General features: G+C 37.3%; 2 protein-coding genes, 2 long non-coding RNA genes and 2 pseudogenes across 5 annotated transcripts; 3 read left to right on the forward strand and 3 right to left on the reverse strand.

Moving 5' to 3' along the window:
* Positions 4,669–11,580, forward strand: LOC18788174 (annotated as a pseudogene).
* LOC109946504 lies at positions 17,753–20,086 on the reverse strand. Its single transcript, XR_002269637.1, has 3 exons — positions 19,797–20,086; positions 18,986–19,049; positions 17,753–18,000 (listed from the first exon to the last, which is right to left on the reverse strand). It is a non-coding gene; the product is annotated as an uncharacterized LOC109946504 (long non-coding RNA).
* LOC18791734 lies at positions 25,089–32,259 on the forward strand (annotated as a pseudogene).
* Positions 49,855–54,055, forward strand: LOC109949143 (protein FAR1-RELATED SEQUENCE 5-like). 2 transcript variants are annotated; one of them, XR_002271631.1, is made up of 3 exons: positions 49,855–53,160; positions 53,244–53,387; positions 53,678–54,055. XR_002271631.1 is itself a non-coding variant. In XM_020563633.1 (2 exons), the coding sequence occupies exons 1-2, from the start codon at positions 51,539–51,541 to the stop codon at positions 53,335–53,337; spliced, it is 1,716 nt and encodes a 571-aa protein (XP_020419222.1). In that variant the 5' UTR covers positions 49,855–51,538; the 3' UTR covers positions 53,338–53,524. The 2 variants fall into 2 exon arrangements, 1 of the variants encoding a protein (XP_020419222.1); XM_020563633.1 differs by lacking the exon at positions 53,678–54,055 and having other exon boundaries at positions 53,244–53,524.
* Positions 58,518–59,246, reverse strand: LOC109946825. The gene has a single exon (XM_020555743.1). It carries the CDS (start codon positions 59,244–59,246, stop codon positions 58,518–58,520), a length of 729 nt encoding a protein of 242 aa, XP_020411332.1.
* LOC109948478 lies at positions 64,466–64,734 on the reverse strand. Its single transcript, XR_002271114.1, has 2 exons — positions 64,644–64,734; positions 64,466–64,550 (listed from the first exon to the last, which is right to left on the reverse strand). It is a non-coding gene; the product is annotated as an uncharacterized LOC109948478 (long non-coding RNA).

Consider the following 71,122-nt stretch of genomic DNA (forward strand, 5'->3'; position numbering starts at 1 on the left):
GCCGTGACACTGTGTTCTGATGCAATCCTTAGGTCGTCACGAGCGCATAGGAATTCGCGAATCTCAATTTGGATACCATTTGAGCCTCGAACGAATTTTCCATATTGTGCGATTATCGGGTTCAATACTGTTGAGCCGTTGGATCGTAATCAATTTTAGATAGGTTGTTCCAGATAATTTTAGAAACGTGTAGGATTCGACGGATTGTGAATCGGAGTCCTGGATACTCCGAAAACGCGAACCCTAGGGCTAGGGTTTAGAAATTATGCGATTACACGATCGTGATTAATTCGACCGTCCGATTGACAGCAATACCCTCGGGACATGTGTCCTAAATATATTGGACCTTCTAGCGTCATCCGGATCATATTGTACCCGTGGGGTTCAGGATTGACTTTTTGGACTTTAGCGCTTTTTGAGTCCCAATATACTGCTAAACTATCCCACGTGGAAGGAAAGCTGTTATGGGCATAGGGATCACTTTAAATTAACGCACGTACTTTTAGGAGCCGGGGGTAGGGTTTTTAAATCAATACTATATTGTATTAATAGAATATTATGGTCATTGACTCAGGCACCCGGGCACCAGTTGACCCGCAGGAGGGACCTTCAAGAGGTCCGGCGAGCTCAGACTATCCGTGAGTGGACTCTTTGTTTTAATGAATGAATTTAAGCAGTTCAATTTCAGTTATAAGCTGTTTTATGCTGTTAAATATTTTATGTTGCATGCTGCCGAGTGAAATTTCCTTTAAAGCATATAGGAAAAGATATTCTCGTTAATTATCAGATAAATAGCAGCAGAATATTAAAGGTTACAGAAAGTTATTTATTCAACAGATTTTCTTCAGAAACTTTATATTTTCTTAAATCACCTTGTATCCAGTATTAAATGTTGCCTTCGGTTTATATTTGTTGCCTTCGGTTTAGTCAGCATGCTTGACAGTTGCCCCACGAAGTTCCTTGGTACTCGAACTCGTGTGGAGCGAGTAATGAGGATAAAGGTGGACTACGGTTCCCTGAATCCTGCGAGTTGCTGCTCGGACTGACCTCGTGTCACTGAGACCTGCGAGTATGTGTCACCCATGGTGATGCAAGGAATTGACGGATCTAAGAATTTGACGGAAATAGGGGTACATCTAGGTGATAGTGTTCAACTGTTTTCAAATGTATAGTTATATACATGCATTGATTTCAGAAATATAGAAAATAAGCTAGTTTGTATAATTGTTTTTACAGTGGGGTTAGTATGTTCATATAGTATTTTCTAAACTTTGTTTTTGGGTCCACTCACCCTTCTTGTTGTTTTGCGCCCCCAGGCAGTAGACGTGCACAGGAATCCATCACAGGGCCACTTCCCATCTTCCGCGCCTTTCTTTGATGTAGGATTTGTATTTTGTACAAAGATTCACTCTTTTGTAAATTCTTAGTAGTCGCTCTGACGTTTTGCCCTAGACTGAGCTTTGATCTCTTGGCATGTGTATATATATGTATGTTGGCAGTTGGTTGTATATATATACTTGTTTTGACAGGTGTAAAGATTTTGGTATTGAGCCAGATACAAGGGAAACTCTGCCGGTTTTTCGGTAGAAGTCAACCTTGTTATTTTTATCATGTTGTGTATAGAAGGGCAAATAGGTCATTTGTGCCCGACATCCTCCAGGTGTCGGACTCACACAGGGTCTGGCTCGGATTCCAAAATGGAATTTGGATCGGGTCCTGTCAAAATGTGTTTTATGCAGGTTGAAATTTTTGGGATTGTTCAAATTACAGGGGAGACTCTGCCAAAATTTTGGTAGAAAGTCTTGATCTTTAGTACGTGGGCCTGGCATAGGGGTGATGTCGGAATTTCCACAGGATTCGTCTTGGGTTTCGGGGAATTCGGGGTGGATCCTGTCACTTCTAGGCAACTTAAGAAGCATAAGTTGAATACCCTACGCACGATTTCGAGCTTGCTGCTGTAGTGTTCGAGTTAAAGATTTGGTGACATTATCTTTACTGGGAGACATGCTAAATTTTTACGGATCATAATAAAGGGCTAAAGTATTTGTTCACCTGGCAGGAATTAAATTTGAGACAAAGGAGATGGTTAGAATTGATAAAGGACTATGATTGTACCATTGAACATCATACTAGGAGAGCTAATGTTGTGGCTAAAGCTCTTAGCAGGAAGTCGTCTAGGTCCTTGGCTCATCTTCGAGGGAAGTATCTTCCATTGTTGGTTGAATTGAGAAAGTCGAGAGTTGGGTTAAATATGGATGATCAAGGAGCTTTGCTTGCTACTCTCCACGTAAGACCGGTGTTAGTTGAACGAATTATCGAAGCCCAAATGCAGGATCCATTAATTTTACACGTTAAGGTTGGAGGTTGAAAATGGTACAGGAACAGATTATTCTATGAGAAGGGATGAAGCTTTGATGGTAGGAACAAGATTGTATGTTCCCGGGGATAAAGCACTAAAGAGGGAAATTCTTGAGGAGGCCCATTGTTATAAGATTATAAGATAATTAAATTACAAAAATATACTGCACCCTAAGAAATCATTATTGGTGGCCTGTAATCAAGCAAATTCCAAGCTATGCAAAGTTCTTGAAGGACCTTTGTACCAACAAGAGGAAATTCAAATATCATGAAACGGTTGCACTAACGGAAGAGGTTTATGCTGTTTTGCAAAGGAAGCTCCCTCCCAAGTTAAAAGATCCATGAAGTTTTACAATTCCTTGTGTTATTGGTGATAAAATGTTTGAATCCCGCCAAGCGCAAACACTATGTGCTCTCTCTGCAGAGATAGAAACGTTCTCTTTACTCTTACAATCCTCAAGTGAGAGATCTCAGACAGTTTGCTCATAAGCTCAATGATTGTGATGCCTCTTAAGGTGATTTCTTGGCTACTCTTGAAGAAATCTCACAACCATCCACTAGAGAAAATGCATTTTTGATACTCAATAGCTTGAAGCCATAGCAGAAAACCCAAATGTTCTTCAATTGGGTGAAAACCCATAATTGTTTAAGAAAAAAGAAAATTAAAACAAAAACAAAAACTGCATCCCTATCCCTACATCCCTACCCTTCCCCTCCCCCTCCATCTCCCCATATGCCCGCATCCTCTTTTTCTCTCTCTCTCTCTCTCTCTCTGTTACCCCCGAGCCAAACCTCAGCCCACTCCCTGTCATCCACGACCCACTCACTGCCCCTCTATCTTTCCCTCATCTTCTTTTTTTTCCCCTTATCTTTCTTTGTGTGTTATCTTTTCCATTTGCGAAAGGTGCCTCTGATTTTTTTCCCCCAACTACCCAAACCACCCCCACGCTTGAGCCTTACATGTGACCCAACAGAGGGACCGTTTGCAGGGAGAGAGAGAGAGAGAGAGAGAGAGAGAGAGAGAGAGAGAGAGATGTAATTTTTGTTTTTGTTTTAATCTTATTTTTTCTAAAATATTAATTTTCTTTACAATTTTTTTTTATGGATTTTAAGTTTTAAAATCTAAATTGAAATTTTTAATTATTATTTTTTGAAAAATGAGGTAAAGTGAGATAAAATTGTGTGAAATATGGGATAAAGTGAGACAAAATGAGATTCATGGGGTAAAGTGAGACTCAAATACACTTTTAGGAGGTATATAAAGAAATAAGCCTAAAAAAAAAAAAAACCAACCCACCTCATCCTCCCCCACTTTAATCCCAACCCCCATCTCATCGATGTTCTGCAACAGCCTCTTGGTATCCCACCCTCCCCATTCTCTCTCTCTCTCTCTCTCTGAACAAACCCAGAGCCTTGCAGCCCCTATAAACGTTTGAAGAGAGAAATAGAGGGAGAGAGGAGAAGGGGACATGGAGGGAAGGGAAGAAAAGGTGGGCTGTGAGGAGGAGAAGATGGGGCGCTGGGGCAATGGTTATCGGGCTGGGAGGTGGGAGAGGGAAATAGGTTTTTATTTTATAGTTTTTAATTTATTTACTATTTTATTTAATTGGACTCTTTTACCCCTATATTTGACAGTAATATTGATAGAATCTAACGGTAGGACCAATGCGCCGATTAATAAAGAGTTGGTGAACCATTTAAACGAATAATTTAATTGAAGGACTAAAATGCAACTCAAGTGTAAATTTGAGGACCATTTAAGTAAATAACTCTACTATAATAATATATAGCCTTGCTTGTGTGTAACATATCACATATCTAGGGGCTGCTATGTGTCTTTGATATTCTTCAACAAATGAGAAATCAAACAGAACAGTATTTAAATATTTGATATGCATCTCAAATTAAAAATGAAGCAATTAAGTCGAACATCTACATCGATCCATTGAGAAAAGGACGTAACGAAATAGAAAATTTAGGTCAATTAGTACTCTATAATCAAGTTGGAGCTTGCACTAGCTTTTATTAAATTATGAAAGGAAATACACGGAGAAGATTATAAGATAATTATCTCCAGTCATTTAAGAGGATAGAATTGCAAGTTGCAATTGCTTTAACAAAGTTGTGGCCTGTAATCAAGCAAATTCCAAGTTATGCAAAGTTCTTGAAGGACCTTTGTACCAACAAGAGGAAATTCAAATATCATTTGGTTATCGGACTTCACATGCATAGACGGAAGAGAATCTGGTTCAGTTGTGAAGAGCCTGATTTATCATTCCTCACATCAATTTAAGAATAAAAGTAATCTACTTGTGGGTAGACGCTTTAAGAATAAAATATTATATCACTAATCTGATAAATATTCTGCACCAGTCAAGACCACATGCAGTTGTCTTGTCTTGGTTACACAACCTACAATACCTTTTGTCCAGCTCCATGTCTTGGTTCCACGTGCAGTTGTCTTTATTATGTCATGTCTTCTTCTCAACACTTCCCCACAAAAACATCAGCTCACTGTGTTCATCATAAGGCAAGGTTTGAACACTGCAAAAACATCAGCTAACTGTTCAGCAGAGGGCAAGATTTGAACGCGGTGAGTGTCGAAGGCAATACGTTCCAGAACAAAGTGATATTTTCATATATACCTTTCGAAAACTAGTCCAAAAAAGAGCCAGACCCTTGCCTGCCTCTTCTTCTCCGTGTCTCAACCTTAGTTTTTTGGGGCTGCTTCTCAGCCTCCTGTTCAGATTTTGGCTAGGTCTCCCACCTTTGGATCCTTGTTGTATGTGTTGTTGAAGTTTTGGAGTTTGGTGGTAGATCTAGGTAGATCTCCTTTGGATCTATTTTATGTGGAGGTGTAGCTGCTGGATCTAGGTAGATCTTCCATCATATGGTATTGTGGGATCGTGAGTTCCATGATTGGTAGAAGGAAGTTTTTTTTTTTTATTAAGGTCATTTCTGGAATTGGTCTCTTCTTTGGTTTTCATTATATTTCCTTGAGAATACTAATGAGTTTTCAGTGTCTTTTATTTGATTGAATTAGGCACCATCTCTGGTTTTCCATTTCTGCCTTTTGGTTTAGTAATCTTTTTGATCTGATGGAACCAGACCTCATCTTTGGTTTTCAGATTCTTGCTCCTCCCTGCCTTTCAATCTTACAAGGTTGTTTGCTCTTCCAATCAAGGTAATAATCTCAATCTATCCTTGATCTTTATTTTTATATTTTTTATATAGCAATTTATGATTTCAGATTATGGTTTCTTCTGTATATTTTTCATGGCATCTTGTAATTTTGGTCTATATTTGAGAAGAGGAATTGGGTCTGATTGCTTCATTTGGGTCTATCGTTGATTTTGAGTTATAGAAAAAAAAGAGATAAAAAACAGAGAACATAAAACTATTAGAAAAGTGTTGGTGGGACCATAAATGTATTATTAATTATAAAGATGAATTGGCACCTCAAAATGGTGCTTTTTTTAAAATCAACTTAGGAGACAAATTCATATCAATAGCTAGTGTGTGTTTTTTTAGTTGTGATTGTGTTGTCTGATATAATGATTATGTCATGTCTTCTCCTCAGCAAGTTGTTTTCCTTGTGTGCTCGAAGAAAATATGACTGAAGCAATAGTTTCCTTTGTGATTGAAAGACTTGGAGAATTCATCATCCAAGATGCAAAGTTCTTGTTTGGAGTCAGCGATAAAGTTGAGTTTGCACAAACTGAGCTGCAACTCATGCAGGGTTTTCTGAAAGATGCAGATCTAAGGCAACGAGATGATGAAACGGTACGTGTTTGGGTTGCACAAATAAGAAAGGCTGCTTATGATCTGGAGGATGTCATAGAAATATTTATCTTGAGAGTGGCTACAAAGAAGCGAGGCATGAAGCATGTTCTGAAAAGGTTTGGTTGTGTGTTAAAGGAAGGAGTTGATCTTCACAAGATTGGGTCACAAATTGAGAATGTTACCACCCAACTTTCTAATTTGAGGTCAAGCTTGCAAACTTATAACATTAAGGAAATAAGGAACTCTAGAGGTGCCACTTCTTTGTATGAGAGGCAGCAGCAAGTAAGGCGAACTTATTCTCATATTATTGAACGTGATGTTGTTGGGTTAGAGAATAGTGCGGAAGAATTGGTCAAGCATTTGGTGAAGAAAGAATTTAGCCACCGAATTGTTTCTATCTGGGGTATGGGTGGTCTGGGAAAGACCACCCTTGCAAAACAAATTTATCGTCATAATGAAGTTAGACGCCATTTTGGTTGCTTTGTTTGGATATGTATATCTCAACAATTCCAAGTGAGATCTGTTTGGGAAGAAATTTTAATTAAACTTATTTCTGCTACCACTGCGCAAAGAGAAGAATTTGCAAAACTGAGGGATGATGAAATAGCCAAGAAGATATATCTTCTACAACAAAAAAGTAGATGTTTGGTAGTCCTTGACGATATTTGGAGCATTGAGGCATGGGAGTCACTGAAAGCTGCGTTTCCTTTGTATGATGCGGAAACAGAAAGTAGAATATTACTCACCACTCGCAACAAAGACGTAGCTTTACATTCAAATGGATTCATCCACCAACCTCGCCCATTAAATGACGATGAAAGCTGGGAACTTTTTGAGAAGATAGCAGTCTTTGGAAGAGAAGGAATAAGTATTCTCTCATCCCAATGTCTCTACTTTAATTTCATATTTGTCAATTAAATGCAATAGATAAGAACTTTTCATATTCCATTGGCCACTACATTTGAGAGAGACCAAAAAAAAAAAAAAGCTTTTATTTCTACACACCTGTCTTATTTCCCTACTCAGCTTATCTTCCTACCCACCATTTGAAAAAACACAATCCTATTTTTCCACCCACCATTACTCCTAAAATACCCTTCAATTATAATTTAGTACTAACTGATGAGATGACATATGTGGGACCCATCTTCTTAAACATAAATTAATTATAATATTAATAAAACATTTTAAAAACTAATTAAAAATAAGAAAAAGATTTATAATAAGGAGCCACTATTGATTATAATATGAATAAATTGATTATAATAAAAATGGCTGCAGTGCGGTGGAGGAAGAGGGAGGACGGAGGAGGGTGGGGTGTGCGTGTTGTGCGGGAAGGGTTTTGATATATTTTGAATAATATTTTTAGTTGTTTTTAATTGGTTTTAATGTTTAATGTTCTTTATCGATAAAAGAGTATGAGTTTTGATTACCTTATCATTTAGAAATTGAAAAATGAATCTCGAACTTGTCCGCTGAACCCATATTTTTTTATTTCGGGAAATAATGTTGTGCGAAAACACTCCAATACATAATCGTTGATGGATTACATAACTATCACACACAAGCCATGCAAAGATAAAGCACACACTCAAACTGAAAAGTAAACTCACACACAAAGAACACAAGAATTTATAGAGGTTCGATGTTATGGTTACAATGAATAACCCCCTTTGCTCTCTCACAAACCCTAGCTCTCTTTTCTCTCACCCTTGGCTGAAACTCAATTTGATACCTTGATTTTCTCACGTTATGAAAACCTAGTGCTAAAGTGCCTATTTACAGTTCATAGGACTTAAGTACAAACCTAATAGTAATAGAAGACTTAACCTAGTAAAATAGACTAGCATAATACCAATCACGCATAGCAGGAAAAACACGCGGTGACTGATTGCCCAATACTTGCCATAGGTCGGTTTGCACAGAACCTCCAACTTCTCTCCAACATTGCGACCTCTGCTCTCGGGATTATGCGATCGATAGTTTTTGAAAGAAGTGACTGGTCGCTTCTTGCTTCTCCTTCCTATTTTTGCATCTTTAAGTGAACCAACTTCAGCAGTTAAAACCCATCTCAAAGTAGTTTTTGTGTTCCAAGTTATTAAACTTGGTGCAATTGTCATTACATTAGTTTTGTCAATTATCTAGCATAAGTGTTTTATTTTATTTTGTTGTTGATATATCTAGCATATGTTGAGTAAAAGCATAAACTGACAGTGTAAAAATTGTTTGAAAAAAAAAAATGAACATTTTATTTTAGACAAGTGATTAGTGTAATTCTTTAATTATTTACTTTTACAATGCAAAGTTGCTAATATAACAATGAATTTAGTGTTGATTATTTTTCAGCCTTTGAAGTTTCCACAAAGATGAAAGAATTAGGAAAGAAAATGCTTCAACATTGTGTCGGCTTGCCATTAGCCGTCATTGTGCTCGCAGGACTACTCGCCAGAAAGGACACAATTAATGAGTGGGAGACAGTCCTTAAGAATGTTTATGCATACATAAGAAGAGGCAAAGACCATGAACATGAAGTCACGGGTACATCGTGGGTGTTGTCGTTGAGTTATGATAACTTACCGTATTATTTAAAACCATGTTTTTTATATTTGGGCCATTTTCCTGAAGATTTTGAGATATCAGTGAAAAGATTGACTCAGTTATGGATGGCAGAAGGTCTTATATCCTTGGTGCAACAAAGACAAGGTTCAATGGAAACAATGGAGGAGATAGCTTTTAGTTACTTAAATGAATTAGTGGAAAGGTGTATGGTTCAAATTGGAGAACGGGGTTCAATTAGAAAGATTAAATCTTGTCAGCTTCATGATCTCATGCGAGACTTGTGCTTGTTGAAGGCAGAAGAGGAGAACTTTCTCCAAACTGTCAATTTGTCGCATAGGGAGACAATGTATGCTCTTCCTTCTCCCACGGTAACTGAGGCAACACTAAAAGGTAAGGTTCGAAGACTTGCCATTTATGTGGATGATAATGTTGATAAATTGTTTCCATCAAGATATGAAAGAGACAACCGCCTTAGATCTCTGTTATACTTCGGCCCAAGATACTGGATGCCAAGTAATAACAAGTTAGTGTCGCCACTATTCAAGGACTTCAAATTGCTTAGAGTTTTGAAGGTTGAAGGTATAGAGCTATTAGTAAAATTGCCTAGTGAAATTGGGAATATGGTCCACTTGAGATTTTTAAGTCTAAGGCATAGTTTTATAAAATGGTTGCCATCGTCCTTAGGTAATTTGATATGTATGCAAACTCTGGATTTACGCATTAACGGAACGAATGTAGTTCCAGATGTATTTTGGATGATGGAACAATTGAGGCATTTGTATTTACCCTTTTATTACACCGCTCGGGGTAAAAAACTTCGACTGTCCACTCTTCATGATTTGCAGACTCTACACCATGTTTCAAGCCTCTGCTGTGACTTGAACGATCTTACTCAGTTAACCAGTCTTAGAAAACTGGTCATACGAGTGACAAGTCCCTTGAAAAATTTGGAGGAAACCTTAAAATCTATAAGCAGCACACTTGATCGCATTCAATCTCTATATGTGCTCAACTTACGTGAAATTCATAGTGGTACGGAGGTTGCACAGATTGTGTTAAGTTGCCGTCATATATACAAGCTACATTTGAATGGGCGAACTGTAGAGTTACCGGACCTTCAACACTTTCCGAACCTCACTAAGTTAACACTGTGTCGCTGTGATCTCAAGGCCAACCAGATGGCCGTGCTAGAGAAGCAGCCAAATCTTAAAACTCTTCGCCTTATGGAGCAAACTTTTGAGGATGGATTAGACACACTGGTTTTCTCCAAAGGAAGCTTTCTTCAACTTGAATCTCTTTTCCTCATTTGCATTTACGAATTAAGGGACTTCACGGTGGAAGAAGGAGCCATGCCTAGCCTCCGCCGATTGTGCATGAAACGTTGCAGTGGATTGACGACACTTCCAGATGGGCTGAGACATATTACTACACTCTGGGAATTAAGCTTCACAGAGATGTCTAGGACATTGCATAGTAGGCTTCAGGTCGGAGGAGATGATTTCTATAAAATCCAACATGTGCCTTCGATTGTATTTGCCAACATGCGGGAGGACTAGGTACTTCTTAATTTCCGAGTGTGGTCAAGGTTAATTCATTTGTTGTGTAACGTGTTCTTCATTTTGCATCTTTGCGTCATTCTTCCATTTATTAATTTTCTTTTTTATTGTTATACTGCAGTTGGTGGTTGTCTGTTTTGCTTGCTCTTTGTTATATTGTGCTGCATATACTTACTGTCGAGAGTTTCCCTTATATTGGGAGGGACTGCATTCAAAAAACAACACTACAAGCTGAGGTAACCATTTTCCTTTCTTATTTCGTGTGCTTTATATATTGTTAGCCATGCCTCACAATTTTACTCTAATCCAAATAAGGATAAAGCTGCTCACTGTGATAAAGATAGACAGATGTACAATAAGTTTCCTCTTATAACAACACTTGTACCAATATATTGAACGATTCACATCCACAATATCTTTTCTACATATATGATGGTCGAAGATGATCATATGGAAATTGAATCACTGGTATGTCATAATGTCACATAATTATCGTAAAGTATTCTATCATAACTTAAAACTAATGTATTTTTGTGTTTTGGATATTTGCAAATTTGTTCTCTTGTTAAAAGGTACTAATTCTATTTTTCTTAGGTGAGAAGTGAGGACATATGAATATATTTGTCGGGGAAGCTAACTAGATGTTTAGAAAAGCATGTTAGATGATCAGTTAAATGGAAGTTAGTATATACTTGTGCCCTCAATAGAGTGCAAATATATCTTTGTACTCTGTTTTGATTCTGTTCTCTTCATATGAATATGCTGGGGCTGCTTTGAGGTACTATATGTCAGGCTATTATGCTTTTGCTGTCTCCTTCGAATTATAGGGTCTTCATTATTTACTAATCTTCAAATCCCTGTGTTTTGGTGGATCCTGAGCCAGACTTCACGGAAAGAGCGATACGGGTAAATGAGTGAAGCTACCTCAAAGGAAGGAATGGATGACACCATTGGGCCAATGTCGATAGAGTGCGCCGATGATGACGTCATATACAAAAGCGTGGTAGAATGTTAGGACCCAAATATCCCAAATTGAGAGCTCTCGAGAACCCTTTCCATACAAGTTAATATTTAATTGTAAGTTCTACCCATGGCCCCTCTTCTCACAAGGAGAAGATCTTACTGTAGTTACCACCTATGGCTTCATCAGAAATTTATCTCTAAGACTCTTTTTAATCATTTTGGTTAAATATTTCCAAGTCTAGTGTAATTCTATGTGTGTATGCCTAAAGTTTGTGTAATCCTATGGTTAACTGTTTTAGAAGCGTAAGGATATCCGTGTTCGACTGCTTGCAATAAATTTCATCCATGAAACCCTTGTGCACAATTGGTAATTGCTCAATGAAATTTTAGTGAAGAGTATGTTTCTTGTGAAGAAACCTTTCATCCTTAGCCTAAAAGGATTTGGATTAAATTTAATTGGAACGGATTAGCCTAGTTGTAATCCAATCCAACATCAATTATAGCCCAAACGTGGCATTAATGGAGGATCATCTAATTCCTAATTCCCATGCCACATTTGAGCTCGCAACCTGCAGCCTGTATTCAATTTTCCTGTTGTGGTTTTTTAGTTTTTTGTTAACATGGATTCGGTCTGATCAGTTGATATATATATAATTAAATATACAGAAACGTTGATATAGATCTAAATTTTCATTGAAGAGTTAGGTTTAATTCCCGGATTTGGGGACTTTGATCCAAGTCCTTTGACTTTGTGCCACGTAGAATTACATTCCATTTTAAATATTTTTTGATTTTCCCACTTCCCTTTTCTCCACTTACACTCCCTTTTTCTTTTTAATACTTTTTAATCAATTTTGTTTATTCTCTTTCCTATTCTACCCTTACCCTACATTAATTTCTTTTTATTTCACTTTTATATTAGTTTTTTTTTAATACTTAATTTTCCAACTTGCACTCCATTTTTAATATTTTTTTTCCCTTAATTGAGTAAGAAATTAAGTTTTTTTTCCCCCCCCCTAATACTGAAAATGGAGTATAAGTTAAAAAATTAAGTATAAAGAAAAATAAATAATATAAAAGTAAAGCAAAAAAGAAATTAATGTAGGGTAAAAATAGAATAGGAAAGAGAAAGAAAAAAATTGATTAAAAAGCAAAAGGGAGTGTAAGTGGAAAAAATGGGTAACATACAATTTTATTTTGTCTATTTTTGTATCTGACTTATAAGTAGTCTTCTAATTTATGTTCCTAACTTATAGGTATAGTCTTTTAATTTATGTTCTAACTTATAAGTAACATGATTTATCATCACTAAGATTTTTTCGTTGGTAATAATTACACTATTTACTTGTATGTTAGGTAAATTAATGTGGGTACTTGTTTGATTGATTGGTATAATATGTGGGTCTTTACTTTTTATGGATTAAATTGTATTTTATCCATAATTAGGAATATTATCAAGGAAAGAATTCAAAATTTAAATTTTGGAATTCAATTACAAGGAAATAATCCATTAAATTTAAAATTTTCAATGTGTTTTCCTTATTTACCTCAAAGGGTAAAATCAACACAACAAAAAAAGTGATAAATGTCAAAGGACCTACATATAAACGCGTGGACTAAACCCAATGACAGCTAATCATTTTGGACCTAAATCTAAAAAGCCCTTAAATATAATTAGTTTCCTTGTATATACTTAATTTTTTATTCTTTTGGGGGAGAAGAAAATGCAGACAATAAGGGTCTAGATGGTAGGAGCGTAATCCAGAAGTTTGGATTAAATTGGCATGGCGGGTAGCATATTTGTGCCAGCATTAGCTGTATCGATGGTCTCAATGGCAACCAAAGGCCATAATTAAACACATCGGCAAAGAAGACGACTTCACCCTTAGGGTTGCTTAATGCTTCTAACAGCTTAAGGATCCGCATCACTACCGAATCCGGGATATGGTAATCCGCCCAGATCTTGGCCAACTCCCAATCCGTCAGCATGTTCAACTCCAGGAAGTCTGCTTTAAAGACTAGACCATTTGGCTGTGCCATCGGCACCCGTTGGTTACCAGTCACAACTCTCAAAATCCCTTCAGCAGGAATGGACGTTGAACCTTTGGCCGCTTGATCACCATGACCAGATGTAGAATTTCTGATTGATAACTCGTGTGTTGATCCATCACACCAGTATCTTGCATAAGAAACTCCACATAGTGGGCCATATATTGGCCCGAAGAGAACTTGAAGCAGGACACATAGTGCATGCAGCTTCGACAGGCACTACTCACATTGAATATACAAGTATATCGATAGTACTCAGGCTACACCCATCGCCATTGCTTCTGATATACTCAACCCTAAAACAGATTTCTAAGCATATGTGTGAAAGAAGTGCAATTCACTTACCCAAAGAAAACGTGATGATGATTGTTTGATAGCCGGTAGCAAAGGATGCTCAGCGAAAACAATCAAGGAAGTGAAAGAGAAAGACTAGATGAGGGAGGTTCTGCCACAAGAGAAGAGAAATAGACAAATTTAAGTCTGGAATAGCCGGTAGCAAAAACAACCGAGGAAGTGAAAGAGAAAGACTAGATGAATGAGGTAAATGAGTGAAGCTGCCTCAAAGGAAGGAATGGATGACACCATTGGGCCAATGTCGATAAAGTGCGCCGATGATGACGTCATATACATAAGCGTGGTAGAATGTTAGAACCCAAATATCCCAAGTTGAGAGCTCTCGAGAACCCTTTCCATACAAGTTAATTTTTAAGTGTAAGTTCTACTCATGGCCCCTCTTCTCACAAGGAGAAGATCTTACTGTAGTTACCACCTATGGCTTCATCAGAAATTTATCTTTAAGACTCTTTTTAATCATTTTGGTTAGATATTTCCAAGTCTAGTGTAATTCTATGTGTGTATGCCTAAAGTTTGTGTAATCCTATGGTTAACTGTTTTAGAAGCGTAAGGATATCCGTGTTCAACTGCTTGCAATACATTTCATCCATGAAACCCTTGTGTACAATTGGTAATTGCTCAATGAAATTTTAGTGAAGAATATGTTTCTTGTGAAGAAACCTTTCATCCTTAGCCTAAAAGGATTTGGATTAAATTTAATTGGAATGGATTAGCCTAGTTGTAATCCAATCCAACATCAATTATAGCCCAAACGTGGCATTAATGGAGGATCATCTAATTCCTAATTCCCATGCCACATTTGAGCTCGCAACCTGCAGCCTGTATTCAATTTTCCTGTTGTGGTTTTTTAGTTTTTTGTTAACGTGGATTCGGTTTGATCAGTTGATACATATATAATTTAATATACAGAAACGTTGATATAGATCCAAATTTTCATTGAGGAGTTGGGTTTAATTCCCGGATTTGGAGACTTTGATCTAAGTCCTTTTTTGTGCCACGTAGAATTACATTCTATTTTAAATATTTTTGATGTAATTATTATTTTATTTTAAAAATCATTTTTTGTTCCAATATTGCCCCTTATGACTTGAATCGGGTAATAGTAATTTATGTCATATTGCCTATTGCATAGGTATATATATATGTTTTTTCATATTTTCGACAATGTGTAATAGTATTTTATGCACCTTTTTTTTTTTTTTTTTTGGGATATGATTTCCCAACTCCCCTTTTCTCCACTTACACTCCCTTGTGGTTTTTAATACTTTTTAATTAATTTTGTTTCTTCTCTTTCCTATTCTATTCTTATCCTACATTAATTTCTTTTTACTTCACTTTTATATCAGTTCTTTTTTATTTATTTTTAAAATACTTAATTTTTCAATTTGCACTCCATTTTTAATATTTTTTTTCCCTTAATCGAGTAAGAAATTAAGTTTTTTTTTTCCTTTAATACTGAAAATGGAGTGTAAGTTAGAAAATTAGGTATAAAGAAAAAAAATAATATAAAAGTGAAGTAAAAAAGAAATTAATGTAGGGTAAGGATAGAATAGGAAAGAGAAAGAAAAAAATTGATTAAAAAGCAAAAGGGGGTGTAAGTGGAAAAAATGGTAGTGGAAAATCAGCTCCCTATTTTTTTTAATAGGTAATATACAATTTTATTTTGTCTATTTTTGTATATGACTTATAGGCAGTCTTCTAATTTATGTTCCTAACTTAAAGGTATAGTCTTCTAATTTATGTTCTAACTTATAAGTAACATGATTTATCATCACTAAGTTTTTTTCGTTGGTCATAATTACACTATTTACTTGTATGTTAGGTAAATTAATGTGGGTACTTGTTTGATTGATTGGTATAATATGTGGGTCTTTACTTTTTATTGATTAAATTGTATTTTATCCATAATTAGGAATATTATCTAGGAAAGAATTGAAAATTTAAATTCTAGAATTCAATTACAAGGAAATAATCCATTAAATTTAAATTTTCATTGTGTTTTCCTTATTTACCTTAAAGGGTAAAATCAACACAACAAAAAAAGTGATAAATGTCAAAGGACCTACATATAAACACATGGACTAAACCCAATGACAGCTAATCATTTTGGACCTAAATCTAAAAAGCCCTTGAATATAATTCGTTTCCTTATATATACTTAATTTTTTATTCTTTTTGGGGGAGAAGAAAATGCAGACAATAAAGGTCTAGATGGTAGGAGCGTAATCCCAAAGTTCGGATTAAATAGGCCTGGCAGGTAGCATATTTGTGCCAGTTTTATTGAGTGTGGCATTTATAAGTGTGTTTGAGTTTATTATTTGCCTTGTTTAAGATATTATCTGGCTTAAGGACTTTATTGGTGATTTGCTTTGGATTATTTGAAGGCCGGAGGCCGTTTATGTGAATTGCATGTTGATACATTGTGCATGCTGCCAGTTGTGGATATTAAATGTGTTTTATGTAGGTTGAAAATTTTGGGATTGTTCAAATTACAAGGGAGACTCTGCCAAAATTTTGGTAGAAAGTCTTGGTCTTTAGTAAGTGGGCCCGGCATCGAGGTGATGTCGGAATTTCCACAGGATTCGTCTCGAGTTTCGGGGAATTCGGGGTGGGTCCTGTCACTTCTAGGCAACTTAAGAAGCATGAGTTGAATACCTTACGCATGATTTCGAGCTTACTGCGGTAGTGTTCAAGTTAAAGATTTGGCGACATTATCTTTATTGAGAAACGTGCCAAATTTTTACGGATCATAATAAAAGGCTAAAGTATTTGTTCACCTAGAAGAAATTAAATTTGAGACAAAGGAGATGGTTAGAATTGATAAAGGACTATGATTGTACCATTGAACATCATACTGGGAGAGCTAATGTTGTGGCTGATGCTCTTAGCAGGAAGTTGTCTGGGTCCTTGGCTCATCTTCGAGGGAAGTATCTTCCATTGTTGGTTGAATTGAGAAAGTCGAGAGTTGGGTTAAGTATGGATGATCAAGGAGCTTTGTTTGCAACTCTCCACGTAAGACTGCTGTTAGTTGAACGAATTATCGAAGCCCAAATGCAGGATCAATTAATTTTACACGTTAAGGTTGGAGGTTGAAAATGGTACAGGAATAGATTATTCTATGAGAAGGGATGGAGCTTTGATGGTAGGAACAAGATTGTATGTTCTCGGGGATGAAGCACTAAAGAGGGAAATTCTTGAGGAGGCCCACTGTTCGGCCTTCGCCATGCATCCTTGCAGCACAAAAATATACTGCACCCTAAGAAATCATTATTGGTGGCCTATAATCAAGCAAATTCCAAGTTATGCAAAGTTCTTGAAGGACCTTTGTACCAACAAGAGGAAATTCAAATATCATGAAACGGTTGCACTAACGGAAGAGGTTTATGCTGTTTTGCAAAGGAAGCTCCCTCCCAAGTTAAAAGATCCATGAAGTTTTACAATTCCTTGTGTTATTGGTGATAAAATGTTTGAACCCCGCCAAGCCCAAACACTATGTGCTCTCTCTGCAGAGACAGAAACGTTCTCTTTACTCTTACAATCCTCAAGTGAGAGATCTCAGACAGTTTGCTCATAAGCTCAATGATTGTGATACCTCTTAAGGTGCTTTCTTGGCTACTCTTGAAGAAATCTCACAACCATCCACTAGAGAAAATGCGTTTTTGATACTCAATAGCTTGAAGTCGTGGCAGAAAACCCAAATGTTCTTCAATTGGGTGAAAACCCATAATTTTTTAAGAAAAAGAAGATTAAAACAAAAACAAAAACTGCATCCCTATCCCTGCATCCCTACCCTTCCCCTCCCCCTCAATCTCCCCATCTGCCCTCATCCTCCTTCTCTCTCTCTCTCTCTCTCTCTCTGTCTGTTACCCCCAAGCCAAAGCTCAGCCCCCTCCCTGTCATCCACGACCCACTCTCTGCCCCTCTATCTTTCCCTTATCTTCCTTTTTGTCCCCTTATCTCTCTCTATGTGTTATCTGACAGGACCCGCCTCGGAATTCCCGAAAACCGAAGCGAATCCCATCCCGTTACCGACATCACCCCGATGTTGGGCCCACTTACTAAGGATCAAGACTTTCTACCAAAATTTTTGGCAGAGTCTCCCCTGTAAATTGAACATTTTCCCAAAAATTCAACCTGCTCAAAATTCACAGTTTAAGGTACCCAACCAGCAACATGCTTTAAAGCAAATAAACAGTTTACAACAAAGGCCTCTGGCCTCAAAGATCAAACCCTAGCAAGGGCAATAACAGAGCATATCTAAAGAATTCAAATACAACAAAAACAAAGTTCAAGGGAAAAAGAATGAAGGAGTCCTACGAAGGCTCAAGGCTTGTAAGCACACGATCCAGCTCAGCTGCGGAGCACAGTCAACTACTGGCTGGGGGCGCAAAACAGAAAAATGTGAGTGGACGAAAATAAAGTTTAGTTCAGTGTAAACTAAGATAATATAACCTCACTGTTTAATAAACCAATGCAAGAAATCCAAATGCATCCCAAACCATCATAATCAAATAAATATTTATATATGTCAAAACCAAACCAATACCGGATGCCAAGTTCGAAATCCAAACAGAACACTAAACAAACCGACCAATTAAATATTATAAGTCCCAAACCAAACTCTCAAAAGAGTATCCATTGGCACGACCGGTAAGGAAGTATCCTCACCGAAAAACAAGAATGAATGAATAGTTATATACATATGTAAATATATATATATATATATAATATAAGAGATATATATATACATATATAATAATAATATAAATATGACCAACACCTAGTTGTACCGGGGAAACAATCCAACTAGGGGATTGTTTGACTAGTCACCATGGCAGAGTCCCCATGAAGAGTCCTCAATTCACCATGTAACTAGGGAACGAGCCGTCCAACTGGGGACTAACTCTCAGCCAGCACGTACAGCCGATACCCTCAAAACTTGTACGTCTGTGACTAGTCCTACGAGCGCGGACTACCCAATCAAGGGTCTACAGCAACATCCCGTCAAGGATGCCCCGGGTTCCGACATTTCCAAGTATCTCAAGTTCCAAATCTGGGGAGGTACAAAGGGTAGTGCTTATAGCACTCCAAACTGACAATCTATACTCATCACTTTCCACAATCTCATCTCAATAACCCAAGTACCCCGCACATAGCCAAACATATATATAAATTCTCAAAATCCATATATACATACTCAAGATACTCAAATATGTCAAAACCTAAAATATATTACCAATACTTTATGAAAATCAAGAATTCAACTATTAAATATAACATGCATTTCAATAACTATTTAATTAATATGCATAAAGTTCTCATTATAAAACCATGCTTATAAGTTGAAAACAAAGTCCACTCACAAGTAGTCCCACACTGCCTGACCCTGAGAGGGTCCCGCCTGCTGCGTATGCGTGGTCGAAGTACCTATTTCAGAATACGAATACGAAATTAATACAAAGTGTTTCGAACGAGAACTTGAATTAAAATCTTAATTTCCCGGGTTTCTAGCGAGTGTACGAGGAAGGGAACAAACTGGAAGTTCCTAAGAGTTCCACAAGGTTTAAGACACATGTCCCTTAAGTTTGGTCTGAAAAGGACGGTTAGATCGCTCACGATCAAACGGTTATCAAAAAATCTTCAAACTTTAAATTATTGAATCGGAACATCCGGGGCTCCGATTCATGATCCGCGAATTTCTACACGTTCCTAGGAAAGTCTAGAGTAACATAAATTGGAATGGAGTCGATCCAACGGTCCGAACATGGCGAACCCGATAACTCCTAATATGTGAAAATCCGTTCGATAGTCAAACGATGTCTGAATTGAGATCCGCGAAATCCTACACATTCCTGACAACCAGGAGATCGCATTGGGACAAAAATGCAAGTTTGCTACAGTGCCCACGCGCTGGCAGCGCGTGAGTGTCCAAAGCGATAACCCTTCGTCGGAAAAACTCAACACCTCGGCTCAAGACTCCTACCCTAGGTACAACACCCTATTTGGAGTCACTTTTGTTATTGGGCCTACCCCAAAAAGTGAGCGGAAGTGGCCGGAATCGGAAATCCAAAACCGGCCGAACCCTAAGTTGAAATTCAATTGACCTAAGCTCAAAATTAACGAAATCCTACCCAACCATCAACTAGAGCATGAAAAATAGGTAGAAAACCATACCTTACTCGTCAAATTTGGTGGAGAAATGAGAGAGAACGAGAGGCCGAAAGTTTGTTGAAAAACTGTCAAAACAGCCTCATTTCGTGGCTGATTCTGGCGACCACGACGACGGATCGAGGCTGGGACCGGTCTGGAATTGAAGAGGGAAGTGGGGCGGTTCTAACGGGACCGGTGCCGCCCCAAGTGGCGGTGTGTGGTGGTGGTGGCGACGGTGAGAAGTTGCTGTCGTCGCAAGCCAAAAAAATAAAAAGGGAGGGGGTTTCTGGTTCGCGAGAGAGAGAGAGAGAGAAAGAGAGGAAAAAAAATCTGGTTTTTAAAAATCAACTTTGAAATATTTACGGTTTTGCCATTGTCGAAGTTTTGATCGTAACTTCTTCGTTACAACTCCGAATTGAGCCCACTACGTGTCTACGGACTCAACTCAGTAAGATCTACCCAAAAATACCAGCCACTGCCCCAAATCTGTTCGGGTAATAAAATGACCAAAATACGCCTACCCTAAGGGTAAATCCGTAAATTTCAAAATTAAATAACTTAAGGAATTTAATTTAGGAATTTAATTTAGAGTCGGGGTGTTACATTATCTTTTCCATTGGCGAAAGGTGCCTCTGGTTTTTTTTCCCCCCAACTACCCAAACCACCCTCACCCCCGAGCCTTACATGTGACCCAACAGAGGGATCGTTTGTGGAGAGAGAGAGAGAGAGAGAGAGAGAGAGAGAGAGAGAGAGATGTGGAGAGGTAGAGATGTAATTTTTGTTTTTTTTTTAATCTTATTTTTTCTAAAATATTAATTTTCTTTACAAATTTTTTTTATGGATTTAGAGTTTTAAAATTGAAACTGAAATTTTTAATTATTATTTTGTGAAAAATAAGGTAAAGCGAGACAAAATTGTGTGAAATATGGGGTAAAGTGAGACAAAATGAGATTCATGGGGTAAAGTGAGACTCAAATACACTTTCAGGAGGTATATAAAAAAACAAGCCTAAAAAAAAAACAAACCCACCTCATCCTCCCCCACTTTAATCCCAACCCCCATCTCATCGCTGTTCTGCAACAGCCTCTTAGTATCCCACCTTCCCCATCCTCTCTCTCTCTCTCTCTCTCTCTCTCTCTCTCTCTCTCCGAACAAACCTAGAGCCTTGCAACCCTAATAAACGTTTGAAGAGAGAAATAGAGGGAGAGAGGAGAATGGGACATGGAGGGAGGGGAAGAAAAGGTGGGCTGTGAGGTGGAAAAGATGTGGCGCTGGGGCAATGGTTATTGGGCTGGGAGGTGGGAGAGGGAAATAGGTTTTTATTTTATAGTTTTTAATTTATTTACTATTTTATTTAATTGGACTCTTTTACCCCTATATTTGACAGTAATATTGATAGAAAGGGATGCTCAGGATACTTGGCTCATGTGATTGATACATGGGATAATGGATTGCAATTGGAAGATATTTCAGTGGTACAAGAGTTTTTGGATGTATTCCCAGAATAGCTTCCTGGATTACCTCCTGAATGGGAGATGAATTCACTATTGAACTCATCCCAGGAACAAATTCTATTTCTTAGGCGCCGTATAGATTGGCACCAGCTGAATTGAGAGAGTTGAAAACTCAGTTGTAGGAGTTGGTAGACAAGGGTTTCATTCGACCTAGTTTTTCTCCTTGGGGTGCATCAGTTTTGTTCGTGAAGAAGAAGAATGGCACCATGAGGTTGTGCATTGATTACAGACAATTGAACAAGGTCACAGTGCGGAACCGATATCTGTTGCCACGCATTGACGACTTGTTCGATCAATTGAAGGGTGCTAAGGTATTTTCTAAGATTCTTTTGAGATTAGGCTATCATCAGTTACGAATCAGGGAAGATGATGTACCTAAGACTACTTTCCGGATGAGGTATGGCCATTATGAGTTTTTGATGATGCCTTTTGGGCTAACTAATGCACCAGCAGCGTTTACGGATCTCATGAACAGAGTGTTCAGACGTTCTCTGGACCGCTTTGTGATTATGTTCATAGACGATATCCTTATGTATTCCAAAAGTGAAAAGGCGCACATGAAGCACTTGGAAATTGTGCTGAGAACTTTAAGAATGAGACAATTGTGTGCAAAATTCAGCACATGTCAGTTTTCGTAAGACATAGTTTCTTGGGGAACGTGATCTCTGTTAAAGGTATCTATGTAGACCCCCAAAAGGTGGAAGCAGTGGTAAACTGGCCACGACCAACCAATGTCACTGAGGTACGAAGTTTTCTTGGGTTGGCAGGGTACTACAGTCGCTTGGAGAAGGGTTTCTCTACCATAGCTACACCCTTCAAGGAAAGAAGTTATGTTTGAATGGACAAATGAGTGTGAGGAAAGCTCTACTGAGTTAAAAACCAGGTTAACAACTGCTCTAGTATTGGCATTTCCTGACGATAGTGGAAACTTTGTTATCTACAGTGATGCATCACGACATGGTTTCTGTTATGTGTTGATGCAACATGGTAAGGTAATCGCTTTTGCTTCTAGGCAACTTAAGAAGCATGAGTTGAATACCCTACGCATGATTTCGAGCTTGCTGTGGTACTGTTCGAGTTAAAGATTTAGCGATATTATCTTTATTGGGAGACATGCCAAATTTTTACGGATCATAATAAAAGGCTAAAGTATTTGTTCACCTAGAAGGAATTAAATTTGAGACAAAGGAGATGGTTAGAATTGATAAAGGACTATGATTGTACCATTGAACATCATACTGGGAGAGCTAAGTTGTGGCTGATGCCATTAGCAGGAAGTCGTCTGGGTCCTTGGCTCATCTCCGAGGGAAGTATCTTCCATTGTTGGTTGAATTGAGAAATTTGAGAGTTGGGTTAAATATGGATGATCAAGGGGCTTTGCTTGCTACTCTCCACGTAAGACCGGTGTTAGTTGAACAAATTATCGAAGCCCAAATGCAGGATTCATTAATTTTACACATTAAGGTTAGAGGTTGAAAATGGTACAGGAATAGATTATTCTATGAGAAGGGATGGAGCTTTGATGGTAGGAACAAGATTGTATGTTCTCGGGAATGAAGCACTAAAGAGGGAAATTCTTGAGGAGGCCCACTGTTCGGCCTTCGCCATGCATCCTGGCAGCACAAAAATATACTGCACCCTAAGAAATCATTATTGGTGGCCTGTAATCAAGCAAATTCCAAGTTATGCAAAGTTCTTGAAGGACCTTTGTACCAACAAGAGGAAATTCAAATATCATGAAACGGTTGCACTAACGGAAGAGGTTTATGTTGTTTTGCAAAGGAAGCTCCCTCCCAAAGTTAAAAGATCCATGAAGTTTTACAATTCCTTGTGTTATTGGTGATAAAATGTTTGAACCCCGCCAAGCGCAAACACTATGTGCTCTCTCTGCAGAGATAGAAACGTTCTCTTTACTCTTACAATCCTCAAGTGAGAGATCTCAGACAGTTTGCTCATAAGCTCAATGATTGTGATACCTCTTAAGGTGCTTTCTTGGCTACTCTTGAAGAAATCTCACAACCATCCACTAGAGAAAATGCGCTTTTGATACTCAATAGCTTGAAGCTATGGCAGAAAACCCAAATGTTCTTCAATTGGGTGAAAACCCATAATTTTTTAAGAAAAAAGAGGATTAAAATAAAAACAAAAACTGCATCCCTATCCTTGCATCCCTATCCTCCCCCTCCCCCTCCATCTCCCCATCTGCCCGCATCCTCCTCTTTTTTTTTTTCTCTCTCTCTCTCTCTCTCTCTGTTACCCCCGAGCCAAACCTCAGCCCACTCCCTGTCATCCACGACCCACTCACTGCCCCTCTATCTTTCCCTCATCTTCTTTTTTTTCCCCTTATCTTTCTTTGTGTGTTATCTTTTCCATTTGCGAAAGGTGCCTCTGATTTTTTTCCCCCAACTACCCAAACCACCCCCACGCTTGAGCCTTACATGTGACCCAACAGAGGGACCGTTTGCAGGGAGAGAGAGAGAGAGAGAGAGAGAGAGAGAGAGAGAGAGAGAGAGAGAGAGAGAGAGAGATGTAATTTTTGTTTTTGTTTTAATCTTATTTTTTCTAAAATATTAATTTTCTTTACAATTTTTTTTTATGGATTTTAAGTTTTAAAATCTAAATTGAAATTTTTAATTATTATTTTTTGAAAAATGAGGTAAAGTGAGATAAAATTGTGTGAAATATGGGATAAAGTGAGACAAAATGAGATTCATGGGGTAAAGTGAGACTCAAATACACTTTTAGGAGGTATATAAAGAAATAAGCCTAAAAAAAAAAAAAACCAACCCACCTCATCCTCCCCCACTTTAATCCCAACCCCCATCTCATCGATGTTCTGCAACAGCCTCTTGGTATCCCACCCTCCCCATTCTCTCTCTCTCTCTCTCTCTGAACAAACCCAGAGCCTTGCAGCCCCTATAAACGTTTGAAGAGAGAAATAGAGGGAGAGATGAGGAGGGGACATGGACGGAGGGGAAGAAAAGGTGGGCTGTGAGGAGGAGAAGACGGGGAGCTGGGGCAATGGTTATCAGGCTGGGAGGTGGGACAAGGAAATAGGTTTTTATTTTATAGTTTTTAATTTATTTAATATTTTATTTAATTGGACTCTTTTACCCCTATTTGACAGTAATATTGATAGAATGTGACGGTAAGACCAGTGTGCCGATTAATAAAGAGTTGGTGAACCATTTAAACGAATAATTTAATTGAAGGACTAAAATGCAACTCGAGTGTAAATTTGAGGACCATTTAAGTAAATAACTCTACTATAGTAATATATAGCCTTGCTTGTGCCTAACATATCACATATCTAAGGGCTGCTATGTGTCTTTGATATTCTTCAACAAATGAGAAATCAAACAGAACAGTATTTAAATATTTGATATGCATCTCAAATTAAAAATGAAGCAATTAAGTCGAACATCTACATCGATCCATTGAGAAAAGGACGTAACGAAATAGAAAATTTAGGTCAATTAGTACTCTATAATCAAGTTGGAGCTTGCACTAGCTTTTATTAAATTATGAAAGGAAATACACGGAGAAGATTATAAGATAATTATCTCCAGTCATTTAAGAGGATAGAATTGCAAGTTGCAATTGCTTTAACAAAGTTGTTAATTAGCTGTCGTACAATTGAAACAAATAATAATAAGGATAGTGGTCGAAGACTAACAAAGTTGACTACGATTTGCGTTCACTTTGGTTATCGGACTTCACATGCATAGACGGAAGAGAATCTGGTTCAGTTGTGAAGAGCCTGATTTATCATTCCTCACATCAATTTAAGAATAAAAGTAATCTACTTGTGGGTAGACGCTTTAAGAATAAAATATTATATCACTAATCTGATAAATATTCTGCACCAGTCAAGACCACATGCAGTTGTCTTGTCTTGGTTACACAACCTACAATACCTTTTGTCCAGCTCCATGTCTTGGTTCCACGTGCAGTTGTCTTTATTATGTCATGTCTTCTTCTCAACACTTCCCCACAAAAACATCAGCTCACTGTGTTCATCATAAGGCAAGGTTTGAACACTGCAAAAACATCAGCTAACTGTTCAGCAGAGGGCAAGATTTGAACGCGGTGAGTGTCGAAGGCAATACGTTCCAGAACAAAGTGATATTTTCATATATACCTTTCGAAAACTAGTCCAAAAAAGAGCCAGACCCTTGCCTGCCTCTTCTTCTCCGTGTCTCAACCTTAGTTTTTTGGGGCTGCTTCTCAGCCTCCTGTTCAGATTTTGGCTAGGTCTCCCACCTTTGGATCCTTGTTGTATGTGTTGTTGAAGTTTTGGAGTTTGGTGGTAGATCTAGGTAGATCTCCTTTGGATCTATTTTATGTGGAGGTGTAGCTGCTGGATCTAGGTAGATCTTCCATCATATGGTATTGTGGGATCGTGAGTTCCATGATTGGTAGAAGGAAGTTTTTTTTTTTTATTAAGGTCATTTCTGGAATTGGTCTCTTCTTTGGTTTTCATTATATTTCCTTGAGAATACTAATGAGTTTTCAGTGTCTTTTATTTGATTGAATTAGGCACCATCTCTGGTTTTCCATTTCTGCCTTTTGGTTTAGTAATCTTTTTGATCTGATGGAACCAGACCTCATCTTTGGTTTTCAGATTCTTGCTCCTCCCTGCCTTTCAATCTTACAAGGTTGTTTGCTCTTCCAATCAAGGTAATAATCTCAATCTATCCTTGATCTTTATTTTTATTTTTTTTATATAGCAATTTATGATTTCAGATTATGGTTTCTTCTGTATATTTTTCATGGCATCTTGTAATTTTGGTCTATATTTGAGAAGAGGAATTGGGTCTGATTGCTTCATTTGGGTCTATCGTTGATTTTGAGTTATAGAAAAAAAAGAGATAAAAAACAGAGAACATAAAACTATTAGAAAAGTGTTGGTGGGACCATAAATGTATTATTAATTATAAAGATGAATTGGCACCTCAAAATGGTGCTTTTTTTAAAATCAACTTAGGAGACAAATTCATATCAATAGCTAGTGTGTGTTTTTTTAGTTGTGATTGTGTTGTCTGATATAATGATTATGTCATGTCTTCTCCTCAGCAAGTTGTTTTCCTTGTGTGCTCGAAGAAAATATGACTGAAGCAATAGTTTCCTTTGTGATTGAAAGACTTGGAGAATTCATCATCCAAGATGCAAAGTTCTTGTTTGGAGTCAGCGATAAAGTTGAGTTTGCACAAACTGAGCTGCAACTCATGCAGGGTTTTCTGAAAGATGCAGATCTAAGGCAACGAGATGATGAAACGGTACGTGTTTGGGTTGCACAAATAAGAAAGGCTGCTTATGATCTGGAGGATGTCATAGAAATATTTATCTTGAGAGTGGCTACAAAGAAGCGAGGCATGAAGCATGTTCTGAAAAGGTTTGGTTGTGTGTTAAAGGAAGGAGTTGATCTTCACAAGATTGGGTCACAAATTGAGAATGTTACCACCCAACTTTCTAATTTGAGGTCAAGCTTGCAAACTTATAACATTAAGGAAATAAGGAACTCTAGAGGTGCCACTTCTTTGTATGAGAGGCAGCAGCAAGTAAGGCGAACTTATTCTCATATTATTGAACGTGATGTTGTTGGGTTAGAGAATAGTGCGGAAGAATTGGTCAAGCATTTGGTGAAGAAAGAATTTAGCCACCGAATTGTTTCTATCTGGGGTATGGGTGGTCTGGGAAAGACCACCCTTGCAAAACAAATTTATCGTCATAATGAAGTTAGACGCCATTTTGGTTGCTTTGTTTGGATATGTATATCTCAACAATTCCAAGTGAGATCTGTTTGGGAAGAAATTTTAATTAAACTTATTTCTGCTACCACTGCGCAAAGAGAAGAATTTGCAAAACTGAGGGATGATGAAATAGCCAAGAAGATATATCTTCTACAACAAAAAAGTAGATGTTTGGTAGTCCTTGACGATATTTGGAGCATTGAGGCATGGGAGTCACTGAAAGCTGCGTTTCCATTGTATGATGCGGAAACAGAAAGTAGAATATTACTCACCACTCGCAACAAAGAGGTAGCTTTACATTCAAATGGATTCATCCACCAACCTCGCCCATTAAATGACGATGAAAGCTGGGAACTTTTTGAGAAGATAGCAATCTTTGGAAGAGAAGGAATAAGTATTCTCTTATCCCAATCTTTTGTCTCTACTTTAATTTCATATTTGTCAATTAAACACAATAGATAAGAACTTTTCATATTCCATTCGACACTACATTTGAGAAAGACAAAAAAAATTGCTTCTGTTTCCACCAACATATACTATTTTCCCACCCAGCTTATCTTCCTACCCACTATTTATAATAAAAATAGCTATTGTGCGGTGGAGGAAGAGGGAGGACGGAGGTGGGTGGGGTATGCGTGATGTGCAGGAAGGGTTTTGATTTTTTTTTAAAAAATAATATTTTTAGTTGATTTTAATGTTTAATGTTCTTTTTCTAAGTCTTTAAAATTTTGAAGATAAAATGAGCAGGGAAATAAGACGGGGGAAGATAGAAACACTAAAAAAAAAAAAAAACATATAATAATTTTTCGGACTTTGTGTTTTCCAAGCATTAAGAACATTTGTTTTTGGTGATCGATAAATGTTATATGATTATCTGCCAAATTACATAGCACATGGGATTCTTCATAAGAACTTTGCTGTAAGAACCTTATATTTTCTGTCTCATCTCCATATCGAATATTCTTAACTATAGCCATTTTCACTTTGGAAACAAACATTGACACAAATTAACGCCACCAAATTGAAATATAAACTCCCATATTTTAATTTTAATTTTGTCATTTGTTAAAACATGTTTATCGATAAATTATAGGTATTTAAGTATTGTTAATTATTTTTTATCGATAAAAGAGTACGGGTTTTGATTACCTTATCATTTAGAAAATGAAAAATGAATCTCGAACTTGTCCGCTGAACCCATCTTTTTTTATTTTGGGAAGTTAATGTTGTGCGAAAACACTCCAATACATTGTTGTTGATGGATTACCCAACTATCACACACAAGGCATGCAAAGATAAAGCACACACTCAAATCGAAAAGTAAACACACACACAAAGAACACAAGAATTTATAGAGGTTTGATGTTGTGGTTACAATGAATAACTCCCTTTGCTCTCTCACAAACCCCAGCTCTCTTTTCTCTCACCCTTGGCTCAAACTCAATTTGATGCCTTAGTTTTCTCACGTTATGAAAACCTAGCACTAAAGTGCCTATTTATAGTTCATAGGACTTAAGTACAAACCTAATAGTAATAGAAGACTTAACCTAGCTCAAATAGGCTAGCAAAATGCCAATCACGCATAGCAGGAAAAACACACAATGACCGGTCGCGCAATTCTTGAGACCGGTTGGTTTGCACAAAACCTCCAACTTCTCTCCAGCATCGCGACCTTTGCTCTCAGGATTATGCGACCGATTGTTTTTGAAAGAAGCGACCAGTCTCTTCTTGCTTCTCCTTCCTATTTTCGCATCTTTAAGTGAGGCAACTTCAACAGTTAAAACCCATCTCAAAGTAGTTTTTGTTTTCCAAGTTATTAAACTTGGTGCAATTGTCATTATATTAGTTTTGTCAATTATCTAGCATAAGTGTTTTATTTTCTTTTGTTGCTGATATATCTAGCATACGATGAGTAAAATCATAAACTGACAGTGTAAAATTGTTTGAAAAAAATGAACATTTTATTTTAGACAAGCGATTAGTGTAGTTCTTTAATTATTTACTTTTACAATGCAAAGTTAGCTAATATAACAATGAATTTGGTGTTGATTATGTTTCAGCCTTCGAAGTTTCCACAAAGATGAAAAAGTTAGGAAAGAAAATGCTTCAACATTGTGTCGGCTTGCCATTAGCCATCATTGTGCTCGCAGGACTACTCGCCAGAAAGGACACAATTAATGAGTGGGAGACAGTACTTAAGAATGTTTATGCATACATAAGAAGAGGCAAAGACCATGAACATGAAGTCACGGGTACATCGTGGGTGTTGTCGTTGAGTTATGATAACTTACCGTATTATTTAAAACCATGTTTTTTATATTTAGGTCATTTCCCTGAAGATTTTGAGATATCAGTAAAGAGGTTGACTCAGTTATGGATGGCAGAAGGTCTTATATCCTTGGTGCAACAAAGACAAGGTTCAATGGAAACAATGGAGGAGATAGCTTTTAGTTCCTTAAATGAATTAGTGGAAAGGTGTATGGTTCAAATTGGAGAACGGGGTTCAATTAGAAAGATTAAATCTTGTCGGCTTCATGATCTCATGCGAGACTTGTGCTTGTTGAAGGCAGAAGAGGAGAACTTTCTCCAAACTGTCAATTTGTCGCATAGGGAGACAATGTATGCTCTTCCTTCTCCCACGGCAATCGAGGCAACACTAAAAGGTAAGGTTCGAAGACTTGCCATCTATGTGGATGATAATGTTGATAAATTGGTTCCATCAAGTTATGAAAGAGATGACCGCCTTAGATCTCTGTTATACTTTGGCCCAAGATACTGGATGCCAAACAATAACAAGTTAGTGTCGCCAATATTCAAGGACTTCAAATTGCTTAGAGTTTTGAAGGTTGAAGGTATAAAGCTATTAGTAAAATTGCCTAATGAAATTGGGAATATGGTCCACTTGAGATTTTTAAGTCTAAGGCATAGTTTTATAAATTGGTTGCCATCGTCCTTAGGTAATTTGATATGTATGCAAACTCTGGATTTACGCATCAACGGAACGAATGTAGTTCCAGATGTATTTTGGATGATGGAACAACTGAGGCATTTGTATTTACCTTTTTATTACACCGCACGGGGTAAAAAACTTCGACTGTCCACTCTTCATGATTTGCAGACTCTACATCATGTTTCAAGCCTCTGTTGTGACTTGAACGATCTTACTCAGTTAACCAGTCTTAGAACACTGGCCATACAAGTGACAAGCCCTTTGAAAAATTTGGAGGAAACCTTAGAATCTACAAGCAGCACACTTGATCGCATTCAATCTCTGTATGTGCACAACTTACTTGGAATTCGTAGTGGTACGGAGGTTGCACAGATAGTGTTAAGTTGCCGTCATATATACAAGCTAGATTTGAATGGGCGAACAGTACAGTTACCTGACCTTCAACACTTTCCGAACCTCACTAAGTTAACACTGTGTCGCTGTGATCTCAAGGCCAACCAGATGGCTGTGCTAGAGAAGCAGCCAAATCTTAAAACTCTTTGCCTTATGGAGGAAACTTTTGAGGATGGATTAGACACACTGGTTTTCTCCAAAGGAAGCTTTCTTCAACTTGAATCTCTTTCCCTCATTTGCATGTACGAATTAAGGGACTTCACGGTGGAAAAAGGAGCCATGCCTAGCCTCCACCGATTGTGCATGCAACGTTGCATGGGATTGACGACACTTCCAGATGGGCTGAGACATATTACTACACTCTGGGAATTAAGCTTCACAGAGATGTCTAGGACATTTCATAGTAGGCTTCAGGTCGGAGGAGATGATTTCTATAAAATCCAACACGTGCCTTCGATTGTATTTGCCAACATGCAGGAGGACTAGGTACTTCTTAATTTCCGAGTGTGGTCAAGGTTAATTCATTTGTTGTGTAACGTGTTCTTCATTTTGCATCTTTGCGTCATTCTTCAATTTATTAATTTTCTTTTTTATTGTTATACTGCAGTTGGTGGTTGTCTGTTTTGCTTGGTCTTTGTTATATTGTGCTGCATATACTTACTGCCGAGAGTTTCCCTTATATTGGGAGGGACTGCATTCAAAAAACAACAGTACAAGCTGAGGTAACCATTTTCCTTTCTTATTTCATGTGCTTTATATATTGTTAGCCATTCCTTACAATTTTACTCTAATCCACATAAGGATAAAGCTGCTCACTGTGATAAAGATAGACAGATGTACAATAAGTTTCCTCTTATAACTACACTTGTACCAATATACTGAACGATTCACATCCACAATATCTTTTCTACATATATGATGGTCGAAGATGATCATATGGAAATTGAATCACTGGTATGAGATTCTTGGTATGTCATAATGTCACATAATTATCGGAAAGTATTCTATCATAACTTGAAACTAATGTATTTTTGTGTCCAAAGGATATTTGCAAATTTGTTCTCTTGTTAAAAGGTACTAATTCTATTTTTCTTAGGTGAGAAGTGAGGACATATGAATATATTTGTTGGGGAAGCTAACTAGATGTTGAGAAAAGCATGTTAGATGATCAGTTAAATGGAAGTTAGTATATACTTGTGCCCTCAATAGAGTGCAAATATATCTTTGTACTCTGTTTTGATTCTGTTCTTTTCATATGAATTTGCTGGGGCTGCTTTGAGGTACTATATGTTAGGCTATTATGCTTTTGCTGTCTCCTTCGAATTATAGGGTCTTCATTATTTACTAATCTTCAAATCCCTGTGTTTCGGTGGATCCCGAGCCAGACTTCACGGAAAGAGCGATACGGGGAAATGAGTGAAGCTGCCTCAAAGGAAGGAATGGATGACACCATTGGGCCAATGTCGATAGAGTGCGCCGATGATGACGTCATATACAAAAGCGTGGTAGAATGTTAGAACCCAAATATCCCAAGTTGAGAGCTCTCGAGAACCCTTTCCATACAAGTTAATTTTTAAGTGTAAGTTCTACACAAGGAAAAGATCTTACAGCAGTTACCACCTATGGCTTCATCAGAAATTTATCTCTAAGACTCTTGTTAATCATTTTGGTTAAATATTTCCAAGTCTAGTGTAATTCTATGTGTGTATGCCTAAAGTTTGTGTAATCCTATGGTTAACTGTTTTTGAAGCGCAAGGATATCCGTGTTCGACTGCTTGCAGTACATTTCATCCATGAAACCCTTGTGTACAATTGGTAATTGCTCAATGAAATTTTAGTGAAGAATATGTTTCTTGTGAAGAAACCTTTCATCCTTAGCCTAAAAGGATTTGGATTAAATTTAATTGGAATGGATTAGCCTAGTTGTAATCCAATCCAACATCAATTATAGCCCAAACGTGGCATTAATGGAGGATCATCTAATTCCTAATTCCCTTGCCACATTTGAGCTCGCAACCTGCAGCCTGTATTCAATTTTCCTGTTGTGGTTTTTTAGTTTTTTGTTAACATGGATTCGGTTTGGTCAGTTGATACATATATAATTAAATATACAGAAACGTTGATATAGATTCAAATTTTCATTGAGGAGTTGGATTTTTTTTTTTTTTTTTGATAAAAAGCGATAGTAATTTTATTGATAACACATAAAAAAGTACAGAGTAGTTGCAATGCCAAATATGAGTACAACATCTCCAGTGACCAAACAAAAAGATAAATTGGTTTGATATGGAGAGAATTACATATGCCAGAAAAACTTAAAAACTCCAATTTGGCAGACAAGAACTATCTGTACTTAGACCTACAATACAAATCCACCGCGCAACGGCAGTAACAACGAATCTGTTTCGAAAAGTCGAACACGAGATACATACAATAGCAAACTCCTATTGAGTTTCTGAGAATTATTAGACTAAAAAAACACAGAAACAAGGACACCGCACCACTTCCTCTCTAGCAAACCAAAGAGACTCGTAGCACCAACATGGCTAAACCTCTTATTTTGCACAGGCTAAACCCGATCCCACACAAACCAGCAACAATCACTTTTCCAACTCCAAACACTAAATTGGAGCGAATTCTATATGCGTGGACCAAAAGCTGCAACAAAATCATGGCGTCGACGGTGAATTGCAATACTTGCGTAAAAAACACAACGAAAACCAAAGAGAAAAGCTGGGTCGACAACACCACAACGCAACCATCCCAATGACAGCAAGACACATCCATGAACAACAAAAGTCACCAAGGACCTACAACAGAAAACACACAAACAAACAAACAAAAGACAAGATCTAGATAGATCTGGGCAAAAGGACCCAAAATCCAGACAAATCTAGGGAGAGAATAGAAGAGGGGAAGAAAACTAGGAAAGGAGAAGGGAGATGAGGAGAGAAAGGGAGATGAGGAGAAAGATGGGAGGGCGTTGTGCGGCGGCTGCAAAACTTCAGAGAGAGTCTAGGGTTTTGAGAGAAAGGAGAGGAGGAGTTGGGTTTAATTCTCGGATTTGGGGACTTTGATCTAAGTCCTTTGACTTATGTGCCATGTAGAATTACATTCCATTTTAAATATTTGTTGATGTAATCTTTTTATTATTTTATTTTAAAAATTATTTTTTGTTCCAATATTGCCCTTTATGACTTGAATAGGGTAATAGTAATTTATGTCATATTGCTTATTGCATAGGTTGTTATAAAAATAACCTGGAATATGTATGAATATTGAGCTGCACGTAAAGTAGATGAGACACAGCATTTAACGAGGTTCGGCTATGCCTACGTCCTCGGAGAGCAGCAGCAGTAACTTTTTCACTATATAAAATAATAGGGCTACAACTTTAGAGTTTACAATATGTGAGGCTCACTGAATTTTCTCTTTCTTTCTTCTTCTCTCTTTTCTTTCTTCTTTTTCTCTTCTTTTCTTTCTTCTTTTCTCTTCTTCTTCTCTCTTCTTTTTCTCTTCTCCCCTTTCTTTCTTTTCTCCGTTGGTCACACTCCCCTTTACAATTGGTATGCCTATTTATAGGCTAATATTTAGGCAAAATACAGGGAATGGAAGGTTCCTGGAAGATGCAAGGAAACTTCCTGAATTGATAAATACAGGGAAGGAAAGTTCCTGGAAGATGCAACGAAACTTCTTGAATTGATAAATACAGGGAAGGAAGGGAAGGAAAGTTCCTGGAAGATGCAAGGAAACTTCCTGAATTGATAAATACAGGGAAGGGAAAGTTCCTGGAAGATGCAAGGAAACTTCCTCTGTGGGCTCCACCTTCAAACTTTTACAACACTCCCCCTTGGAGACCACAAATGATATGGAATATGCCTCGTTAAAAACCTTGCCAGTAAAAACCCAGTGGGACAAAAACTGGTCGAAGGGAAAAAGAGTACATAATCACGTGTAACATAAAATTCTGTGTATATTGACGCGCGTGCGACACTGCCTCGTTAAAACCTTGCCAGGAAAAACCCAGTGGGATAAAAACCTGGACGAAGGAAAAAGAGTACAGTGTGTAAGGGTCTGTATTGACAGCACGCTCCCCCTGATGCTTGGCAAAATATCTTTAAGCCATACTGTTGATCATCTGTCTGAATATCATAGTTGACACTGCTGCTGTGAGTCAATAGTGTATGAAGGTCTTTATTAATACCATGCTCCCCCTGATGAATATCTCCCCCTGAAAACTTCATGACTAGCTTTTTCCAGTAAGCGACCATAGAGATTTCCTGAGTCCGCATATCTTAGAACACTTGGGCTATTTATAAGTTCACTAAAAAATATGCCCGTATATGGTGTTATGCTTAGATAGCATCAAATATATCTCACATCATCCCAAAATGATGGTGATGGAGTTGAGCCCTATCTGGAAAATATGATGTCCGGTCCAATATACTTCCGGAAAATCATTAAAGTGTCCAACGGATAATCCTCATAAAAATACTTTAATACTTTCTTAGTATAAGCAAGAATCTCGTTGGCATAATGCTCGATCGAGACAAATATTTCATGAATTCTGCAGAAGCTTTAATGTGTTGCAATCACATTATAATCAATGTACTCACTGAGGTAATTTATGCATATTAATATTGAGTACAAATTTTGTGCTTCAAGCACATGTCCTTTAGGGACTTGCTCTATGCAATATCAATCCTCTCAACGGATTTTGGTTAAAATGGATTAAGCTTTATGACACATTATATAGCTTTTACCCAGCTATTTATACATCTTTAGAAAATCGCTTCTGGCGATATGCTCCGTGCATTTAATAACCCTTAAAGATAATATGTTGGTCTCCGTAATTGTGTAATAAGGGGGGCACAATTGAATCTGTAAATATAGAGAAAACCCAACATTTCTTGTTTCTGCCAGAAACAGAGTGTCATACAAAGTAGATATATTTCCTTTTATTCCGAACACCCAAGTATAAATTCAGTATTAACAAATTTTGGGGTTCGTATTGTGGGTTTGTTCTTTCACGTTCATTCTCATTTATAATGGAATTACCTCGTTCCATTTTGGCCAGTGATATTGTCGACATTTAATAATTGAACGTGGTTCCAATCAACACAGCCCATTGATGATTTAAGTAGCTACTCCAAAACCAAAAATTGTCATTCATCAACTCATGATCCCACCATTCTCATGTGCATGCGCATGCATCAATTATAAGCATTTCTTTGCTTTTGGGTACCCAAGCCACTTCAGGGGGCTTTTATTATGTGAGAATGTGGATTATAACCTCCATTGGAGCGTTATTTTACATAGGGCGTGGAAAATCTCCATTTAGGGAGTTGGAACATTTAGAACCCATATATCTGTCATGCTGCAGGCATGCCACAGATTAATACATACATGTCAATTAATTTCTGGGACCTTAACCCATATTATGGGACTTTAACCCATATAATTTGCTACGCATTAGGCGTGCATAATATCAATATTGACATGTCGAAGGATTGTCCTTTCGGGACTTCAATCCATATCATTTGCTACGCAATAGGCGTGCATCATATTGATCACTGCTATACCCATATTCTGTTCTTATGGGACTTTAATCTGTGCAGTGTATTATCAATGTATCCAACTTGCAATTTGTAAAATTTGCATTAATAATTCATGGATACATACAAGTCATTCTTTTGGAACGGACTTATCTCCCTATTTGGTTACCTTTCAAGATAAAATATCAAATAGGTATATAAGCATAAAATAACACAAGTATTGCTTACATCCTTAGGTGGGAGAAACTTTTCTCAAGTATCATTCAAGCTCATATCAGCCCAGTAAATATAATGTAGCGCTTGATGATCTAGTTATATCCCGCAAGAGCAAAAATCACAACTCTTTTGCCTCTGTCAAAACAAATAACCCTCATAGTTAGGATTACTTCATGGATTCATTCTTCAGATGTTCATTCTAAAGAAATAAAATCTCTTATGAACAGAGAGTTATAAAAAGAGAAAAAATGCAAAAATAATGTGATATTGATTGCAAGAGAAGGTAAGCAATCAGGGAAGGAAGCTGGTGGGAGCAGACAATAAGCTCTCATATCTCCTAGTCTAGAAGGACTCCCGGAGATTAGAGCATAAGATCGCCTTCACAATTTCCTGATGTAGTGGAAACGTGATCAGGGATAGTCTTGCTTCCTGAATGGATGATCAGAGATAGTCTTGCTTCTCAGGCATATTGAGTGCTCACTGATAAGAAAAATAAGTAGATATCGCATCACTAACTATGGAGTAAACTGGATGTCTTCTGCAAAGGAAAATTTCGTTAGTAACACATTTATACACAAATACAATGAATAGGTAGAACCGGTGAATTTCAAATTAACCATAGGAAAATTGCGAGATTCTCGGGATACTTTTGAAAAAGTAGTTCCGTGAAATCCGTAAAGCAAGATCGGCTTTGAAAATAATACTTTGAAAAACGCCGAAAGTGCCGACAGGCATTATTAAAGGCCACGTGAAGTTTTGGACTCTGGGAAAGAAAAAGATAATGTGGGGATTCGAGAAGATATTGGAATCCTGAAGATATTGCCATATTTTCGTCTATAGATATTGCCTTTGCAAAACTTGATTGGAGCAATTGCGTTTCAACTTAACTTCCTTCATTTTCTGAAACTTTAGTTTTCCTAAGGCTTTCTTCGAAACCTTCTTAAAAATGGCTTCCTCTTCTTCCTGCCCAAATTATTTCAATTTAAATGATACTCCCACAACTACCAGTGACGCCCAAGTTTGGCGTCCATCCTTTGTATCCAAAAATCGTCATCTCACAGTTAATGATTCTGTGATGATGAATGATGCTACTGCTGTCATAGTAGCTAGGAATTTCATTACTCCAATGGATGAAATGTTGTTGACGGGGAGATCAGAGGAAGAGGCTATTGATGACTCAATGGCTTTTAGCATTCAGAGTGCTGTTTCTGTTTCTAACATGGCTGATCGTTTGCGTGCCAGAGCAAACGAGGTTGAGAATTTAACAACTGAAAATTCGTCTCTCCAAAGAATGCTTCATGAGTCTCAACAGGAGGTTGAGAAACTTAAAGGAGAGAATAATTCCTTGTTGAAACTGGTGAGTTCGTACTCTGTTGATACACTGAGAAGGCTAGACATGCTGCAGGTCTCCAATGAAAGAATTTTGGGAGACCACGAGAAGCTCATGGCTAAGCTTAAGAGGCGCCGTCCTCTTCCTTCAGAGGCTTCCAGAACATAATGTAATTTTATAGATTTTACAGGGCCTGCACCTTCATTGCAGGAAAAAATCTATCTGTTGTATGTTCCTGTTATAATAATTGCGCACATTCTTAAACTTGCACTTGTGGTTTTTACGTCTTTTCAAAATGATGGTTTGGAACCTTGTGCCTTATAGGTTCAAATAACCACATTGTCTCTCCCAAATTTCATATTTTATCGCATGGTAGCCCGGAACTTTTGGCCTGGGCACAAACTCAAAATTTATTTGCCTTTTTCAAATGGACATGAAATATGAATTGAGTAAAAGCCATGATAATATCGCAATATAATAGTGAAAGAGTATTAACTACTATATACCCACAACTTCAAGTTCAGGATCTCTCATATATTTGGATCCATGGGCTTCCGGCCCAGATATAACAAAATATGTGGGGAGCCTCAATTCATTATTTGAGGTTTATATTGATATTATCCATTTCGCGGTGTATTCTTAACAACCGGAATTCACAAAATATATTTCTTCCTTGAGGTGTCGATTATAACAAAATCGAACTTTAAATTCATCATCTTCTTATGCCAAAGAAATATGTGGCATACCACAATTTGCAATAATACCTCAAGGGTTGTCCATTTAATTGTTGGAACTTCAGGTTCTCAACACTGTTAAATTTTGAACTTCAGGCCAAAGCCACATATTCTCATGGTATGGACATTTTTACAATTTTCTGTACATATTTCGGGACTTCAAGCCCTTACATAATTGTCCATATTTTGAGGAACTTCTGGCATCTCATTTAATTGCTCATCCATGAGTTTAAGGAACTGCAGGTTCCCTTTTGTATATAGTGACGGTTTACCCAAAATGGTTAATATTTATGCATACGTCACTATTCATGTGAATAGTACTATTCATCAAGTCATGAATACGTTTCTATTCATCTGCCAGTACAGTTATCATCAATGTGTACGGCACCATGAACCAATACGGTACTGTTACATCATTAAGGAACTCTAGGTCCTTATTTACATGTCAGGGATCAAGAACCCTTAAGTCCGATCACATGTTTACAAATACAGTACCGGAGAGACTGCCATCTCTCATATTAATATCATCATCAAGGATCTTCAAGTCATGATGTAATTGTATGATGAGGATCAAGGAACTTCTGGTCCTGATCTACATACTGGAAAAACTCATCATACAGCACAATTAATCCATAAAATAAATTGCTGATAAATAAATTACTGGTATGGATGATAAACCCGCACCACACTTTAAATAAATGTAAATGTGCGGTAAATTAAATTCATAAAGTTAAGGTGCTTGTATGGGCATTAATTCTGCTCCATACATTTAAATAAAAGTAAAGGCGTGGACGATAAACCCGCACCACCCTTTTAAATAAATGTAAATGTGCGGTAAATTAAATTCATAAATTAAATTGCTTGCTGTATGGACGTTAATCCCGCACCATACTTTAAATAAAATTAAATTTGCGGTAAAGTAAATTGTGCTTGTATGGGCACTAATTCTGCTCCATACATTTAAATAAAAGCAAAGGCGTGGACGATAAACCCGCACCACCCTTTTAAATAAATACTGTTGTATGGGTAATAAACCTACACCATACAGTAAATAAAATAAATATGCGGTAAAATAAATTTGCGATAAAGTAAAGGTGCATGTATGGGTAATAAACCTACACCATACAGTAAATAAATATGGGGTTAAAACCACCACCGAATAAAATAAGAAAAAGTTAGTATTAGTAACGGTCTCCCACTGATAATATGTTTAGTATTACCAAGGGTCCATTTTTGTTAGTGGTTAGTAGTATAGATAATAGTGCAGCACAAAAATTATACCTGAGAGCTTCTCGTGCTGATAACATGTTATAAAAATAACCTGGAATATGTATGAATATTGAGCTGCACGTAAAGTAGATGAGACACAGCATTTAACGAGGTTCGGCTATGCCTACGTCCTCGGAGAGCAGCAGCAGTAACTTTTTCACTATATAAAATAATAGGGTTACAACTTTAGAGTTTACAATATGTGAGGCTCACTGAATTTTCTCTTTCTTTCTTCTTCTCTCTTTTCTTTCTTCTTTTTCTCTTCTTTTCTTTCTTCTTTTCTCTTCTTCTTCTCTCTTCTTTTTCTCTTCTCCCCTTTCTTTCTTTTCTCCGTTGGTCACACTCCCCTTTACAATTGGTATGCCTATTTATAGGCTAATATTTAGGCAAAATACAGGGAAGGGAAGGTTCCTGGAAGATGCAAGGAAACTTCCTGAATTGATAAATACAGGGAAGGAAAGTTCCTGGAAGATGCAAGGAAACTTCCTGAATTGATAAACACAGGGAAGGGAAAGTTCCTGGAAGATGCAATGAAACTTCCTCTGTGGGCTCCACCTTCAAACTTTTACAACATAGGTATATATGTTTTTTCATATTTTCGACAATGTGTAATAGTATTTTATGTACCTTTTTTTTGTTTTTGTTTTGGGATATGATTTCCCCATTCCCCTTTTCTCCACTTACACTCCCTTTTGCTTTTTAATACTTTTTAATCAATTTTGTTTATTCTCTTTCCTATTCTACCCTTACCCTACATTAATTTCTTTTTACTTCACTTTTATATTAGTTTTTTTTAATACTTAATTTTCCAACTTGCACTCCATTTTAAATATTTTTTCCCTTAATCGAGTAAGAAATTAATTTTTTTTCCCCTTTAATACTGAAAATGGAGTATAAGTTAGAAAATTAAGTATAAAGAAAAAGACATAATATAAAAGTGAAGCAAAAAAGAAATTAATGTAGGGTAAGGATAGAGTAGGAAAGAGAAAGAAAAACATTGATTAAAAAGCAAAAGGGAGTGTAAGTGGAAAAAAATGGGTAACATACAATTTTATTTTGTCTATTTTTGTATCCGACTTATAGGTAGTATTCTAATTTATGTTCCTAACTTATAGGTATAGTCTTCTAATTTATGTTCTAACTTATAAGTAACATGATTTATCATCACTAAGTTTTTTTCGTTGGTAATAATTACACTATTGTTGAGGCCCAAAAATCCAAGGGGCTAAGCCCAAGTTGACTATTGGCCCAATAGGGACAAGTAAACGCAAGAGAATTTAGGGAACGAATTAATACGAGCTACGGGCCACATGCCACGCCAAACAAGCACGTGCGGGAAGACCAAAAACATGCTAAAAACATGCTCACTCCTATTGAACTCGGCTATAGCCTATGATGATAGGATAAAAATCCAAGCACAAGCATAGGTGTCGGAACCGCCATGCCAACACCAAGATGTGTTACAAGCTTAGGTGGGCCCAAGCCACCAAAATTACCCGGGGCTTGCTTGAACGGGTTGTGGTATGGATGGCAACGGGCTTTCATAGGACCCATTGACGAGCCAAGGAAATGGTAGTTTCGGGTCACTTGGGGGGCCCAAAACTCAAGCCTATTTCTTCGGCCCGAAATACATGGGTTAGCATAAGAGAAGAGAGAGCATGACCCAATACCTTAGAAAAAAAGTGCAAAGCCTGTTAGAAAAGGCTAGGACAATTAGAAGGCCTAAATGTGCTGTTAAAGTGCAATAGGCGAGCTGCTTCCGGCAGCTTGACGAAAAGCCCAGCAGACTGACCCAGAATGACATATCACCAATTCAAAGCCTAGGGAAGAAAAGCCCAGCCCAAACTCTCTGTAAAATATCTAGCCAAGCACGTTTTGTCCCTATCCAAGAGAGTCAACAGCGACCATCTCAAAACCAGAGGAAATCCACAAGAGCAAGAGGTTTACCCGTTGGGTAAAACGTAGCTCCTTTCCCTCCCATTGTTCTGGCAGCTTGCATAGGAAAGATCGAGAGAAAAGCAAGCGGCTCTTCACCCCTATGATGAAGGGCCAGCAAAACCGAGACCTTGGAACCACAAAGGGGTTCCTTACCCATGTGTCTTGGGCGGACGGGATTCATCAAAGAAGACGAAGTGGGGAAAAACAATGGAAAGAGGGAGGGAAGTATGACGAAATTAGAACCCTTAGTGGCTATAAAAAGGAAGACTTCTGCTACCCAGAAAACCAACCCATTTTCCAGAGCTCGACCAAGCATTGTCAAGTAGCTGGAAAATCTACTCAAGCCACCCCATCTTCTCCTCCATTCGTTTCCTTCCTCCATTAGGAAGGAAATTAGCCAAATCTTCCTTTGCTTGCTCTAAACCTCCATCCTCCATAGGAAAATTCATCTCTCTCTCTCAAAATTGCTAAACCTGTGAAAGCCTAGCTCCCATGCCACATGCTCTTCAAGCCAAGCTCTTCTGCAAAACTGGTCAAGTTTGTTTGGGCTATTAGTGAAGGAAGCCTGAGAGTGTTTTCGTAACGGTTTCATCAGACTTTGCGAAAAACACTCTTCCAGGCGCTTGGTGTCGAACCCAGGCACTTGGGGAATTTTGCTCACTCCTCTTCTTACGGCAGCCCAAGCCCATTCGTCAGGCTGCTGGAACAAAAAAGCCCCAACAACTATTTACTTGTATGTTAGGTAAATTAATGTGGGTACTTGTTTGATTAATTGGTATAATATGTGGGTCTTTATCTTTTATTGATTAAATTGTATTTTATCCATAATTAGGAATATTATCAAGGAAAGAATTCAAAATTTATATTTTGGAATTCAATTACAAGGAAATAATCTGATAAATTTAAATTTTCAATGTGTTTTCCTTATTTACGTCAAAGGGTAAAATCAACACAACAAAGAAAGTGATAAATGTCAAAGGACCTACATATAAACGCGTGGACTAAACCCAATGACAGCTTATCATTTTGGACCTAAATCTAAAAAGCCCTTAAATATAATTAGTTTCCTTGTATATACTGAATTTTGGGGGAGAAGAAAATGCAGACAATAAGGGTCTAGATGGTAGGAGCGTAGTCCAAAAGTTCGGATTAAATTGGCATGGCGGGTAGCATATTTGTGCCAGTATTAGCTGTATTGATGTTCTCAATGGCAACCGAAGGCCATAATTAAACACATCGGCAAAGAAGACGACTTCACCCTTAGGGTTGCTTAATGCTTCTAACAGCTTAAGAATCTGCATCACTACCGAATTTGGGATATGGTAATCTACCCAGATCTTGGCCAACTCCCAATCTGTCAGCATGTTCAACTCCAGGAAGTTTGCTTTAAAGACTAGACCCTTTGGCTGTGCCATCGGCACCCGTTGGTTACCAGTCACAACTCTCAAAATCCCTTCAGCAGGAATCGACGTTGAACCTTTGGCCGCTTGATCACCATGACCAGATGTAGAATTTTTGATTGATAACTCGTGTGCTGATCCATCACACGAGTATCTTGCATAAGAAACTCCGCGTAGTGGGCCGTATCAGCAGCCCGAAGAGAACTTGAAGCAGGACACATAGTGCGTGCAGCTTTGACAGGCACTACTCACATTGAATATACAAGTATATTGATAGTATTCAGGCTACCCCCATCGTCATTGCTTCTGATATACTCAACCCTAAAACAGATTTCTAAGCATATGTGTGAAAGAAGTGCAATTCACTTACCCAAAGAAAACGTGATGATGATTGTTTGATAGCCGGTAGCAAAGGATGTTCAGCGAAAAAAACCAAGGAAGTGAAAGAGAAAGACTAGATGAGAGAGGTTCTGCGACAAGAGAAGAGAAATAGACAAATTTAAGTCTGGAACAACCGAGGAAGTGAAAGAGAAAGACTAGATGAAGGAGGTTTTGGGACAAGAGAAGAGGAAAACACAAATTTATGTATGGTAGGTGGAAGTTTACATTTTTGATGTTATGATTTTAGGGTTCATTCATAAATTAATTCATAAGAAAGGTGCGATTGTAAGGAAGAAAGAAAATTAATGAAGAAGAAATGCAAAAGAAAATTAATGAAGAAGAAATGCACGTTTTTTGGGAAGAGAGACGACATTGGAATTTAAGCTACATGACACATGGGCTAAGGGGAAACTGCAGCGTACCCATTTGTATTGTAAGCTTGTTTTTTCTCCTAAACCATTCATATGCATTTCAACGGATGAGATTGATTCTCATATAAGGTTATCATATAGTTGTTCTTATCTGAATTGAGCATGGGAAATATAATATTTGGGTCCGTTTAAAAAAAAAAAGTTACTAAGTATATATCATCCACAAAAATAAATAATCATCGGGAAGAAGGGAAAAAAAATATCTGGGCCCGTTAAGTCTGTTGTTTGTGGATTGTGGGGCCCATCAAATGAACTAGGCCCATAGACTCTTTTAGAATTTTAGATCCATTCACACAAAAGTCCAAATTTCAAAATTACCACAACTGGGTAGGAAAAAGATATAAAACTCAAATATTCCAATTAATTAGGCATGGTTCTTTGATTTATTTGGCAAACTTCAAAATGGCCTGTATGAAAGTGCAGTTGGGCGTCGTTTGTTCGATTAACATTTGACAATAAGGACGACCTGAAAGGTTCGCTCGTGCCAAATTTTAGGGCTTGTGAGTCCTTGATAAAGTATAATACCCTGGAAAAAAATTTAAAAGTGGACTTTTGTCTTTCAATGAAAAAAAAATTATGGTGAAGAATAAATATGGGTATTTTACCAAGTGATTTTGGATTGTGATTATTGGATTCAGTGTGTTTAATTTCAAGTTGGACAAAAATGCTCTACGTAACATTTTGTGATTTTGTTTTCAAAGGACATTTAAGACATTGAAGTGAGACAATACTAATCGACTCAACGAACACGTAGGAAATCATTTATGAATTTTGGGCCAAAATGACCAAAATAACCTTACGTGTGAAAATTACAAATATCCTTGTAGGTGGAAAAAAAAAGAAGAAGAAGAAGAAGAGAATCTGAAACTTGGAGGGCATCAACCCACCCTTCTCCCATTCTTCCCCTCTTGCCTCAAGCTTTCAAATCCACCATTTATGAAAGGATGAGCCACCTATTCTAAATTGATGGCTCACCTAGCCTAAGATTCTTCAATCATGAATTTATTCTCTTCCTCCCCATTCATTGTATCATCACTCTCTTCTAAATTGACGACTCACCTAGCCTAAGACTCTTCAATCATGAATTTATTCTCTTCCTCATCATTCATTGTATCATCACTCTCTTCTAAATTGATGACTCACCTAGCCTAAGGCTCTTCAATCATGAATTTATTCTCTTCGTCATCATTCATTGTATCATTACTCTCTTCCTCATTCACAATATTTTCATCCTCATTCTTCTTTTGTTCCTCTTCAAAATCTAAAATTCGTCACTTCCTTGGAGCAGCCAAGAACTCAAATATCGAAAGCTCAAATGAGAAAACTTCCTTCATAAAAGTTGTTCATTTACGTGATTCCTATAACATGCTCCAATTTAACCTCAATCCGATTAGTATAGATTCCGAAAAGTTGGTATGATCACAATAAGTTTACCATTTCCTGATTTCACAGTAGTTTGCACGGTTTCAATATGTTTCTGTGATTTCCTATACTCAAATGACTTTGGTTCCTTCATCAAAATTGTTTGAAATGCTGTCTATTATAATATATCAAAAGTTTAGGTTGATCGGACTTCTATAGCCACCTTGTGAACGTTTAGAGTGGAACTTGTTTATAGGCTTCGACCCTAGTTCCTTTCCTCGGTTTCAGTCTAGAACACTCATTTTGAAAGCTCAAAACACTGTTTCTTCATGATAGTTACTCCAAATTCTCCTCTTTATAACATATCAAAAGATGTGTACGTTCTCTCAGATGGCTTGTTACTTGTCATTCAATTGATCAAATTAGCTATGAAGCTCATCTTCTTATTGTCTCTTTGAGTACTAGTTGTAAATCAAGTGTTGGTTAGAATGCCTCAATGACATATATCTCTTTCAAAGTGTGTTTCTGTGAAGTTCTAGATTATTTCGATGTGATTTTGTACCAATTTCATTATGGGATTTTGTTACATCAAAATTGATATCTCAAGGTTTATTTCAAAATTGGTATTGTGCCATTTGAATTTAAATTGATTTTTTTGTTGTTGTGAAAATTCAAAGTAGAGACTATGCTGCTAGAATTGTTCTGATTCTACTGCATGCCCTGTTTTGAATACGTGTCTGAAAACTTCATGAACTTGAATTTTCATGAAATTTTAGTATGTTTTTCTTTCACGTATTTTTTTTTTTCAAATCTGGAAAGTTTTATCCAGTTTGGTTGTAAATTAAAATTTTGGTGAGTTTTCAAAATAAAGTATGTAAACCTGAAAACAAGAACATTATGCAGCCTAGTCTGTGTTGGTTTCTATTTTGACATGCTTCCTTAACCTTAATTTCCATCAAATTTTGACATTTTTAATGTTTCTATGTCTAGTTGTGATTTGAAAATTTTTACATTATTTTAATTTAAACTCAAAGTTAACGTGTTCCAACCTAAATATTTAGCAAAACTGAAGTTTTTGTTTTAAATTGATGGTTTAAATTTTCTTTATGAGTCTAGAGCCGAACCACCTGATTTTAAACATCCCAAAGAGTAGAACTATTATAGGAGGGGAATAGATTGGGTTTTCTTTGACGATTGGTTCTATGCTTGCTTGGACCTGAGGTTAAAGCAGTAACAATCCGGTCAAACAACTTATCAAGTGTATTATGGGGATTTAGGTCTACATGCGCCAGTAGGACACTCAAACGTGTTTCCTTATTTCCAGTGAATTTTAATTAGTAAATTATCTTAATTAGGTGTTCTACTCTGCGTACTTTCGAGGACGGACCCGCACAAGGTAAAGCTAGCCAGACATGAGGTAGGGTTTCCTAATTTTCCGATGATAGGGCTATGCCACTTTTAATCTTGTTACTTATATATAATATTATAAATATGAATATTATTGTTGCTTTGCTCGATGAATATTATTTGATGTTATGTGAATATTATTATTGATGTTTCTCCATGGATATTATTTTTGAAGTTGGGTGAATATTATTATTCATGTGATGAAGCTTGAAATATTATTGTTAATTATTTGTATTATTATTCTGCACAAATAAATGATGTTTGTGCTGCATTACATATTCATCATAAATACAGTGGTATTTAGGGTGTGTATGTCGTTTGAGGTATATCTAAGGGGTGGGAGAAGACCCAGATATATTTGAGTAAAAATGTGGAATATATTCAAGTGACAGGAGCAGGGCTTGAATATATTGAGGTGATAGGAGCAGAGCCTCTAACAAAAAGTGAAATTTGAGAAATTCGTAAACAAAAGAAAACTAGGTTAAGGGACGGATGGGCGCTAGTTCATATTTTAGGGTATTCGGAGCCGCAATGGTAAAACGCATGGTATGGGACATGCAAGCTTGTTGCCCTAAGGTATGAATTAGTGAGATTAGAAGGGAGTGAGTTCATGGCATCACCGCATATGCAAATTTATTTATTTGGTATAGTTGCATAATTTCTGTATCTTGTGTTATTTGATGTATGACACTTTGATTAACTGTGATAGTTGACCTTGAGGGGTTTGACGGTACTCTACTGGGCATTAGAATGCTCATACCCCAATAGATTGTGCAAGATTCAAGAAGAAGTCTGAGGAAGCGGGTTTCAACTAAGCTGCTGGGCTTTTGTTGTTGATTTGTGTAATTAATAATTGTAAGTAGTCAACCGTTTGATAAAAATCTGAGTGTGTATTTAACTATGAGCTACTGCGACTCTGATTTTGTGTTGTTAAGTAAATTTGTATTATTTGTGGCTCTATTTCTCATCATGTCATGGTTGTAGGATTTTATTCTTATTACTATAGTATGACTTAAACCATGAATCGAGAATATTCCTTATTTTCAAATCAGGTCGTGACATAAAAAACATTGTAGGGTCAGTGGCCCTGGCGACACAATTTTCTCTCCATTTTCACCGCTGTAGGCAAGCTCAAGCTCAAGCTCCCAAGGTTGGAAAATACTATGAAACAAACTTGTTTGCTCTTAACCAGTTTAATTTATGCCTACGTAGTTACTCCAACGCAAATATAATTGTTCACAACCCATACTAATTTCATATTGGCCCATCAAGACTCCAATACTATGTAACTTCTTTGCTCTTAACGAGTTTAATTTATGCCTCTATAGCAGCTTGCTTACTGCCGCTCATCAATGCTCGCTTGCTTAATTTGTTCTCATATTGTTCCCTTCTTTCTTCTACTGAACTCAATCTTTAGAAGCCACACCACTCATGTAAGTTTAATATTAGATTAATTTCTTCTCAATATCCCCTTTCTCTTTAATTAAAAAGGTTTTAATATCTTTCTATTTTCTTCAATTCACTCTTCCCTAAGGGAAATGGGCACTGAAAATTATCTATCTCCTTCCCTACCATATATCTTTTTGATTGTTTCTTCTTATGGCTTTTTCCTCATAATATAAATTGTTTGAACTCTCTTTTTTGTTGCTGCCCAAGTTTCTTAGAGTTTGATTGCTGTTAATTTGTGCTTGTATGTGGTGTTTTTTTTTACTGACACAACTAATAATTAAGTTTTTCCTCATAATAGAAATTATTGGAACTTGTTATATGAAATTGTTTGAACTATCTCTTTTTGTTGCTGCCCAATTATCTTAGAGCTTTATTGCTGCCAATTTGTGCTTGTATGTGGTGTTTGTTTACTGAGATAACAAACAATTATGTTTTTGTTTACTGAGAATATGATATACTAGTTGAGCTATTTGTTCTTGTGCTTATATTTGTGTACATAATGACTGTGGGTGGGGTATTGTTTCCCATAGCTTGTGTTGCTTGATCAAGGAGACTATGGTTGAGGCAGTAGTTTCCTTTGTGGTTCAAAGGGTCAGGCGCCTCATCGTCCAAGAAGCGAAGTTCTTGTACAGAGTCGACAATCAAATTGAGTCTGCACAAACTGAGTTGCTGTTAATCCAGGATTTTTTGAAAGATACAGATATAAGGCAACGAGAGGATGCAACGATGCGTGTTGTGGTTGCAAAAGTAAGAAATGCTGCATATGATTTGGAGGATGTTGTAGAATTTTTTTTTTCTTGAGAGTGGCTAACAACAGTCAAAGAGGGGTTAAGAATTTTCTGAGAAGATTTAGTTGTGTAGTGAAACAAGGAATGATCTTCACAACATTGGGTTAGAAATTTAGATGATTACCGCCCAACTCTCTACTTTAAGATCAAGCTTGCAAAGTTATAATATTAGGGAAATCGGAGGTGCCACTTCTTTGTACGAGAGGCAGCAACAACTAAGATGCACCTATTCTCATATTATAGAATGGGATGTTGTTGGGTTAGGGGATAGCATGGAAGAATTGGTCATGCATTTGGTGAAGAAAGAATTCAGCCGCCGAGTTGTTTCTATATGGGGTATGGGTGGTTTGGGCAAGACGACTCTTGCAAAACAAATATATCATCATACGAATGTTAGAAAACATTTTGGCTGTTTTGTTTGGGTATGTATAGGTCAACAATATCAAGTGAGGTCTGTTTGGGAAGGAATTCTAATTAAACTTCTTTCTGCTGATAAAGACAAAAGAAAAGAAATTCCAAAACTGTGGATGATGAAATAGCAAGGGAAATTTATCTTAAACTACAAGATAGTTGTGGATGACATTTGGACCATTGAGGCATAGGAGTCATTGAAACCTGTTTTTCCATTGTGTGAGGAATCAAGAAGCATGGTATTACTCACCACTCGCAACAAAGAGGTAGCTTTACATTCATAGAGAAATAGTTTTATCCACCAACCTCAGCCATTGAATGACGATGAAAGCTGAACACTTTTTTTAGAAGATAGCAATCTCTGAAAAAGATGGAATAGGTATTCTCTCGTCCAAATCTTTTGTCTTTGCTTTAGTTTCATATTTGTCAATTGAACACAATAGAAACTTTTGTACTTCATTTGACATGCATTTCAGACCTTAGCGTTTTCCAAGCATGACCAACATTTTGTTTTTTAGGGAACGATTGGTGTTATATGATCATCTGCCAAATCAACTAGCATAAGGAATTCTTCTCTAGGATACTTTGTTGTAAGAACCCTATATTTTCTTAACTATAGCCATTTTCACTTGGAAACAAATTAATGCCACCAAATTGAAATATAAACTGTCCGATTTTAAATTGCACAATAAATTGCATGTTTAGAAAATGAAAAATGAATCTCGAACTTGTCCATTGAGCCCATCTCGAAGTAGTTTTGATGTTCAAAGTTATTAAACTTGGAGCAATAATTGTCATTATATTAGTTTTTCTTAATTATCTAGTAGAAGTGTTTTTCTGTTGTTGTTGTTGATATATCTAGCAGGGGCCTTCTATAGTGAGTGGAAAGTTATAAGGGGTGTTTTTGAGGGGTATGTAAGAGCCGTTGGATTTCATCCAACGGTGAGTTTTTAAAAGAGGGTGCATGTAGAATCGGGTTGAAATCTAACCCGTTAGAAACCCAACTTCTTCCCCTCTTTCCCTCTCTGTGAAAAACTGAAGAACACAATCCTCTCTTTTTGAATGTAAAGCAAACCCACAATTAGAAGGATCCAAATCTCCCAAACCTTATAGTCACTCGATTGTCATTAGCTCCTTGGGAGGCCTGCGATCTATGGTATCCTCGGTATTACAAAGAATGGCTCTTACCTAGCTGTTGCCCTGTTTTGATTCTATGGGTCAAGTGAAAACCCCTTCTGTTTTTCATTCAGTTGACAAGATTCCAGATGAAAGCAAAGTAGCATATCTCTTTTTGTAGCTAGACGCCGCAGCAGCAGTTGTTCCTCAATTTTGGTAGAGATGGAGTCTCAAATACCAAAGAGTCTTCTGTAATGTCCACTACATTCTCTCAAGCTGACTGACTTCAGAGCTCCCGATTGATTTTGAGAGGTAAGTTCACTTGCTGGATTGATTTTATTGGGTTTGGTTTATTTTTTGTGAGGGTGGAAAATTCGTCATTTGTGGCATCAATAATGCGTCATATTTGGAATCAATAATGTGTCATTTCCTTATGAATATTCAATATACTTGGTTGATTGTTTTTGGTGGGGGTGGAAAATTATGAAATGTAGGTAAAAGATCCTAAACTTAGGCTTAATGACATTAGGAGTAAGCATTTGGAGAGGATATTGGATGAAGTTCTGTAATTGGTGGTTTGAATTACATTTGTGTTCTTAGTTGAACATGTTGGTTCTAATGTTATTTTTTCCAGATTATTTCACAAGAGATGACGTAACTATTATTAAATTTTGCTTGCGTTTTGTGTAATCGGAAGTTAGGCTATGCGTATTTTGTGTCAATTTGGGCAATGTTTTGTGTAAGTGGAATGCATTGATATGTTGTGATGCAATAATGACTGATTAATGAATTAATATTTGCTATGCAGTAATATAGAAGTGGATCAATAATATACGTAGATAAAATGTCTAGGGGCTCAGAGAGTGATGAATGTGCAACAGCTAATGGGAGGGTTTATATTCCTGAAGTAAGAAATGAGGAAACACCAGCAGTTGGGATGAAGTTCGACTCACTTGACCTCGTTTACAATTTCTATAATAGATATGCATTCTTGGCTGGCTTTGGTATTCGACTTCATTCCAGCTTTTGGGGGAAAAATAAGAAAGAGATTTTGAGGAAAGAATTTGTATGTTGCAAACAAGGTGCATACAGGAGAGATGAAACTCGGGAGAGAAAAAGACAACGGGGAATAAGTAGATGCAATTGCAAAGCTAAGATTGTGGTTGTGAAGACAAATGGGAGCAAGAAGTATACCATCTCTCTTTTTGCAGAGGGACACAATCATAAGATGACACCCTCAGAAAGAATGCATTTATTGAGATCACACCGTCATATTTCAGATTCTACAAAAGTACTCACAAAATAGTTGGGTTCAGTTAATATTCTCATTCATCACAAGGTAAGTATTTTCGAGGTGCAATCCGGAGGAATGGATAAAATCGGTTTTATCAAAAAAGATATCTACAATCTTGAATGTAGTGTGAATGGGAAGTTGAGGAACCACGATGTTGAACTAGTGACAGAGTATTTTATGGCTGAACAGAAAAAAAATGAGGCTTTTTATTTCAAGATTGAGGGAGATGGCCATGACAGGTTTAGTCGATGTTTTTGGGCAGATGCAACTTCTAGACGGGCGTATGGGTTTTATGGAGATGTTGTTGTATTCGATACCACATTCAACACGAATCGATACGACTTGACATTTGCACCCATGTTGGGAGTTAATAACCATGGTCAGACAATTGTCTTAGCATGCGCATTTTTGAGCAAGGAAACGACTGAGTCGTTTGTTTGGATGTTTGAGGAGTTTAAGAAAGCCATGCCAGATGGCGAACCTAAAACGATCATTACAGATCAAGATGCGGTAATGGCCATAGCGATTTCAATAGCCTTCCCGACTACATTTCATCGACTTTGCATATGGCACATCACATCAAAGTTCTCTGTTAAGTTACCACATTCTGCTTATAAGGAGTATTGGCGTGAATTTCAGAAAGCCATATGGGATACTGACAATAAGGATGAGTTTGATGCAAAATGGAATATTGTGGTTACAAAGGCTGGTTTGACTGACCATCCATGGCTAAGTTCAATGTTTGATTTAAGGAAATCTTGGGTTTCAGCCTACGCACGACAATTTTTTGCCGCTGGAATGTCAAGCAGCCAAAGAGCAGAAGGTTCTCATGGTTTTTTCAAGCAATACATATCAAGGAGAAATTCGTTGATGGATTTCATAATACGATTTGAGAGGGCACTTTCTCATCAACGTGAAAAAGAGTTAGTTGCTGATCACGTAGATGCATTTGAAGTGGCTCAATGTATTCTACCGATGCCAATGAACAAACAAATGGCTACCTTGTACACAAGGACAATGTTTCAAAAGTTTGAGCAAGAACTAATACAAAGTACAGCATGTTTCCTAGAGCTCAAAACAGAGGATACTTCTAAAGTTGTCTTTCATGTGAGTGAAAGGAAAAATTGGGAAACAAGAGTGGCAGAAGTCATATATGTCAAAGATTCTGACCACGCATCGTGTAGCTGCAAAAGATTTAAATTTGTTGGAATTATTTGCAAGCACATCCTAGCATTGTTCAGAAGGGACCAGATTGAATATATGCCCGATAAATATATTTTGAAGAGGTGGAAGAAAACTGCGAAATCTGGATTGGTGTCAGATGCAAATGGCAACGAAATTAAAGACTGTGCAGATCCTGGTCTTTTAATAAAGTGGTGTACAATGTCTCGACTTGCTTCAGATGTGGTTGAGGATGCATTAATGAGTGAAGAAGGATGTGAGCTACTGTCAGAGACTCTAAAAAGTTTGCAGGTGAAGTTGAAGTTGTTGAAGGATGGACCAAGTAATAACGAAGTTGGAGGGTCCAGCTCTCAAACACAATATATGGAAGACCCTAAGAGAGTGAGGTGCAAAGGAAGGTCGAAAGGAGTAACGGGAGCAAAGGAAAACGCAATGAAGCGAGGGATTAGACACTGTCGAGAGTGTGGACACATTGGTCATGATAGAAGACAATGCCCAAGAAATTTGAACACATCGTAAGATGCTAACACTATTTATAATAACATCTAAAATTTGAATAGGGAAATTTTTTATGTGCTTGTGTTTGATATTTATGCAGGACATCACCGTCGAACAATGACGAATCAACTCCAATAGAACGTAGTGACCCATTATTCGACGAATTTGACAGGATGCACGGACCAACTGAATGATTTATGTTTCTATTAGACGAAATCTGGTTGTTATGAAGATTAATGATCAGGTGAAGTTTTATAGATTCAGTTTTTGATTATTATTGTTTTTTTGTTCATGTCCACTGATGAGGTCTTACTATGTCCACTGGTAATTGAAAAGAAAATTTGCTTGGTTTCATTCTTGCATGAAATTTGGACACATGTTAATTTTACGTCTTCTCCCTATTTAGAAATTTTCATAGACATTTGATAAAGTATGAAATTTTGAGTTATGTGAAGAAGCAATGACTTTTACCATGTAAAATGGGTAGTTTAGGGTGAATTATGTTTTAACAGAGATTCATTGATTATATCACAGGCTAATGCAGCATTTGCAGCAGCCAGCTGTTGTTTCCATTAACAGTAATGATTTCCAGCAGTACCCACTTTTTGGTTCTGGTTATTAGGGGCACGATTTTGTAAACATTTGTAACTGAAGGATACTTGAAGCACTATGTTGGAACATAGCGAATAGAAAGCAGCGTGTAAAAAAGAAAAAGTACATTGCAATTTCGAACGGTTGGAGAATATTAAAATTAAAGGGTACACTAACTTACATAACTACTCTTAATTCCACACACAAAAGAAAAATTGATTGCAAAACATATTATGTGCTCCCTCTTAGCAATACCACGATCTCCCCAACCAACTGAACAACGGTAGCCACAATCACTCGGTCGTATTGGTCAGCTTCTTCTTAGCAGGTCTCACATGCTTATGGTCACTCATGTCCCTAGTGATATAGACGAAATAAATCTTCAGCAATATTTGGAATTTTATTATATATAAATAAACCATAAACCATTCACTAAACAATGTATAGCACATGTTATGTTATTTATGACTCACGTGTCAGTTTTTTTTGAGAAAAAGTACGCCAGCTCTTTAATGTGAATGGACATGATAATGAGACTTTACTGATTCCCAGCTTGCTGTGATATTCACTGCTTATTGAATAATATTTCGATTTTTGCAAAATATAATGTTAGATAGAAGGAACACATGATGACTTGCAATACATAGTCCCAATAATTATATATGAAGCAAATGAAACCGATATTTGTGTTTTATTGAAATCAAAATGACATTAAGGGAATATACTTCTAATTTGTGCAATACAACGATCACCCTCAACCAACTGAACAGCGGTAGCCGTAATCACTTAGTCGTATCGGTCGGCTTCTTCCGAGCAGCTTTGACGTGCTTATGCTCATTCATGTCACCACCATCGTCTAGTATCTCTCTCACAGCATCAGGAGACACATAGTTCCAATCATAACTTGTATGAGTAGTTGCCGCAAATGCTCGGAATTTGTCGAATCCTTCGTTGAATGCCAACTTCAGTTCACTACGGTGCTCTTCGCATTGCATATGGTTCATCAAACAACCTTTAATTTCATCATTCATTACTGTATCCAACTCCTCAGCTTTCAGCTTCTTTTTATGACTCAGCTTCAAGTACTTGTTCTTTTGGGAGAACGCTTTGTTCACTCTAATGTTAAGATCAGCCAAAATTCCCTCGTCTTCAACACATTTCTCGTTCCATAAATTGATCAGTCTGGAATTATAATCCAGCTTGCCAGTGACTGCATGTATTGGCTCTAATGGATCATCGGAGTCCCCTTCACTCCCAAATGATGTTGAAAAAGGAAGGGGTCGGTGAGTACAATGTGGAAATAGAACCTGCGACTCCAATTTGTCATCTTTGATTGTGTTGTTGGCGCCTAAAGAGGTTGACATGGTTGAATAACCCTCTTTGTTTTGGGAGGATGAGGATTGCATATGCAATTTCGTTTGAGAAAGGGAACATAGGTTTATAGACCAACATACCAAAGCTTGTGTGTAGTCAACATATGTACTTTTTTTCAAATTTTAAAAAAAAAAGGTGTCAGGTTTTGCTTTTCAATCATGTCAACCTCACACTCTCCTTACACCACTGATAGTGGTTGAAAGAAACTCAATGGAAGTGACATCTAGTTAGTGAACTCAACCAAACTAGTTAGGATTAAACTTAGATTGTATCAGACCAAAAAATAATTTATACATTGTCAAGCAAATATTTTTTGGTGGGAACCCTTTTATTGGTATTACTATCACCCCTTTCATAGAAATTTTCCTTCCACACAAGACTCACTCCTCCACCGAATCTGTCTCCATCTACTAAAACTCTCTCCTCCATAGAAACTCACTCCCCCCATAGAATGGATTTACTAACCAAGTTTGATGTGAGCATAATAAACACCCCTCCAAACAAAGACCGCCTTCGAAACGCAAGTGAGTCACCAGACAAGCAATGTCACATTCCTAGACAGAATGACCATTTTGTTGGAAGTTTTGAGTCTAAAAGAGTTCTTGCTTTTTGGAAGGAGAGGCATCTTCAACTTGGTGATGAAATCCAAAGGGCAAGGGCACGTTTGGAATTTCTTGAAGGCCAAATTGAAGATGACAAAAGGCAGGCCAATCTGGATAGGGCGAAGTTGCTGCACATGAAGCGTAGACACAAACGACTTCGGAGTGTAGCTGTTCAAAAATACAAGAACTCATCTAATGCAGTGGAGTCAAAAAAGCGTGTGATGCAAGCTGGATTCGACTACTTCCGATCCTATGCAAAACTCGTCGTACCCGGGTTTGATTGGTCATCTATTACCGTTTCCGACGTTAACAAATATACTCAGCAAGGGAAGTAACCATTTTGGTTCTCGTGTTTGAGCAGAGGCAAATCAGTGGAATTGGAATTTTCGTTAAACTCTGCTTCAAACCTATTTTGATGCTTACTACTATGGAAGATTTCAACCTTAATATTTTGATGTCTTTAATTACGATAACACAAGATGCAAAGAGCCCATCTACTTCAGTCATATGTTGCTGCCATGTCCATTTTTTATTTATCACGTATCAGATTTGGACATGGTTGCATCATATGCAATGTTGCCTTTATTTATTATATGTTAGGACAATGTTTATGGAAAAGCATTTGTCTGTGCGTTTGTGACAAGGTTATGGAATTATTATGTACCATTTATATATTGTTTTTTGTACTGGTTCATCTCCTATTATTTTTTTCTTTCTTTATATTATATGTTTGTGGAATCCCTCTCAAAGTTAACATATACTGTGAAAAAAATGCAGACTGAATATATAATCACTCATATACACTAGGACAAATATTCACTAATATTTTAAAATTGCTTCACTTGTGTGAGGTTTTTCAGAAAAAGTATGGCTTTGTTTTATGTGATTGGACATGATAGAAAATATATTACTGATTCCCAATGCGGCGTCATATGGACAACTTATTGAATACCTCTGACGTGTTAAAAACTCTAGGTGCAGTTGCATGTGGACAACTTATTGAATACCTCTGACGTGTTGAAAACTCTAAGTGCAGTTGCATGCGGACAACTTATTGAATACTTCTGAGGTGTTCAAAGCTCTAGGCGTAGTTGCAATGATGGCTTCAAAGCATGTGCAATTATTATATATGTACATTATTATAAGCCACATATTATTTTATATAGGGAAACTAATTCTTGTATTATTACAAATTATATAACGAATATTAAGGAAATATACTTGTTAAAGTGAATTAGGGTTAATAGGAAAGTGAGTTATGTAAAAATAATTAGGATTTTTTAATTGCGAAATGGATGATTTATAGGTTCCCCTAGTTTTATAACGTCACAAGGAGGTCGGAGTAATTTTCGGGGCATTTTTAGGATTTTCCTACTATTTATTACCTATTTTCAAAGATTGTTGCACTAAAAAAGCAAAAATAATTGGCAGAGGACACCTGGCGCGATCTGAGCCCGTCACCTTTCACCACTTTTACAAGTGTACGTCAATCAACATGGCCACATCCTCGCCTTTTACCCTAAATTATTATTTTATTACTTTTTCTTAGAAAATTCATAACTAAATACAAAAAAATTAGAGAAATGATCCGAAAATTGCTACGAACTCATTGACACTCTATCTCCCTTGCTGAATTCTCCGATTCATTGTTACGCATTTTTAAAAATTATTCCGAACATTAACGGGAGATGCTTGTTGAAGTAGGTTATTGAAGTTTAAGTTAACAAACATATATACTTAGGGTTAAGAGGAAAGTGAGTTATGTAAAATAATTTAGAATTTTTCATTACGAAATGGATGATTTATAGGTTCCCCTAGTTTCATAACGTCACAAGGAGGCCGGAGTAATTTTCGAGGCATTTTTAGGATTTTCCTACTATTTATTACCTATTTTCAAAGATCTTTGCACTAAAAAAGCAAAAATAATTGGCAGAGGACACCTGGCGCGATCTGAGCCCGACACCTTTCACCAGTTGCACAAGTGTACGTCGGTCAACATGGCCACCTCCTTGCATTTTACCCTAAATTATTATTTTATTATTTTTTCTTGGAAAATTCATAACTAAATACACAAAAATTCCAATAATGTTCCGAAAAGTGCTACGAACTTATTGAGATTTCAGCTTCCTACTGAATTCCCTGTTTCATGGTTATGCTACATTAGTATTTTATTATTATTTATTCTAAATTAATTGAATTATTATGATATTACTTTTTAGGCTGTCCATTTGTTAATTATATTTACTCCAACTTTTGTATTAAATTTTATTCTCCGTGCGAATAGGCCATTTCTGGTGCTAATCGGTTTCTCTCTTCTTCAATTTGTTAATTTTTAAAATTTTTAGGTTGAAGGGATGTTTTGAAAAATAAAATGGAAATATACAAGTCATCCATTGTACAACATCAGGAAAAAATAATTCAACGTCATTCACTCCATATAAGTTTTGCTTAAGAAACATGTAACCAAATCAGTTGGGATATGCTAAGTGGGAAAATGTCATTCCCAAGCACTGGTGAAAAGACACCTATTTACTCCATGCATGACCTTTCGTTTACCAAATATGAAGATTGCAGTTGTGCAAAATATCTGTGTCAGTAAAATGTCATTCCTAGCCGTCTATGATGTCAGTAATAAATCAGCTATATAATATATATTATACATTTATATATAAAACGGTTTATGACAGCACAAACACCAGACAAAATAGATTAAAACCCAACATTTAGACAACATTTGTACAACGTAGCCAGCCAACCTAGAACAGAAGAGAAGCAAGTCCACAATGCATAAAAATCGCAAAAACATACTACAACAAATTAAAAGGGTATGGATTCACTCGCGCAACATACGCACGCATCACCTTGAACCAAAAAATACTCTCACGGTGCCATTTGCATCGATTGCAACAAGTCCAGAAGGCAGGATTTATCTTATCTTCACTAGGCCAGCCTTGAATAACAAAATACCATTCATTGTTATTACAAGCGCTGCAGTGATTGAACTTAATCTTCCCATAGTCAAACATATCTACAATATGTCTTGCAACTATTGGTCCACTTAATCTTCGTGTCAAAGCATCCCTGGTTTCTTTCATATCAATGTTGTTACGTTGATTCAAAGAACACAAGAATTCTAATGCATCCTCTTTTGACTGACCATTTCCGGACATACCAAGTAGTCCAACTACATATGCCGCTTCCATATGGCCTGCCGTGGCTGCAATGCGCATCCCATACAACGCTTCCACGTTACCCTGCCTGAAAAAAACTTGGAATGCTTCTCTAAATATCGACTCAGGGTTATCGCAGGCCCTGCATTGTTGCAAGAAATGCTGGACCGCAAGTCTGGCACGGTACCAGCTAGGATGGTCTGGGTACTTTGCCGTTGAAATGGTGTTCCACACTTGTGGACTGTTTGCCAAAGTTTGGAACAATAGGCACACAGATGCCATACGGAAGAGATCTTCCGATGATTGGGTTGCCACGTATAACATCACTTTAAACCAAGCTAACTCCGGGATGAAGGCTTGGGGCATATCCAAATGGAGATGCTTCCTTCTCTTTCCTCCGACTGTAGTGAAATGTTTCGAATTCATTGAAATTTTTTTGGAATGGAACGATTTGAGGAGTGGCAGAGGGGAGAAATCAGAATATTTGGGGTACACGTTTTGTTGTAGCCTCTGTTTATAGTGTTTTGAAAAGGTGTTTTCAGTTGGGGTTTTTCCAAGTTGACCGTTTTTAAAGAAACTGAACCCAACACCCTAAAACTGAAGACAAAAGAAGGGAAAACGTCATAACATTGCATAGAGAGTCAGACAGTCAAAAAGTCAATTAATAACCTATTTGCATAGCCATTTTTGGGATTTTCTCGCTATCAAATTAATTGATACAAATGTGATGGATTACTGACTAGTGACAGGAGGTCCCATCATATACTTTTTCATTTTCCCACACCCAACTACCCCTAGTAATGTTATTAAAATTGAACCAATAATGATGAATTCTTATCCAACTAGTTGCCTTAATGAAATATAAATAAAATAATAAATTTCAAGCTGTGTCCCCTCAATTTTCAGATTAATATTTGGTAGTGAAATATTATATTGCTTTTCGGGGTAAAAGATGTCACAATTCTGACGGTACAGGTGTCCAGATCGTGACCAACCCACCCACACACAGAAAAGAAGGATATAATTCAATTTGGGCAAAGATGAGAGAGAGCTGAGTGAGAAGTTTAGGGTTATGAGTGAAGGGGTATGACTGAGAACTATGAGTGAGAAGGTATGAGTCCGAAGAGGTTTCAGTGAGAAGATCTGAGTGAGAAGAGGTACAACTGAGAAGATTCAACATGTCTTCGTCTTCATCTCCAGCTCAAACAAAGAGGTGTCAGTATTGTGGAGCTATAATGGTGCTTCGGGTTTCAAAATCAGACAAAAATCGAGGGAAGCCATTTTGGAAGTGTCTAACCTCCTATGTAAGTTTTCATTTCAAGAATATGTATGTGGGTCAAAAAAAACCTATGTCTAACTCTGACATAATTATTTTCCATATATGATGCCTGCAATTAGGGAGCCACCAGTTGCAATGGATTCGAATGGGTTGATGTAACCTCCGCTGAAGCAGAACATCAAGCTGACACGTATGATGCTACAATGCTGAATATGCTGAAGTCCATTAAGGACTTGGTATTAGTTTTATTAGTTGTATCAATTGTCATATTATTTGTTCTTCTAATGAGCAATTAAGTGCACGGTTTCAAAGATTGTGAAAGTTCTCCCCAAAAAGACATGTTGCACGCACCACCAATGAGTTTTCAAACCCATTTTGTGATATTTGTTCTTGAAATAGGTGGATTGGCATTGAATTTAAACAAAAGCATTTATTTGTTTGAAACCCAGCAAAAACTTTCCAAGACTTTGTTTAAAAAAAGAAAATCATACGAAGACGATAAAATCACAATACAGGGCCAATACGATGCAATAACAAGACAATACAATTTTTTTAAAAATTGTATAATTAGGTAGTGTATATAGATTGTTTAATTGCGTATACTTAAAGTTTATTGATTGTTTACTGCATATAAATCGCATGATATTGAATGTTTATTGAAGGTTTATTGATTTTTTTACTGCATGTATTTTGCATGTTATTGCTCCGATATTGAATATTTATTGAAAGTTTATTGATTGTTTACATGTTTATTGAAGGTTTATTGATTATTAAATCCATGTATTTCGCATGTTATTGAACCGATATTGAACGTTTATTGATTGTTTATATGTTTATTGATTGTTAACTGCATGTATTTCGCATGGTATTGAACCGATATTGAATGGTTATTGAAGGTTTATTGATTGTTTGCTGCATGTATATCGAATGTTATTGCTCCAATATTGGATGTTTATTGAGGGCACAAGTACCACTCAAGTAAGATTTAAGGGGGGAAACAGACCTTATTCTTTCTTTTAGTAGGAAGAACAACTGTAAGTTTAATTTCCTATTGAATACGACTTCGTTATGGTTGGTGTAATTGGGGACTGATGTATATTGCATGTCTATTGTGTGTATATTGCATGTCTATTGTGTGTATATTGCATGTCTATTGTGTGTATATTGCATATCTATTATGTGTATATTGTGTGTTTGTTGTGTGTATATTGCTTGTCTGTTGCCTGTGTATTGTCGTTTATTTCCTTCGTAAGCAATAAACAATCAATACACATACAATAAATGTAAGATATACACGCAATAGAGAAGCAATATAGACGCAACAGACATGCAATATAGATGCACCAATATACATTACTTTTATGCTACTGATCTGCTCAAAACCAATAAAAAAAAATCAACGAATTTATTAACCGATTATAAAGGAGAGAGGGATTCAAACCCGAGGGGCGGTACGGAACCAATAGGGAGTTTTTATAGCATTGCACCAGGAGATATTTTTTCATGTATTTCTATAAAGAGGGCATGGTTGAATAAAACATTGGAGGCGAGGCCATAGCCGCTGATTATGTACCTTATTAAGATGCAACCCATTGCGATTAATGGTGGCTTGCATAAACGATGACATATCACTTTGCAATGATGTAATACACTTAAAAAGCCATCTTCAAATCCCAATTCACATATGCAGTCTTTAAATCCCAATTCAATGCAGTTTGGTTAAGGTTATGTAAATGTCGTGAAGGAGTTAGGCATATTACACAGAAGTTTGTTTCATTAAATAAAAAAATACTTTACGGACCCATATGCACATTCTATGTATGGGAATGACATGTGTCTAACTTCAAAAACTCATCTGCCTATCCATTTAGATTGCCTACGTGCAATAGATTTACAGATCCATTTACTTTTCTCCTCACCAAGCCTCAGCATCTCCATTTCAGTTTCTTCATTTTTCTGTCTATGCTCTGCATCCAACTCCATATACATTTAGGACAATATCAGAATAAACATAGCGTAGTATCACACTAATCAAAATGAAAGCATGCATCCGTTATAATATTTGCCACTATTTTGGTTATAATTGTTATTGTCCAATAACTTAAACCTCAATTTATGTACAAAAATACACTAAGATTGAGAAAGATGAAGAAGAATAGAGGAGCAGAGGTAGAATTCGAAAAGGACCCGTAGGTCTCTATTGTGTATTTACATGAGTTTGAAATTGGACATTCCCAAAACCTATTTAATCATCATGTACCTAAACCAAGTTCAACCCATATCATGGCATGTAAGCATCTCCCCGTGTTATCTCTGCAGCCAATTTCAACCGAAAAAAGGGCATGTTCTGCGAGGTGCAAGTAGCTAACGGAATCTCAGCGCTCAAAAGCTCAATGTACTTCAACACGAACATGCCACAATCGCCTCTGAAGCAAAACAAGAACTCGATCAATTCAACTAATGACATTCTAACGTAATTGACAATTTAAAGTAATAAAATTAAATAAAAAGTTGTGCTTACTGATTAGACTGTTGTGGAACATCCACACGCTCTATTGGCCACGGACACCACCAATCTCGGCTGCAATTGTTTGCGTAAACACCTTCTTCATAAAAGTCGATGGTGTTGAGAAGATTTGGAATTGTAATTGAAAGCGGGGCGAGTTCTTCCTTTAAGATCTCATCTGGAATAAGTGAAACCATTGAATCGTACACTTTGATTTCACACTTAACCAGATCAATCATTACAGCCACCCAATGCTTGTACTTCGTCAACATACAAGGGGCATACACCTTATATGCGTTCTGCCAATCCATCCCACACGCCGGAACCTTGCCATTTACAACGTTCAGTAAACTGTTTCTAATTTTCCACCCAACCTGCTCTTTTTTTTTTTTATTATCCGCAAAGCAAGTACGAATGTGATTCTGTCAAATAGAAAACAATCAATGGTTAAACACCTCCACAAAGCAAGTATGGATAATTTGTAATTAACAGCACTTGGTCAAGGCCCATGACATACCATAAAAAATACATCGGTCGTTGTCCAGTCCGATATTTCTACTTCCTCCAACTCTTGTTGTCGCTTCCGGATGAGATACAACCCTAAATCAATGTGCTGCAACATGTTTTTCTTGTCAATCTCATAATCTATGTACATTAAAACAAATGCATAATCAATTAAACTTACATCTCCTTTCAGCCAACCATCAGCTTTGACGAGGGAAGCGAAGAATTCAATATCAGCTTCCACGTTGCCAAATTGCATCACCAAACTATGAATATAAAAAAGTTTTAGAACACAACAATTAAAAAATATATACACTCATGCCTTCTATCTCAAAAAACAAGGGACTTACTTTGGGTTATGGCGCCATTCCCAACAAAGTTTTAGCACTTTCACCAGATCATCATGCGGAATCGCCTTCATTGGGTCTAACGTCTGAAGTCCGGTTGTCTCTGCCAGAGTTTTTGGAACCAATTCACTACCTTCAATGATCTTCCACATAGGAATGATCCTCTTCCTTTTCCGTAATTGGACCCCTTGTTCCACAGCTTTACTTTTATCATTCAACCAAACGTTCAACTGAGATAGCACAGCTGTAGGTTGATCCAAATCAATGTCCCCGACAGTAAACTCAACCTTTGTCCCCTCCGTGCTTTCGCCAATGTCATCGCCAAGCAACATAACTTCATTATCTTCTTTCTCACATTGGTTTCTTTGCACTTCCTTTTCCTCACTTGTTTGTCTTTTCACTTCCTTGCCCTCCCTTCTTTTTCTTTGCGGATCCTCTCCCTCACTGCTCTTTCTTTGCGCTTCCTCTCCCTTGCTGCTTTTTATTTTCAGTTGCTCTCCTTCACTTCTTTTCCTTTGAGCTTCCTCTACCTCACTTGGTTTTCCTTGCACTTCACCCCCTTCAATCCCCTCCTCTTCCTTTTCCTCTCCCTCATTTCTATTACTTGGCCCCTCACCCCCTTCAATCCCTTCATCTTCCTTTTCCTCTCCCTCATTTCTGTTACTTGGCCCTTCATCCCATTGAATGTCATCCATTTCCTCACTTCCCTTAAATAGATGTGAGATGACATAACGATTCGTCCTCTCTTTCAGTAAAGCTAGGTCCCTCCTTACTTCCTTCTCAAACTGAAGACCTAAACAGTGGTCCAAAAGTTTTTCCATCCGTATGACCTTTAATTGAAGGACGTCTTTTTCCCGCTATACTTGAAACATCTCGGACCTCAACAAGCTTACCGCCTTGTTAAACTCATCAAGGTCAGCACATGAAGAAGGAATTGACTCTGCCGAGACAACAGCAGGGCGATCCTGTGGCCAACTCCAATATGGTTGTCTCATTTCCTCTTCACTCGGACATAGCGCCCGCAACTGAACTGACTGTTTCAGAATACAGACAAGAGTCATATTCAATCATTCTACTTCATAATTTCATTGAATCTTATAAATAGTTCTAAGGGCTGCAAACCAAACCTCTTTGCTCTAGAAAAAATAATTGTTCAACTTTCTCATCTCAGGAACAGACGTAGTAGTTCTCCATCGCAAAATACGCGGGACAGCTGTCGGATCAACAACTTTGCAATAATTCAAGTCCGCCATTCTAGGAATTAATTCATATACCCAAATCTACACAATTTACAGGACAAAAGTCATTATTTAAGTTTTAAAGTCCACAAAACATAATTGACATGAACATTATTACCATGTACCTGGAAAGCATACGTGAAACCTTTAAAACTCCATCCATCCCTTTGCGCTTCACCATGCTTATCCTTCTTGCCCTTCTCATTTCTCCGGCTTGTTCCCGTTACCTTACTTTTCCCCTTCCCTCTTCCCTCTTCATTTTCAGAGCTTTTCACATACTTTGTTGGTGCAGAAAATAGACTGTCTTGGGTTTTGTCAAAGGACACCGAACCCCACGGATACCTGTTGAACGCATCCAAGTCCTCTACAAGGGTCAGGTAATTTAGATTGATGTTCAAATGTTTGTCCCTTCCCAAAACCACTAACTGAGCAAAGTAAACAAAAGCTAGCTTGTAGATGTCATCTTCCTCTGTGCACCTCAGAAATGCTTCTTCTAAGGCATTACATGTAATTCCTTCATCTATAAAATATCTTTTCTGAAGTCTAATTTCATCACTCTCTCCACTGGAAACTTCAGGCACTTCCCCAAAACGAAGCCCTGTGATCAAACAGAAATCCTAACGAGTGAACTGAGCAACGTCACACCCTATTAAGAAACTCAGTCCATCCAAGTCTTTCACACCCTGCCCCGCTACTCTATGCAACACAACTCCATGCACAATCTGCCCATAAACTGAATCTTATCTATATTCAGAAGATGGCCAAAGCATGATGTCTTGAATTGATCTAATTGTTCCGCACTCAACTTCGCTCGAATTGCAGCTAGAGATGAATTTGCATGTGAGCAGTTGTTCACCCGTGACGAATATGCCTCTGACTCTGGCCATACCAGCTCCACGTTGGATCCCATTTCCTGAAATACAAGATGAAATAACGTGAACACATATACTACCACGTATTTGCACAATCACATTGGTATTTACACAACTAGTCAACCGGCACATTACAAATTTTACAAAGTACATGAGCATAGGGATTACTGATCACAGGATTTAACATCATCAAAGCAATATGACAAATTTTGTGCAAATACCTGTTAATGCAATGATTATGTGAATTACAAACAATTTCACGTGTTTTATTTATGGATCCAAACTCTAATCAAGGCAAGTTCTGCACTTCACACACATGACAATTATTGTCATCTCATACATAACACAAAATAAATAAATCAGAAATATAGTGGAAGGAAGCAAAGCAAAGCATCTATTCTGCTATCTGCTTGCTAAGCAATTGCCACATCCTTCTTTCTTTCTAACTTTTTCTTCAGTCAGCCACAATCGTCATAGATCAACCTTTATTTCAAATGCTTTGCACTTTTATTCATGAGTTTATTATTATCTGTTCTCATTTCTCATAGGCAAATTTAGTAACAAATGAAATAATATTTATTTCAAAAAATATATAAATTCTAGCGCCAGAGAGGTACTCTGCACTCTGCCCTGCTTCAAATGTGGAAGGTTTTGAGGGCCTCCTCCAATTCAACACCATTATCTTATTCATATCATTACTAACATGTTATTGAGATGTTATTGACATGTGATTCACTTGATTTTCATTCGTTTTTTAACTTATACCCAAGCAAAAATTAACATGCAATTGAAGCACAAAGAAGAGATACCAAATCCAACAACATTGATGGTACAAATTGGGGAAAACCGTTACTCTAACCCTAAACTCAAATTCCATAAATTACTCATCAAATGCTTTGCACTTCTATTCATGAGTTTATTATTATCTGTTCTCATGTTTCTCAGGCAAATTTAGTAACAAAGGAAATCATATTTATTTCAAAAAATATATATATTCTAGCGCCAGAGAGATAATCTGCACTATGCACTGCTTCAAATGTGGAAGGTTTTGAGGGCCTCCTCCAATTCAACACCATTATCTTATTCATATCATTATTGACATGTTATTCACTTGTTATTGACTTGATTTTCATTCTTTTTTTAACATATACCCAAGCAAAAATTAACATGCAACTGAAGCACAAAGAAGATATGCCAAATCCAACAAAATTTATGGTACAAATTGGGGAAAACCATTACTCTAACTCTAAACTCAAATTCCATAAATTACTCACCAAATGCTGGTTATTGCAAGGTGTCTGTGTGGGGTCTTTCTGTTGCTTTGCTCCACAAACGGAACCTACCACTTCCAACGAATACAGCTTCTCTCCTTCCTCTTCCACTGCTTCGCCCCTTCACTGTTTCGGAATCCACACCTTTGCCCCTTCTACTCAAAATAAATACTTTTTCAGGGTCTGGAGAACGGAGTGGCGAATTGTTGCCTTCAACTGTCGTTAACCGTTGCCTTCAACCGTTTCTCAGACCTCTGGGTTTGTAGAGAGATGAGTATTTTCTGTTCAAACTTCGAACTTGCCTCTTCTTTTTCTTTTTCGGACGTGCTTCCCTCTTCTTCTTCTTTTCGGACGTGCTGGATATTCAATTCGGGTTTGGGTTCCTCACCTACCCGATTGTGAAACTTTATCTCAATTCTCCCCAGCCCTTAGATTGATTTGATGGCTATAAAGTGAACCCCTTATAACTTACCCCTTATAACTTTCCACTCATTATAGTTTGAGGGTATCTTCTAGCATACGTTTAGTAAAATAAAAGAGAGACTCCAATATAAGCCCATACAACTGATATCCCCTAGACACAAACCCATCTATCTATATAACTACGTTGAAAACCCAAATTCAAATTGTAATGCCCCTTAAGATGAAAGAGGTCATAATATTGTATCTATTTACATTAGTTGCCATTGCAGGGAACAACACATCTAAACTATCTGACCGTTTACAAAATACTCAGAATTACCGTTTCAAAACTTTTCAGTTTACCACCATTTCAGCCTTGATCGATTCCCTCCATTGAAACCACATATTCTCCAACATTAGATTCCCCCAAACCCTCTAAGGTCGTTCAAAATCTGGGTTCACAGGCACATTCCTTTCATTAGCCCAGTTGTAAAGAGAATACGAGAACGACCGAAGCATTCGATTCCGGAACATTCGACACCGACTAGCAAGCGTGAGTGGTCTGCCGTCAAATAGCAGGTAAAACAAAAGTCTCTCTCTTGCATGTACATGGAGCCCCCATCGATTGTTAGTACTAACCAGAGCAAAACCAGAGGAAGAGTGGTTATGTACCTACACCAAATTCTGGTCTTGATTTTTGTTTTTTTAAAACCTGTTTATGTACCTACAGCCTATTGGGAATCTGGTTATGTAGTTTTGCTCCTTTTGTGAATTTTTTTTGTGATTTGTGCCATATCGATAACACTCTTAGTTTGTTAGGTTTTGGCGCACACAACGTGTTTGATGAAAGTCCTAGTGTGGTTTTGGTTATGTATCATTTTTTGAGTTGCTCGTGTTTACTATTGTGATGGTTATGTACCTACACGAAATTCTGGTGTTGTTGTTTTTTTTTTTTTTTTCCTTTTCTCTGTTAGATGCTTTCATAGTAAAACGACAAAAACCCGGGCAATTAATACAGAGTTCTGAATGCTTTTGAAAGGGTTTTGTTTCTCAGGTTGATGAATTTTCTCGTACATCAGTTTGTCCAATCTGGGCTGTAGGAGATGTTAGTCCTAGACTGAACCTGACTCCATTTGCTTTGATGGAGGGAGGGGCATTAGCCAAAACACTTTTTCTGAATGTCCCAACAAAACCTGATTACAGGTATCCTACCTAGCTTGTTAGCCAGCTGATAACACTTGGACATGTTATTAATTCTAGAGGTGCTCCATAATCTATGCAAGTAGAGTAGGCTCTTCATAAAAGGGTTTAGGATGAGCATTACGTAACGAGTATGATTACTTTCAAATTTTAGATTTATCATTCTATATCTCATAATGTAGATTTTTCTCCTTTCTTATTGTGATGGTTATGTACGGACACGAAATTCTGGAGTATTTTAGTTTACCTATATAAGCTGTCTGTAGGTACATAATCAGTATTTACCTACATGGTGGGCCGATGTTGATTTTCTGTACTGGTAGGATAAAACTAACAATCACTATACATAAGTATCAAACTTAAAAATTGATTCTAAAAAAAAACAGGATCATGTACAATAGAACCTGTTATTAGGTTATCAAAAAAAGCAAAAATCAAACCAGGTTTTCAAAAAAGCAAAAAACAAACCCATCTATTTTCGTGTAGGTAAACTAATAACCAGATACCCAGGTTTGCTCTGGTTTTGCTCTAGTTTGTATGCTGTAGGTCCATAACCAGGTTTTAAAAAACCAAAAATCAAACCCATCTTTTTCGTGTAGGTAAACTAATACCCAGATACCCAATTTTGCTCTGGTTTTGCTCTGGTTAGGACAAACAATGAACGGGGCTCCATGTACATAGAAGAGAAAGACGTTTTTTACCTGCAATTTGACGGCAGACCACTCACGCTTGCTAGTCAGTGTCGAATGCTCCGGAATTTTCAATACCGGGAATTTCTTGAACTGCAACAGAAGAAACCCCTCAACCAAATTTCCACCTTGAGGAACCCTAATCAGAACACCAATCTCCAAACTAAAACCATAATCAAAACGTAGGACTAAGAAAATTAACCCCATAATAAAAAAGCATAATTAATTGCAGACACAAATTCTGGAGAGGATCACTACAATAAATAGGGGGACCAAAACTTCAAACACCAGCCTCTTACGAACTCAATTGTAAATAGGGGTATTTTGGGAACTTAAAAATCATAATAAATCAGATATATTGCTTAATAAGGTAATTTGATGAGTTTGATCCTAGTCATGGGTTTTGGTTGATAAAAACAGGGTATCCCTCCTAGGGGCCCCTCTCCCGTCAAAAGACTTTAGGTTGGGTTGTTTGAACTTGGGGGGAAAGGCCTTTCCATGTAAAGGATGCCGTCGAAAAGAATGGAACGCTGCTTCGCTCTGCTGGAGACCCGTTCTCTAAGTCAGTGGCCGGCTTCGATACTGCTTTCTTTACCTTCCCGGGCTAGGAAGTCTATTCCCAGCTATTCTGCCAGATTCTATAAAAGCCGGTATTTATGGCACTGCTGCCAACAAGAATGCGTCCTCTGGCCTTCCAATGGTTGAATAAAAAGAGATGTAAGTCAAATTGAATTTGAAGGGGGTAAGACAAATTTGCTAAAAATATAAAAGTTACATTGTAGTGTAAAAATCATTCCAACAAATGACATTTATGATTTTAGACAAGTGACAATAAATTTGGTGTTTGATTATTTTTCATAATATAAATTTAACACAAAGATGAAATATTTAGGAAAGAAGATGCTTCAATATTGTGATGGCTTGCCATTAGCTGTCACTGTGATGGCATGACCACTCTCTAAAAAGGACACTATTGATCAGTGGGAGACCGTACTTAAGAATATTTATACATACCTAAGAAGTGGCAAAAGCCATGGACATGGAGGCATGGTTACATCATGGTTATTGTTACTGAGTTATGATTGTTTGTCATATTATTTAAAACCATGTTTTCTATATTTGGGTAAGTTTCCTGAAGATTTTGAGATACCAAAGAATATATTGACTCAGCTGTGGGTGGTAGAAGGTTTTATACCGATGGCGCAACAAAGACAAGGTTTTGTGGAAACAATGGAAGAAATAGCTTTCAGTTACTTAACTGAATTGGTGGAAAGGTGCATGGTTGAAATTAGAAAACGAGGTTCTGTTAGAAAGATTAAATCTTGTCGTCTTCATGATCGCATGCGAGACATGTGCTTGTTGCAGTCAAAAGAGGAGAGCTTTATCCAAATTGTCAATTTGTCGCATATAAAGGATCGTCTTCCTTTTCCCACGGTAACCGAGGCAATACTAACAAGTAATGTTCGAAGACTTGGCATCTATGTGGATGCGACTGTTGAGGAATTGTCTCCATCAAGATATGAAAGAGAAAGCCACCTTAAGTCTTTGTTATATTGCTCAACAATTCAAATTGCTCAGAGTATTGAAGCTTGAAAATATGGCTACATAGGTAAAGAGTTTTTAGATTGGGCACTTTCTCTAACATGGCCATCTAGTTGTTGTCAACTTGGATCTCTCTCCTTTGTGCTCTTGAATAGAATAAGGGACTTGAAGGTGGAAGAAGGAGCCATGCCGAGCTTCCGCAGATTACACATAGACTGTTGCTATGGCTTGGTGATAGTTCCAGACGGGTTGAGATACATTACTACCCTCCAGGAATTAAGCTTCATAGAGATGCCTAGGACATTTCATAAGAGCAAGTCCAGCAGCAAGAGGTGGACTCGGGCTCGGGGGGGGGGGGGGGGGGGGGGTTTTTGTTTTTGGAAAAAAAAATG

This window comes from Prunus persica, chromosome G1 (assembly GCF_000346465.2).
Source record: "Prunus persica cultivar Lovell chromosome G1, Prunus_persica_NCBIv2, whole genome shotgun sequence".
In the NCBI taxonomy this organism is placed as follows: domain Eukaryota; kingdom Viridiplantae; phylum Streptophyta; class Magnoliopsida; order Rosales; family Rosaceae; genus Prunus; species Prunus persica.

What these genes read in the sequence shown, in the direction of transcription:
- LOC109946825 (XM_020555743.1), bottom strand. Translation starts at nt 59,246, where the DNA reads ATGCCCCAAGCCTTCATCCCGGAGTTAGCTTGGTTTAAAGTGATGTTA.
- LOC109949143 (XM_020563633.1), top strand. Translation starts at nt 51,539, where the DNA reads ATGGATAAAATCGGTTTTATCAAAAAAGATATCTACAATCTTGAATGT. An exon ending in CCAAGAAATTTGAACACATC is followed by an intron (nt 53,161 to 53,243) that starts GTAAGATGCTAA and finishes ATATTTATGCAG; the next exon opens with GACATCACCGTCGAACAATG.